The sequence below is a fragment of the Setaria italica genome, chromosome III (assembly GCF_000263155.2).
Source record: "Setaria italica strain Yugu1 chromosome III, Setaria_italica_v2.0, whole genome shotgun sequence".
Taxonomy (NCBI): Eukaryota; Viridiplantae; Streptophyta; class Magnoliopsida; order Poales; family Poaceae; genus Setaria; species Setaria italica.
Window position 1 is genome coordinate 16,475,986 of NC_028452.1, and position 68,149 is coordinate 16,544,134.

Sequence of the window (68,149 nt, forward strand, 5' to 3'; positions counted from 1 at the left end):
CGGAAGGGGAGACGGCGGGGATCGATGGATTGGAAGGCGTTGCGGTGGTGCTGCCTGCTGCGCGGCGCGGGGTCCCTTTTTGTTCTGGAAGCCGTTGGGTGCAGGGGAGGTGGTTGCAAGATCAGTGGGTAAACAAGCCGCTGCAAAAAAACAGGGGAAGCCCAGGTACTTCGGCAATGGATCGTGCCGGTAGAATTACTCGGGCCGAATTTGTTTAGGCAGACGGTGACGAGCCAAGCCCAACTAAATTTGAACTGGTTCATCAAAGAGGAGAACAGATACGGCCCAGCTAAAAATCCGAATCCTGCGTCACTTTTTCCAGAATTTTTCTCCGCCGGCCGGAATGCAATGGCGCGACCGCGCTAGTGTCAAAACTCGAAGCATCTGGACAAAGCAAGGACACACAAGACCAGCGTAAACCAGTTCTCTAGCGCTAATCGATGCTTGACCTGTAAGTTTCTCGAATCTTCTCATGGCCGGTGCCCCGGTCCCTCCTCTAGTCCACTTCCCGTCCTGAAAACGCGACACGCCTCCAGCCGCCCGTCACCACGTACCCCCCCTCGCCGCCGGGACACGCGTCCGGCCACGCCGCTGCGCTCCTTTATTAAAGCCCACGCCTGACGCCACCCTCGCCGTCGTCAAGCCAAGCTCGAGCGAACACGCTACAACACTCATCCAAACAACGCGCGCGCACACACGAAGCGGAGCATCGCAGCACCGGCATAGTCGCAAGCATGGCGCAGGAGAGCCTGAGGCTGGTGTCGCACCCGATCGCGGCGCACGACGGGCGTCTGCCGCGGCAGTACACGCTGGAGGGTCAGGGGGCGAAGAAGGACATGTCGCCGCCGCTGGAGTGGTACGGCGTCCCCGACGGCACGCGGTCGCTGGCGCTGGTGGTGGAGGACATCGACGCGCCGGACCCGGAGGGCCCCATCGTGCCGTGGACGCACTGGGTGGTGGCCAACATCCCGCCCACCACCAAGGGCCTCCCCGAGGGGTTCTCCGGCAAGGAGGCCGCGGCGGGGCGCGAGTACGGCGGCGTCCAGGAGGGCGTCAACGACTGGAAGCAGCCCGGGTGGCGCGGGCCCGTGCCGGAGTCGCGCGGGCACCGCATCCAGTTCAAGCTCTACGCGCTCGACGACGAGGTGCACCTCGGCAACAAGGTAAAATCTTCGTGTGCCATGACGTGATTTTCTTCTTTGCGTCTGTGGAGGTGCTGATGAAATGATTGGGGCTGTGCCGTGATTTTTGCAGGTGACTAAGGATAAGCTCTTGGAAGCCATCGAGGGACACGTGCTTGGTGAGGCCGAGCTGGTCGCCCTGTTCTAAGGAGGCACCGCCACGTAGTACTGTTATGGGTTCTGGGTTCTTGAATCTTTGTTGGGCGGTGTGCCTTGTATATTTGTGGCAACCTTGTAATTTTGATCTAATAAAAGAGAACTCAGTTGTGGTCGTGAAGTGAATCATGTGGTAGAGAGGTTCAGGTGATGTTTTTTTTTAAAAAAAGGAAAGGTTCAGGTGCTCCCGCGGGTTAGGGTGCTCCTATGCTCTGCTCCCGATCTGCTCCCGATCCATGGTGGTTCATGCACTGATTTCTTTTTTGTTTCTTCTTGCATAAATTTTTATTTTATCCTAATTTTTACATGACTGTAGACGATAATAAGAAGTATCTATTCATATTTGAATTTTCAACACACATCTAAAGGTGAACCTTTCTCTCACATGGTATATCTGGGTGGTGTTTGGTATTGAAAATCCACTTGCACTAGGCATGTACTATACCAAACATCACTTGCACATGTTAGTCAATACTACTGAGGGCTTTACAGCTGCCTAGCATTTGATTTGTACTCCAACAGCTTAAAAAAAAAGACACCTTTTACCGTAAGAAAGAATAAATATCCACAGGCTATTTAATTTATTCATGTACATTTGATTTTTATATATTAATTCATTCATGTACATTTGATCTTTATAAATATTTTGGTGCTTAACTATTTCGGTGCTTAACTGAGAGAACTCAAGCCGTCATTTTTAACGCGTGCGTGCTAGTAGCCTCTGCCATTCCACCAGCCATTCAAAGGATCAGTTCACACGGTGCATTTCAGTTCACACGGTGCATGACACACAGAATGCAGTTCACACAATATAAGAAATGAGATGAAACTACCATCACAGTTCACCATCAGAATTCACCATCATAGTTCACTTGACAGACTTAACAGAAACAAAATGCACTTGACAGACTTTAATGACCAGAACCTGCAAGATATATCATAAGTCATGACAGACTCAACATTCTCAAAACATCCAACAACATTCTTGATCAGAACAGTCTAACATCCAACAGCCTTTTTATTAGAACATCTTTAATGTGACTCTGCAAGATACATCATAAACTGTCAAAGCAACTGAGATCATCTTCAATGTGACATAAACTGTCAAAGCAACTGAGATCATCTTCAATGTGACTCAACACCTGCAAGATACATCATAAACTGTCAAGCAACTGAGATGAGAAAGTGAGCTGTTAGATGCTATAGAGCTAACTGTTACACTAACCTCAGTTGTAATCAGAAAATAATTTTTTCTTCAAATACTTCATTGTATTTGCATGCTCTAGCTTTTTTTTTGCCCCATTAGCCTTGGGATTTCTTCCTCCAGATCCTCCAGGTCTACATGCTCAAGATAATCTTCACCAAACAAGTATTAATTTTAGCCCAGTGAGATCAATTTTCCTACTGAGCTTATTGTGCAGTATGACTGTATGAGTCATTTTATTATAATCAAAGTGCTCTCACATGAAAAACTACCTCCGCCTTGAGCAGATCTCGCGCCGCCACCGCTGCCCTGCTGCTCCGCTTGCCGCATGGTTGCTATCGCCGCTGGTAGGGTTAGTCGCCGGTGCAGGGTCGAGGGGATTATTTAGGGAGGAGCATGGCGGAGAGGAAGATTTGGGGGAAGAAGCGCGTGCTTCTTCGGCGCTAGACGGAACGCCGGAAAAACGCGCGCGCGGCCGAGCACAACGGATCCACGCCGCCGTCGATGACACGGAGCGGAACGTACAACGCGCTCCGGGACTCGGCGTTTTGCGTCGGAGGACGCGCGCGTGCCGTCGAGGAACGAGACGACGGCAACGCCCTCTCTCTTCAGTTAATGACTGCCACGGAGGCTAATTGCGCTGACGTGTACGCAAATAGACGGCAGCCGGCTGTTCATTGTGCGTGCCCTCAATAGTGCCGTAGGCCCGTAGCCGTCCAAGGATACACGTCCGGGGCTCCCGATCATCCGACGAAACCCGTCGAAGCACGCAGGGCCGTCCCGTGACCGCTGCCCGCTCGGCGCTGGCCTGTAGGCGCGGTGGCCACGCCGGCACGCCCCATCTCCAGTCGGGGGCACCGCACTGGGTCGGTCACCGCGTACGAAGGTTGGCGCCGGTGGAGAAGTGACAGCGGCGTGCCAGGGGCCGAAACGGGCAGGAGGTGAGGTAACGGTGGAAGTGGAACGTTGATGACGGCCGCAGGGTTTAAGTGGGCTGGACCGTCATTTTCAGGGCAGAGTGATAAAATGGCACAAAATCAAAATATGTACGATTTTCCTCTCTAATTCTGATCTGTTTACGGCACAAAGAAAACGTGATCCGTTGGGCTCGATACCAGTTTAAACGGGCCGTGGGTCACGTATGCGGCCCGTTTATGATCCAGAAGGTTACGGTCACTTCCCAGTTCCCACTGATCATGGATCTGAATAACTTCTCTACAACACTGATCTTTTGTCACGAAAATAAACGCTACCAGTACAAATACTCCGCCCTCCCGCGCCGTCGCGCGCCTACTACAGCTGGATGGTGACGCCCCTGGCTCCCATGCCCGACAGCCGCTGCTCCGCCGAGCCCTCCCTCTCCATGCCGCCGCCGCCGCCGCCGACCCTGGCCGCGTCGTGCCTCGTGGCGTCGAACTTCTCCCCGTCGCCCCAGAGCGCGTAGGCCTCCTCCCCGTGCGCGGCGTCGTCGCCGATCATGAGCTGCTCGTCGGGCATCCGCAGCGGCATCACCATGCCGATGGCGAGCAGGATGAGCGAGGTCACCACGACGTTCCACGCCACCACGAACGCGGCGCCGGCCAGCTGCTTCCCGACCTGTCCGATCCCGCCGCCGTAGAACGCACCGCGGAGGCCCGGCACGGGGGACTCGATCTCCAGGAGCCTCGGCGTGGCCAGGAGCCCCGTCAGGATGCCGCCCAGGAACCCCGCCACGGCGTGGGTGTGGAACACCGCCAGCGTGTCGTCCACCCGCATCAGCAGCGCCGACTTCTTGTGCAGGATCATCATGGTGAACCAGGGGACGCTGCCCGCGAACACGCCCATGATCACCGCCGCCCACGTCTGCACCAGCCCTGCAGCAAATCACACGATTTTTTTTTTTGCCAATTCATCAAATTTCACACAAATATGAAGTGAAAACTACTTACTAGTACTACAATTTTGACTACTAGTAGTACTGATTTGAATCGGATCATGTTTACATCATTATAGCTAATTAAGGCGGCCTAATCGTGTCGCGTAAAGTATTAGCACGGCGACTAGTGAGCCGCGGCGCCGGGGACTTGGCTCTTAGGACTTAGGAGTAGGAAAAGGTAGCCATCGCGCTCGACAGATTAGTAATAAGAACAAAGAAAGGAATCCCGTTATGTCGTGACGCGGCACTGTTCGTTTTCGTTCGAGCCCGGCGCGCGCGTTGATTGGCTGCCTGCTGCGTGTTTTCCTCCGTCCTCTTTTGACCGTGCATTAGTTTTTGCCATCCGTTCTGAAGAATTTTCTGATCGCTTGATGTTGAAATGGAACCTGATGATACAACCAGATGTCGGATGCTCCGACGACCCAGAGACGATGGATGGGGCCAGATCAGCAGGAGCATGTCGTCTCAGCGTACGCGACCCGGGAGACCGAAGTTTCTGAGATGTACGGAGAGGAAAGACCGTACGTGCTCGCTAAGGGAGATAGGCATAGGGGTGATAAGATAAGAGCAAGAGCAATGGTTTACCTGCTCCGGGGGTGATGCAGACGAGGCCGGTCATCATGCCCTGCACGGCGCCGATGACGGACGGCTTGCCGAAGAAGATGACGTCGAGGCAGGTCCAGGTGAGGAGGCTGGTGGCGGCGGAGACGTTGGTGTTGAGCACGGCCACGGACGCCGCGATGTTGGCGGCGTACGGGGCGCCGCCGTTGAACCCGGCCCAGCCCATCCACAGCAGCCCGCCGCCGGCGATCATCAGCAGGATGTTGTTCGGGGAGAAGCGCTCCCGGTCGCTCTTCAGACGAGGGCCCACCTGCCAGCCGCACGCAACCCATTCATTAGCAGCCCATCATCATCTCTATACTTTGCCTAGCTAGCTTAGTATGAAATCGACTATTCCTTGCGGTTGCGTTCTCGCCATTGCAAGATGTATGACACGGCGATTGAGACCTCAAACGACGGCAACATCGCCAAGTTGCATCGACCATCTATCACACCAGCAGCCGAGACCCAGAGAGTGGACATCCAATCCAACTTGTTCACATGTTCCTTCCTTTGGGGGGGTAAAAGTTGTAAGCCTTTTCGCGTGCAGCCATCAGCAACATATATACGAATGTCATGTGGTTGTCAAAAGGAAGAAGGAAGAAAGAAAAATCTGCAGCGGGACGCATTAATCTCTCCGTCTAAGGTGACTTTGAATCTGGACGCGCTGCTGCTGATTCTATTATTGTGAATCTGTGTGCAGCGGTGGGCACCCGCGCGTGCATTCCCACAGTAGCGTCTCCGCGAGGAATCCACACTGGCTGCTGGCTGCTGGGTCAAACTAACATAATAATGCAATCCACGCCTACCAAACACGTTAGCAAACGTCGCCGCCGCCCGCCGGCCGGTTGGGACCGAGAGTGACGTCACCATCCCGGCGAAGACGTGGGTGAACAAGGGAGAAAAATTGAAGGCACAACATGTAGAAGCACGTACCCAGTATGCGGCGGTGAAGCCTGCGACGCCGGAGGAGAGGTGGATGACGTATCCGCCGGAGTAGTCGATGACGCCCCAGTGGTAGAGGAAGCCGCCGCCCCAGAGGCTGAAGGCGCCGACGGTGTAGGAGAAGAGGAGCCAGAGCGGGGTGAAGGCCATCCAGGCCTTGATGTTCATGCGGCCCAGCACGGAGCCCGCCAGGAGCACCAGCGTGATGGCGGCGAACTCGAACTGGAACAGCACCAGCGTCGCCTCCGGGTAGAAGGGCTCGGTGCGGGGGGTGTCCCCGTGCGCCGTGGCCGAGAGCGAGGCGCGGCGCACCAGGTAGCCCTGGGAGAGCGCCACCCCGGCCTTGCCCCAGAACGGGAGGAGGCGCTCCCCGAACGCCATGCGGAAGCCCACCAGCACCCACACCAGCAGCGACGAGGCGTAGGCGTAGAGCGCCATGAAGGCCGAGTTCACGGCCCACTTCTTCTTCACGATGCTGCCGTACAGCACCACCAGCCCAGGCATGGACTGGATGCCCACCAGCGTCGCCGCCGTCAGCTGCCACGCGTTGTCGCCCTTGTTCAGCCAATCCGGCACCGCCGGGAGCGACGCCGCGTACGCGCTGGACGCCGCCATGCCGCTCCGCTCGTGCCGGTGCCGGTGCCGGGCGGGAGGAGACGCGCGCGGACCGGATGGGTGGGTGGCTGCTGCTTTTGTGCCCCCGTGCCCGGGCGCGCGCGCGTTTAATACCAGTACGATGCAAGTTTGCGATTAGTTATGCAAGGTTAAGTTAACCAAGTGGATGATAAGGGGCAGTTCAGTTCGTGAGCGGCATGAAGCGGCCAATTAGATTGCGAGAGGGGGAGAGACCAGACGAGGCAGGAAGGTCAACCCGGCAGCCACGAATGGCACACGGCATACGGCGTGTTGCGTAGAGCACTTCCCCATCGTCAATTCATTTACGGGATCTGTTTTCATTTCTCCCGAGAATCTAGATGGCGACATGTCTTTAGATTGTTCTGAAGACAAATGACAAGAACCGATCGGCCGTTCCACGGCTTGGAATTGTTTTAGGCTTGTTTAGTTCCCAATTTGGAAGTGGCAAAATTGGCATTTTGCCATAAATGCGCAACTGTAGCGTTTTGTTTGTATTCGTGAATTATTATCCAAATATTGACTAATTAGGCTCAAAAGATTCGTCTCGCAAAGTACAACAAAACTGTGCAATTAGTTTTTGATTCCGTATACATTTAGTACTCCATGCATGTACCGCAAGTTTGATGTGATGAGGAATCTTCTTTTTGCATAGTGTCAAAGTTGGGAGTTTGGAGGGAACTAACATGACCTTAATATATACGTCCATTTCGTCGTTTCTATAAGTTGTGGACCTTTAGACTAGGGCTTCGGGAGGGGCTTCTCCACCGGCTTCACCCGAAGCCCTACCAAACAGCAGTAGCGCAAACGGCTTCGGGAAAAAAACCCCTGAAATCCCGCTAACCGGAGCCGAGAGACGGAGCGAGAGCCAAAAAAACCGGCTCCCTGCGGCTTCTTCCCCTCCCGTAGCTACCCCAGTAGCATGTGTTCCTTAAATTCATGAAAATTACACTCAAAATGTCATTATGTGCAAGATTGAACTAACCTGAGAACTTTGCGGCCCGCCGGACCTGCCATGGCTGACCTTAGCGCGCGGCCTGGCAGCCTTGGGGTCACAACAATGCGGTGGCGTTAGAGCAGCAGGAAGCCCATGACGCAGGGCGGCGAGGTAGCGCCATGGCAGGGTTGGAGCAGCAGAGGAGTGCAGCAGCGCGGCGCGACGGACTTGAAGCAACGCGGCATGCCAGGGAGCGGAGGAAGCGATGCGGATGAAAGAGATGGACGAGCAGGACCGAAGAAGATAAGGTTGCCAGCGCCAGGGAGTAGATAAAGAAGAGAGAAAAATAAGAAAAATAAGAATAAAGGAAGGGAGGAAAAAAATGAATGGAGAAAAAAGTAAAAAAGAAAAATAAGGAAGAAAAAAAAAGATCTCTCACGTAGTAGCTTTATGGGTAGATAGCACATTTCACTCTCATATTTATTTTTTAAATTTCTAATGAACTCTATTTCTAATGAACTCAAATTTCGAAGTAATGCTAATCATCCAATTTATCAATTCAAACAATCCACGTAGCTAAGGGTATATACATCCATTCCTAAGAATACAGGAGAAACCATTTTGCTAAACACTTTATAGAACGGCTTTAGCTTCCACGGAGAAGCTGCTCCACCAAAGAAATCGTAGTCGGAGCTATTTCAGCCACAGCCGGAGCCTTGCCAAACAAACCCTAACTAGTTAGGGAGATTCCTAAGCCGGACTGTCAAACCTGTTGGAGCATGGAAGATACTGAAAGATATGGCGCCTCACCTCACCACACTCTGCCATTCCTGAGTCGAAGTGTCAAACCCAAGACCAGCAAGGCTGATCGATGGAAGAAGAAGACGGGGTTTGCATACTTCGCAGCAGGCACCGCGTCTTCTCGGAATTTGCTGGCTCCTTGTCTCAGACTTGTCGAGTCGCTGTTGGCAACGGCTGGTACGGTATATTCTGACATCCAGACTGACTATGGCCCTCCATTGCGTTGAACCCTTGACCACAGAATCGGGCAATGAACAAAGTGTACGGTGTGGTAAAGCCTAGGCAGTTTCTTGGAAAGAGCTTATACATTGCCAACACGACCCGATGAGCTGGGGCCGGACTTCATTGTTTCACTCGAATGAACTCAAAGACATCCACTGCTCTAGTACTTACTGCCAGCTCTGCTCACCGGGTGAAGCAACTTCAATAGTTCAATGTCAGGGTTTGGGACCGGATTCCCACATAATTATGGTCGTGGTAAGCAGGCAATCCCAACTGGCATGATCTACCTATGCTTCTCTAGTTTATCCCCACCAGAGATTTTTCTAAACACAACTTGATTATCCAAGCCCTTGTTCACTTTAAGCACATGGACGCACACTGTGGCAAACAGCCGGAGACCTGAGCGACCAGTACCAGAATAACAATTTAGTACTAAATGTAGATGAAATTAAAAACTAATTGCACAGTTTTGTTGTACTTTGCGAGATGAATCTTTTGAGCCTAATTAGTCAATGTTTGCACAATAATTCACAAATACAAACGAAACGCTACAGTGTTGCTACAGTAATTTGGCACCTCCCAATTTGGCCAAGTGAACAAGGGCCAATTTGCAACAGGTGAAGTGAAGCACATGGACGCACACTGTGGCAAACAGCCGGAGACCTGAGCGACCAGTACCAGAATAACAATTTACAGAGTATTATAGTACTACCCTACATGCAACTATGCAAATGCAGATCGCACAAGGCGACCAGGTATACCGGAACACTCACCGGAGCTCAAATGATGGGAGACATGTCCACCATCATGTAACATTGCTGGATTATGATAGACAGCAAGTTGAGATAAACTTCTTCTGGTGGCACAATAAAGGTTCTGTTTGGCACAGCTCCACTCCTAAACTTCAGCAACTCCATCAAAAAATTCAGCCAAACACCCCAACTCCAAAACTCCATGGAGTTGCCAACTCTTTTGAACCTCCTCGTGGAGTTGGTGGATAATTACCCACCAATGCCACTTGTTATGAAAAAAAACGTTTCGTTCTATTCCGCTATTCCCCGTCCCGCGCCTCCCTCCGTCGCCTCTATTCTCACGACCGTCGCCTGAGCCCCACCGCTAGCCGCACCCCCCGCTGCCGGTCGCCCCCACCGCCGCCTGCCCTAGCCTCGCCGCCGGCCGCACCCCCCGTCGCCCGCCCGAGCCCCGCCGTCGGGGCCGCCGCCGGCCGCACCCTCCCGCCGCCGGCAGCACCACCCACCTGCTAACGGTGCCTTCCCCTCCTCTTCCTTCGGGTGACCAGTGGGCAACGGCAGAGAGAGGAAAAAGAAAGGAGGAAGAAAGGAGGGGGAGAGGATGACAAGTGGGGCCTGAATTGGGGGCAACAATGGCAATTAACACTGAAATCGTTTTTTTTTTAGCTGAGAGTACCCATCTAGCTAAACACCCCATTTTATTTCTGAAGTTCTGGAGTGGAGCTGACTCTACCTGAAGTTTTGGAGTAGAGCAGCTCCACCTAGAGCTGGAGCCATGCCAAATAAGATCAAAGTAATCAACTTCAAGCTTGCCTCCTGGATCTGGCAAGGTGAATCTACCAGATTAAATACGGCGGCGATCCAATGAATTTGATCATGCATCAAATCAACCAAGTCTTAAGACTAGGTTACATTAGGTATCATCATAAATGCCGATGGTCAACGTTTGAATAGGTGAATTAAATTGATGCCAAATATCTCCTTTATATGTCTTGCGAGCTCAACATGTTTGAGTTCTCTAATTTTATCGAGGGCCCTTTTGTTAACTACCAACTATTTGGTACATGAGCTCTTTTACGGTACCCAATACTACTACTTAGTTGTATATAGTATATATAAGATCTAAATGTTCATGATTATGGATGGTTTAGTAATTATTACATGTGAAAAGTGATATTTCAAATGGAATGACCTTTTAAAGTTTATGTTAGTGTCAAAAATAAAATTTTAATGATGTTATTTTGTGTTCTTTTACCATGATACTCTTATACTACCTATACTACTCATGTATACTACGGTGAAGGTTTCAGTAGTATACAATTAATCTTGACCGTTGGATGTTTGTATACTAGTCCTTTTCGAACACTAGTATAGCCTAGTATTGTGTACCGTAAAAGAGCTCTTAGTATGCTACATAGTTTTGTATACCTGGCAGAAACCAGTCTCAGTTTTCACCACCACTGCTCCAGGTTGATAACAATGCTGGCAGCCAAAATGTTAGATTTTCTGGAAATTGCCAACAAGATCAAAACATAATTTCAAAAGGCAATACAATTTACAGAATAGAATTTTACTAAAAGTTGGTCCTGAGTCCTGCTCCTGACATAAGACACCCAGTGATCCAGAGACTACAAATAGTACAAAAATGATGGAAGCCAAACAGAAAAAAAAATGTTATTTGACAACTTTCGGAGAACGAGTGTTCTCCTCATGTTTGAAAATATCTATTCTTGTACATCACCTCTTCAGGAAGAGAATAGGTCACTTGCACTGTACAAAATCAATACCCCCTTATCTTTTACAACACCACCTACAATCTGGACTAAAGTCAACCAACGTCATGCGTGCCGGCGTGCTCTCAATAAAATTAAGCTGGCTGGAAATCAATGAATCAAGAATCTGTGATTGATATTATGTCCTTATAGTTCTATCAAATTCAACTTCACATGGGCACCATCGACTGTATACTTCCAGTGCCAGGTTCCACTGTCCATCATGTCCTCACTTATAGGATCCAAGTTAACAACAAAACCTGATGGGCAACAAGAAACTCATTCAGGAAAGGATGCATTACATAAGTTATTAGTACAAAAAGAAGTCAAGATAGAAGCAAACTTCTAGATTGGACTTTCAGAACTAATGTGTTGCACTACTAGCCCTACAGAATTTTTTATGCATATTTGCATGACTCTTCAGAAATCTATATACAGGTACTCTTATAGTCTTATTAAGTATAAATTAGACCAAGTCATAACATTTGCATATATATACTAGCATGAATATAATGATACACAATTCAGAACATATTTTTTAATCACAATGGATTGGATTATATCAAAGTAGAAAGCAAGAAGGTTCACTACGCGAAAAAAAGGGTTTGCTCGCTCATCAACTAGTAAACGACTAAAAAGGAGCACAGAAAGCATCATAGGATACATCTAACTAAAAGACCTGCTCTGTCCTGAATGATGCACATTCTCTGGCCATCGGGAACTTCAAATACATGGTTACCCTGGTAGAACAAGGAGATCAGAAAATAAGACAAAGAACATTGAGTTGTAAATTGTGCTTTTTATTAATAACCGCACCTTCAAGACTACATCCTTTGCCTCAAATTCCGCATTTCCATGAAGAATAATTTTTACAGATTCCGATCTCTCAACGTCATGCTTCCAATAGACATTACTAGGAGAAATCCAATTGATCCCTTCATTCACAATTTTAACATTCTGCAGTCTGCATCTCCCACACCTTTCAACAAAAGTTGCATTAAAAATCCATACTTAGGGGATATATGGGGGCGTTTTCTTCCCGTGTCTTATTTTTAGCACGTGTCACATCGAATGTTTAGATACTAATTAGGAGTAGTAAACGTAGACTATTTACAAAACCAATAATAAGGCTTCCATCCAGCTAAAGAATTTAACATACAAACTTAGATTGGTACAAACGGGCAAAGTACGTGCAAAATTATATTTTTGATTTTTACCTCAACATTTTTCCATAGAAATTCTGCAACCTCTATTTGCAACTCTGAACCTTTAGAAATAGAGCCACCTACGAACTGCATGGATGAAAATTTGGGTGACCATCAAGGTATAGATAAGGTAAAGACCGAAAGGTTAGATATAGTACAGTGTTTCAGAATGTAAGAAGCCAAGAACTGGCAACAAAGCATAACAGTCTGCAGGAGTTCCACAGTCCATACTCCACAGGGCAGTATGGCACAAGGACCAACTTGTCCATCTCACACACTTTGTAATGGTAATTCTACCACATTTCCCTTTTATCTATTTGACATGAAGCAAGCAGCTACTCTCTCTTTCAATTTCAAGTTTCTTCTTGTGCAGCAACTGACCACATCTTTTACAAGCAATCCAAACCAGCTCCATCTCTTTCATGCTCAGCTCGCTCAAGATCAACATTTGTGTTTTATACATATCAGATATAAGGACATGTCATTATGTCACAGCACCAAACAGTAGAATGGTACTTATTTCATAGGCATTGAGATACTGTGGTACTATGTGTTCTGTCCCAAACAACAGATTGATCATTTTTTACATAATTGTTGGTATATGTGAGCTAAATGCAGATCAAAGAGTGTATCAAGACATGTGTCAAGAACTGTCACATGACAGGTAACTGCTGCTCAAAGTTCACGAGAGACATAAAGCGAATAACCTTTTGCAGCTCAAAGACATATCTCATGTAGAATAAATTATCTAATAATGGAGAGAAGAAAGCTACAGATGTCATGTTTACCCATCGAATGCTAATCTGTTAAAGTAATATACCTTTTGGTGTATGATGTCCCAGAATGGACCTAAAGCAGGATGAAGAAATATGAGAAATGGTGGTCCAGAATGCAAATACTCGCTGTTATCTTTGACCTGTTTGAAAAATTTAAATAATCTATAAGAAAGGTAATTCTAGAAAACATCTCCAGACTAAAATTTTTTTAAATAAATTATGAGAAAGATGACCAGCAAAACACCTAGAAGCAATACCTTATGGAACGCTACCTCATGCTAAATGTGAAATAAATTCATGAAAACTAGGTAGGCCAAGCATAGGACATTTACCATGGGAACATCTATGCTGCATCCAGAAAGGAGGTCATGAGCATTACGCATAATGTCAAGGAGTGAACCCTCTGGAGTCTGTAGAGCAACCAAAGTGTATTTTTGAAACATGATTCAGAAAAAAAATTCAGCTGTTAAGTTACTACTGCAAATTCTGTAACATTGGTACAATAAAACACACTACATACAAATCTAATGGTTCCAAAAGGATCTTAAATTAATATTATGATGCTATTATCAACACAAATATATTTTGAGTGGATAACTGGATATTATCAACACAATTTGTCTCCAAAAGAAATTAAGTGAGTCAGCAATTTTATATCTGTAAGAAAATGGGCTGACGTATCCAACTGTAGGTGCAGAACAAATGTCATTCCAATAAGGCCTGCTAACCAGCTGAGGCCACCAAACTCATTTAAGTCAAGACCAGCATATCAGACCACATGCTTAGCATACACATTGCCGAGTGCTGACCTACTAAAGACTGAACTCAGGAACACCAAGTAACTTACACAAGATCAAACTTCACTTTTACAGTTTGTATAAAAAGCAAGTTTGTGTGATCCACTCGTTTGACCTTTACCCTGTTAAGACTAAATCCAGGTTTCCAGACAAATTATGAATGTACACCAACACAAGGATGTCCGAGAAAAAACTATCATAAATCATATATATTAAAAAATGGTGTAAGTGTTCCCCCCTAGAATAAATCATCTTCAAATTAGAGGTTACAACAAGACAGATAGAAGGTCGTCATCTCTAATCTGCAGTCCTGCATGGGATAGCATGTGATCTATGCATTGCTCGCAGAGTAAGACATTAACCTGGTGCAATGATCTGCCTTCTGATTTCAGCTTCTTTTTAGCTGATGAAGTGACTCTTTTCCTTTCATTGTATACAATGAAAGTGTCAAGCTCACCTGTTAAATAGGAAATAGCTTAAACTCAACATAACAAAGGGAACAAGTCATTGCGCAGAGATCAATAAATTGATTACCAAACATGTAACTACTTACATACTTTCTATTCCTTTGCTGCATTTGTAGTTATATGTGTTCATAAAATTATCTGCAATATTTTGCATTGTGCACTCTAGCCTGCCTCCAGCAGCACTGTCACAAACAAAAATTTATTAAAAAGAATAAGATGTAGAATCACAATAAATTACTTAAAATGATAAGCAGTAGGATCATAATGATTGAACAGAGTTGCATTTATCTGACAATTTATGCCTGCTCACAAGTCAGACACAAGCACACATGCCATTAATACTCAACACAACGCAATGACAAATAAAGTCTAAACCACTACACCATCAATCAGAAGCATGTGTTGGAATAATTCAATCTGTCAGATCTACAGTGAAATAATCAAAGGTTTATTACAGATTCCTTGATTGCCTGAAGCAGGTAAGGCATTCAAAATTATAGAATCAAGACCCATCAAGTCATCAATGTCTGTTAAACTAGGTCTTTGAATGTGTATAGGCTAACAGTAGTTGTGCACAGCAAGACAGAAGACCCAGACATGCTCAGGAAAATGTGAACATAGTAAACTACATAAGTTATAAACAAAAAGAGTTGAGCAGTTGATCTGCACCAAACAATTAACAATCATTGGTGATTTTGGATTATACGATGTGTGAAATTATCTTACAGCAAATAAGAATCGGGTCCAATTTGAATGTCTATCTATATTTTGCCAGAAATAACTAAATAAGCATAGCTACCTCAGTGCGGTTGATAAATTACTATAGGTTTTCTTGCTACTTCACATCAGCAACAAAGCAATATGCAATAATTTTAGGCCAAAATATCAAACAATTCTTCTATAAATAAAATAAATGATGAAACAGCATGTTAATTATCGTGCGATGAGCCCAAGCCTAAGCATGCAGTACCGAAAACTCAGCAGTTGCCAATGGTTATATAAGAGATTGGAAGTTTAAGGTGAATTACTGAAAAGGGAGTACCTACACTCAAAGCCCAGATGGTCCACATAAGATACTGACTTTTTCAAATTCAGCACCATCCCCGGCAAGCAACTAGCATTTTTACGGGATCCAACTTCCTCTACTGCTTGCAGATCAACATAGAGAATGTTTGTATTTGCTGGATAGCTAACCTGCGAACTAAATTTAGAGAGTAGATGATAAATAATTGATAATATATTGCCCATTTGTATTATTTGATATCTATAGAGCGAAAAATCAATGTCAAATACATCTCTGGCTCTCTTCATCCCACCAAACTGACTGAACTGAAGCAGATATTCTTCAAAGTGGGAAGAAGCACAGAAAGAAAATGTTCTAAAAACTACAATTATCATCATATAAAAAAATACTTATAATCATATAATACCAACAAAGACCCGTTCGCAATTATCATCATATAATACCAACAAATGATTGTCATCCACATTTTGTAGCTTAGTTCAACAACAAAGACAGTAGGGGAATTGGCTTTGTGAACCACTCAACTTTTCTGGTCCACTTCAAGTGGTATTTTGCTAAGGCCACATAACCATCGTTTTCCCCATAACTGTCCATACTTGCATTTCCAATTTCTAAAAGTCAACATTACATGTTTTTTAATTTCCGCGTGCAGTTCGGAATGGTTCAAAGAAACATTACCTGCCAGCAGTTACTGTAGGTTCTGGGATGCCATACTTTTCAAACTCAGTGTACTCAATGCAAGTGATACCATATGACCACAGTCCCTCGCGGTTTTGTTTCTCAATAAGAACGTTCACCCCTTCAGTAGCACCCGGTCTTCGCTCACAAGATGCAAAACCTAATTTCTGAAGCACAATATGTCAGAACTCCAAAGTTAGAAAACAATGCACTACGAGAATTTGATGGTGCAAAAATAGGCATTGTACTTCAGATAAGTATCAGCAATCGAATAGGATAACACTTGTCCAATGTTTACTTTACCTTATTGCATCGGAGGCCTATTCCTGCCAATGCCATCATGGTCAAATCAGTTGCAGCAACAACATTGCTGGAAATAACAAACAAGATCCTCAGTTATTACTGTTTAAAAATGATTTGATTGACAACAGAAAAAAAATCATTCTTGAAACAAACCTGACTTGGCGTACAGTTGCACCCTTTCTGCCACGTCGCTGTAACCATTGGAATATACCTCTATCATATGCAAGTTTCCAGATAGCACCATGACCACCAGGTTTACCAACAGGGAAAAGTGATTTGCTGATTAACCATTTACCATCCTCAGAATTTACTACAGGTACCAATGGCTACAAAAACCATTGAAGAAATTTCGTTAGAGCTATATTAAACTCTTGGCCAGTTTGAGTAAATTCAGATTCTATGGGCTACAAAGGAACACTCTAATGAGTGGATATTATCAAAGATCCTTAGTTGAATACCTGTTCAAACAACCGGAAATTGTCACGGCCTCGGCCAAACCAATCAAGTTTTTCACATATCGTAATTATATGCTCATGGTTATTCTTCACTGAACTAGTCATGATTGCAACCGGGGTTATACATTGATGTCCAAAGATCTTGAAGTGAAGAAACTCTCTAGCCTGTCAAACAAAGTAGTGCCCCACATAATTATATAACTGCCTATAGAGATTTATAACAAATTTAATCTTTTATGAACTTAAGTAGTCCAAAAATATCATGACACTTCCACAAATCGAAAAGGAATTGAAAAACTAGTTGCTACAGTGCTCTTTCCTTCTAAAAAAACGACAGGATCAATGTCCCTAAAAACAGGTGTTACAGTAGAAAGAAACACCAATTTACTAATGTATGTCGGTGCCACAAGTCGGTAAAAAAGAAACCATATGCAAAGAAAAGTTTCATATGCAAATCAAAAGCACCTGCAGATCCCGTATCAGCCCTTCCAATAGAGACCTCCCACAGTAAGGAAGCAATGCAGCAGGAAGGGATTCACCAGTATCTGAGTCCACTAAACCAAGACGATCACCCGCACCACCAATCGGATAAATTTCACCCAGTTCTGGCAAACCCTAGAAAAGATTATATTTCAGTTTGCACCTTGTGAGAGAATACAGATGTCTTAAGCAATCTGCACTTGAAATAAGAATATCAAAGCTAATACAAATAATTAAAGATATCCTGATTATCAACTTTTTAGTTAATGTGGTATGCGAAACAACCTTGATTCCCCACAAAGCTGCTTGAGATGCATACTCTGTATCCTCCAATAGATTAAGTCCACTGGGAACATGGAAATCAACAAACTTGTCTTTGCTAGGTCGGTGCATGCGGTCCTTTGAGGCTGAAAGGAGCTCCAATGCCATAATTTGATAGCTGAAGCAAATAAAAAGGAGCATCAATACTATCAGTACTAATTGCTGATATAACTGTCAGACAAATGCAATGGCTCGAGCACGATAAGTTAGGGTCATCAGGTTATTGCTAATCAAAATGTGTTCCAAGGCTTGTTATTATTTCAGAACATGAGGCGACTTTTTTTTCAAAAATAAAAAACACATGAGGCAACTTACAGTTCCGTGTAACTGCACTTCTAATGTGATGTCTTAGCTCATAAAAGGTTGTTACTACTTTACTGTCACTAACTTCCGATTTCAGCATGGACCACCTTTGGCAACTTGTTCAGCTCCGTCGTTTACTAAGTCTCCAACACCAGTAATGCATCCAAACAAACAATGCTCACCCGATGATACCCCCAATGCAGTCGTAGAACTCCTCGACGTCGCTGAGGAACTTAAGCAGACTCCGGAGCGCCTCCGTCTCCCCGCTCCCCTTCTCGCCACCCGCCACTCCCTCCGAGCTCCACTTCCCGACCAGACCGGCCAGGCTATACAGCGCCTCCCGCAGCGCGCTCCCGCTGCTGGCCCCATTGCGGCGGTGCAGCTCGTGATGATCGCCGCCGCCGCCGTACCAGTCGAGCTCATCGCCGAGCACGTGCTCCTGCCCCGCCGCGACGAGGCATTTGAGCAGGAGCGCCTCGCGGGGCTCGAGCGCGCCCAGAGCCCCGCGGCCGGACTCCTCGCCGAAGAACGCCGCGACGCGGGGCTCGGCGTCGAGCGCGCGGAGCTTGTCGCCGAGCGTGCGCGCCGCGCGGAGCCGCGCGCGGGCGGCAGAGAGGCGGGCGATCTCCGCGGCGAGCACTGGGTTCCCGTGCGGCTGCTGCGGCTGCTGCTCGGTGGACGGCGGCGCGGGCGCGGGCCCGCGTCCGCGCTCGAGCGGCGGCGCGGTGGAGACGCGCTGCGAGCGCGAGGGCGGCGAAGGGGACGGGGACGGGAGCGCGGAGAGGAGGCGGCTGCGTCCGCCGCGGCATCGCGGGGCGCGCCGGGAGAAGAGCGGCACCGCGTGGAGGCGCGGGCGGAGGTGCGCGGGCGGAGGCGGGGGAGGGGGCTGCGCGCGAGAGGCCATGATGTTGGTGGGGAGCAGGGAGAGGGAGGGAACGGGCGGGCGGGCCGGCGCGTAGAGCCGTAGAGGCGAGAGAGCGGGAGGGAGAGGGGATAAGAGGAGGGGCCGCGAGAGCGAAAGGCCGCGGGGCGGACGGGCATATGCTCTTGGGCGATACGGTAGCGTCTGGATTCTCGGGCGTGTTCGCTTCAGTTTATAAGCCGGCTGAAAAGCTGAAACGGCTGATTTGTTGTGAGAGGAAAATACTGTTTGGTGGCTGATAAGCCGGCTGAATAAGCTGAAGCGAACAGAGCAGGTCGCCCCGGGTGCCCTCTGTGGGCGCGGCCACACGGCAGTACGGCACGGGTCGCGCCGTCGCGTCGGCCGTTTGCTTTTGATCGGGCACGTGGGCTGTTTCTGGAAAGTTTGGGCTTTGTGAACGCCCGTCCATCTGCTTGCGAAATCTTAGGGCTTGGTGGCAGAGAAGAAAGAAGGCCCAAGCCTGTCAAAAATTTATGCTGGCCCATCACACGCGTCTCGCAAATCGCAATAATTCTTCCAGAAAATCCATTGTGCCTAGTGGTACAAAAGTGGACGAAAAAATTTCACTACATTAGGAAAGCATAAGAAAACATAGTGCTTACAGGCTTTTAGTAGTATATAGATTTAGTCGTATAGACATACAGAATAAGATAGATGGGTGGATGGATGGATAAGACTCCTCTTTCTTTTGTATAACTATATAGTCCTACTAGCTCTGGAAACTATTGTTATCCATTTTATGGTTCCAAAGTCACAGATAGAACTAGCAGAGATATTAGAGACAAGCATCGAGCTTGCTTCATACTCTTTGTTTTCCGTCAAAAACTTCACCGAGACTCTGCTCCCCGACCGAAAAACAGGGGCAACTCCGAACATGTGAGTGCCGGACACTTGAGCTGAACCACCTCGCCCGTTTTCGCTGTCCCAATTCCGACGGACTCCCGTGTCTCCGACCATCCGAGATGTCCCAATGCAGTATGACACCACGTTTAAATCCTCGGCACGCCTAATCTCCTGCCTCTCCCGCGGGCTATATAACGTCGCCGGATACCCTGCCCCATGAACCCGCATCAAAAGTCCAAAGTCCAAACCCATCGACCTCGCCTGCTCGTAGCCATGGCGCAAGCCGTAGCCGCCGCCGCCGCGTTCCTCCTCGCCGCCCTCCTCGTCGCCTCGCCTCTGGCCGCCGCCGCCGCCAACCACGACATCCCGGCCGTGTTCGCGTTCGGGGACTCGACGCTGGACCCGGGCAACAACAACGGCATGACGACGCTGGTGCGCGCGGACCACGCGCCCTACGGCTGCGACTTCCCAGGCGGCGCGGCCACGGGCCGGTTCTCGGACGGCAAGCTCATCACCGACTACATCGTGGAGTCGCTCGGCATCAAGGACCTCCTCCCGGCGCACCACGACACGGGGGTCACCGTGGAGGAGCAGGCCACGGGGGTCAGCTTCGCGTCCGGCGGGTCCGGCATCGACGACCTCACCGCGCAGACCGCCATGGTGTCCACGTTCGGCTCCCAGATCAGCGACTTCCGGGGCCTCCTCGCCAGGATCGGCTCGCCCAGGGCCAACGAGATCGCCAACAAGTCGCTCTACGTCGTCTCCACCGGCACCAACGACGTCACCATGAACTACTTCATCCTGCAGGGCCGCACGGGGAGCTTCCCCACCATCGACCAGTACAGCGACTACCTCATCGACAGGCTCCAGGGTTACATCCAGGTGCTTGATATGATCAACTGATCTATTCTTTGAGCTAATCTTAATCTGTTGAGCTATAGATTAAGGCTAGATTTCTTGGAGCTAATGGTCAAGTAAAAAAGTGACTTTGATCGCTGATGCCGTACCAATAACAATGCAGAACCTGTACGACCTGGGAGCCCGGAACTTCATGGTGGCCGGGCTGCCGCCGGTGGGGTGCCTCCCGGTGATGAGGACCCTCAGCAATCTGGGGTCCGGAGACTGCGTCGCCGACCAGAACGCGGCGGCGGAGCGGTACAACGCGGCGCTGCAGCAGATGCTGGCCAAGCTGGAGGCGGCGTCCCCCGGCGCGACGCTGGCGTACGTGGACGTGTACACCCCGCTCAGGGACATGGCGGCGCAGCCCCAGAAATACGGTGAGCGATAGATAGCATATCATTCATAGGCTGCTGCAGAACCAAGCTGATTGCGTGGATGGAGTCATGGAGGGGGGCATTCTGCTGACGCTTTTGCCGTGTCGCTTTGCGTTGTTGCAGGTTTCACGGAGACGGGGCAGGGCTGCTGCGGGAACGGGCTGCCGGCGATGGGGGCGCTGTGCATCAGCTTGCTGCCGCAGTGCCTGTCGCCGGCGCAGTACATGTTCTTCGACTCGGTGCACCCGACGCAGACCACCTACAAGGCACTTGCAGACCACATCGTCCAGTCTCATATCCCCAAGTTCATCAAGTGATATAGTTAGATATATGTCGAGTATTTTAAGAACTGGCATTGTATATGAAGCTGGTTCGGTGCTTATAGGAGATTGAGATATAGGTCAGTTCTGTTAGGTAGCCAGGAACTACAGGATTTGTAGAGTGAACAGATATTTTGCATATGGAAGTTTGTTAATTTAGAGTCACTTATTTGAAGGAGCTGTGAGTCGATGACTTAATAACAGAGGATTTACTCGCTTGGTTACCCATACGATTAGATTGGCCTTGCAGCAAAGGAAGGTGACGATATTTGTAGTAGTGATCATTGGCCAGACATCATTGCTGCCTCGAAACATGATATCAGATCGCATGCATCTCTTAATAACAGAGGACGAGTAAGCAGATGAGATACCCAAACATTACTTGTAAATTAAACAGCAAAAGCAAGAACTTTCCACAGGAAATGATCAGCGTATTGTCTTGCATGCTAATTTATACCCTGGAACATCATCCAGACTTCCCCCCAAAATAACAGAGTTTGTTGTCAGCGAAGCGCCCCCCCCCCCCCCCCCCCCCCAAAAAAAAAAAAACATTCACCAGAGTTTCTCCAAAATGAAAGGTTCACAAACTTCCTTAACCAGCTGCCCAAATGACTTAGACGCCACTGCCAGTTGAAATTTCATAATCCCTGAAAACGAAATGCAGAATGTTAGGGACATGCTAGAATAAGAACATGAAGATTGTCGAATAGCTGTTCAGCATAAACGCAATTATAAACTAGATCACTAGTATTTCCAACCTAGTACCTTTACTGATAAACTAATGATTATCGAAACATAATATGTTCATGTTCGTTGCAAAATCAAATAAGAGGCAATTCAAACCTGGCTGGGTGAGGGCACCTCCAACAACTGAGTTAGCCTCAGTTACTTGGAAGTTGGAATAATAAGCAGCATACTTCAACTAAAGTGATCTGCCACAATTTGGATACAAGCCTAACGAATGACAATGAGTCAACGCCTGGCATAGATAGCATAAACAGACTGTGAAACTTATGCCCTGTTTGTTTGGGCTTTCAACCAGCTTCTCGCCCCCAGAAGCCGAAAGCCTAAACAAACGGCAAGCTTTCGAGCCTAGTTTTTCGTGGGCCAAAAGCTCTAGAAAGCCACGGTACAATGGAAAGCTCGAAAGGAGAGAAAAATAAGCTTATGGCGAGCTTCTGGCGTTATTTACCCGCCTGCCATCGGTAATGTTGTAAATTGGTACGTTTCTTTTTCCTTCTTCCCCATCAAACTCTATCGATTCCACCTCCCTCCGCATCCGCGTCGGGCCGCTGTCCTCGTCGCCCGCCGCCATCCTCCCTCCGGCCCTGCTCATCCTCGTCGCCCGCCACCGTCCTCCCTCCAGATCTGGCCGCCGCCGCCGCCCTCCTCCCTCCACCCCTGCTCGCCTGGCCACTCTCATCCTCAGAGAAACTAGGTTGCCAAACGAACCCAGCTTTCAGAAAGCCAGCATTCTAGGACGAGAAGCCAAAAGCTAGTTTTCGGAAAGCAAAAGCTCAAAGAAACAGGGCCTTAACTAGTATCACAAGTTCTACTGAAACGCCAACAAGGGTGCAACCCATGAAAAACTTGATTTAGAAACGAGGTTGCTGTATGCTGTAACTTCTAACTTTTGTTGTGGTTGAGTCCAGGAGGGCTGTAGTCATGGTCGTACTCGGCATGGCGGCGGAGCTCAGCCTCTTCACGCTTATAGTGGCAGTTGTTGAGGTTGGGACGGATGTCACACTGGTGGCGAAGGTCGCGCAACTCTTCACGAAGATCATGTTGCTGTTTTAGTCAGCCACGATCACCATCATCACCTCTCGCGCAGCTACGGCGATTGTCATTGGTGTCGTGGTGACGGCCGTTGTTGGCGTTGTCGTTGGCAGGAGGGTTGACGTTGTTGTTGACTGGTGGGTGGGTTGGTGGGTTGGCATTCTGGTCCACCACTTCTTCACGAATTGGCTCCAGCCGACCTCTCGAGCAGTCACCTCATTGGTGGTCGGATCTGCTATGCCTGGATCGGCTCTAAGAATGCCTGGAGGTTGTGGATCGAGAGTGGGCTTGTCGATTGATCTGAGTCTCGATCTAGGTGTTGGTGACCTGGAGTCGAGCCTGGATCATTCGGATTTGGTCGGATTATGGGAGATTTTCTAGCTATGACAACCCACTTATCTCACACACAGAAATTAAGTGTTATCCTTAAAAAAAATGATGCAAGCGTTATATTTCTCCGCATCAGCTTACTATAATTGATGAATCTATAAGGATCTTGAACCCTTTACAAATAAATATTATGAACTCTTTTTCTAAAAATTATGCATTCAGATATTTCATGTGCAGTACTAATTTTTTTTTGAATGAACGGCACCAGACAGAGCATCTGGATTTAGAACCATAATGTCAGAAGATGTGTTGGTTTATGAAAGTGGAGCGATATGTAAAAAGAAGCATATAAAGTAGGCAGCGGCCGTGCACGGGTCACCGGAGAAGACGATGAGGAAGATGAGGAGGCCGAACGTGCACAGCAGATCCATCAGCGGTGGATGGCGCGCGGTTGTCGAGTGTCGACCGTGGCGACTTGTTAGGGCACGAGTAGGCGAGCGACGGAGGCTAGGATTAGAACCATGAACTTGTCAATTTTGAAATGGTGGAGCGGCTTATATCTTGAGGCAAGAACAAAAGTAACGTGCATTACCAAAGACTGTTACCAATGATGTGCGAATTAGTAACGGGCTTCGGTGAAGAATGGAGTAAATGAAGGGGTTCTGGGATTCCTGAATGGTGGTGAGATGCCAGAGGTTGTTAAACAAAACCTTGCTAGAGTTAAAAATTGGCAATTTGGGTCTAATGATCTTTCAAATAGTTTCGATATAACCAGGTGGACAAGGACTCTAATACCGTCAGGCGTTCTGAGGTGTTATCAGGGGTACTGGAAACAATCGGATGAGTATAGTATAGACAAAATTTGCAAGTTGTCTCTGGTAAACAGAGACGTGTAAAGTCCTTTTGTTTGTGCTCAAGAGCCAAAGAGGCCTCATGTATGTGCTCTCCCGAGACTCTCAGACGAACTAGCACCCTTCGTTCTCCATGTCGATGCCAGGTTTATTTTTTTTTTAGGAAGATGCCAAGTTAATTATGGAGGAAGCTGATCAAGTGATGATTGCTGCACAGGATCGAGGAGCTTGCCGGGAACTGTGAACGTTATCCACGTCGGCGGGCACGTTCAGAGCCCCACCCTCTGTCTGGCCTCTTCCAAAGGAGCCATCTCCGGAGGCCAGGCCGCGTTGTAAGTTGTAACCCGGCATCACCCCTCGACGGAGAGGTCTAAGATCACTATTTTCCGCGGTCACCCCTTTATGCTCTGTACTCTGTTCTTCTTCACCACCGCCGGCGCAGTTGGAGGTTGAGGCAAACTCGCCCCTACTGCAGGAGAAGCGGTCCTTGAGGAAACTGAAGCGGCCGACCAACTTCGTCACCAAAAGCATCAAGCCACTTGTGCAACTTCTGCTAGTCTGCTGCCGCTTCATCAGCAGCCAGAGCGGCGAACGGCACCACGCAGGAAGAGTGCAAAGGCTGGCTGCCATTGTCTGGCTGGCCACGCGGGGAGTCGCACTCTCGCAGGTGCTGATGAAGAAGCTCGGCGTCACGCAGGAAGAAGATGCCCTGCGTCGTGTCGTCGACTCGTCGGCTGCAACTACATCCGTGGGTGCTGCCAAAGCCCTTCAGTCTGCCGATGGTTTACCTCCTGCCATCTGTGTCATCTGCATCACGAAGGATGAAACTACTTGCTTGCGTTCTGTCTTCTCCCTGTCATCTCTTGCCTCTTGGGCTCAGCTGTTTTGCTGATGGAACAACGTAATTGCAACATTCTCAATTGGAACGTTAGGGGCCTCAACGACGGAGCAAGACGCGACTCCGTGTTTGATCTGGTACGTGACACTGGCAGCACTTATGTCTACAAGAAACCAACTTAGCAACCACCGTCACCGATTAGGCAACGGTGCTGAGAACTTTGGGTCCAGAATTCTTAAATAACCATGCAGCCCTCCCAGCCCCGCAAAGTCGCAAACCAGAGGAGGCATTCTGCTCGAAGTATCCGAGGATTACTTCTCCTTATCGAATGTCAACCTTGCAATTCATGTCACACGATCACAGCCAAGGTCACAATGCGAGCGGACAACACGGATTGGTGGATTACAGTGGTTTATGGTCCCCTAGGCCCTAACGGATGCATAACAATGGCTGGCATGCAGCCGCTAAAGAACATCATAGTCGTTCGCATATTAGATCAGTAGAATAGACGTGGGATCCAGCAGACCAGCACCATTTGGAGCTCAATATTCTGTCAAATCTGTATGGAAGATTCAATTGTAAAAGATAAATATTACGGCCTCAGCTCAAGCAGTTATCTCAATTTCTTAAAGGACTGACATGACAAAAAAAATCAGTTTAAGTATACCTGCCATAGGAATGGAGACAATGCAGTTGCAACTGGAAAAGAAGGCACATGCGAGAGAAACCGCCGCATGACGAACCTCCCCTCCTGCCCGTCGCGGTCCTCGCTGAGCACGGCGACGGCGTACCTTTCAGGCGGCCGGTCGGGGCGTTCAGATTGGGTGAGGATGCCCATCTCCGAGAACCACTCCGTCTTCTTCGTGCCGTCGATGTCCGGGAGGCGGAACATCTGGCCACTGAGGGGGTTGCAGACGAATCGCCTCATGTCGACGTCCAGGTCGACGCCAGTCAGCTTGCGCTCCTGAGTGCCGCCGTGCGTGGCGACGATGGGGGCGGTGCCGCTTATATCCATGAAGGCGAGGAGGAGGAGGCCGTCGCCGCTCGAGGTTTTGAGGACGCCGCCGTAGATTATGGTTACGTCTTCGCCGCGGGGGTCGCGGCTGGGCGGGTCGGCGAGGTGGGCGGGGATGATGAGGTGGGAGAGGCACGGGGGCTCGGCGAACCGGAGCGACGCGCGCGGCGCCGTCGATTCTGCCAGCCTCGCGAGCGGATGCATCATAGCCCACGCAGGGCGCGAGGCGGACGAGGAGAAGCCGCGGCGGAGGCGGCCGGAGACGGCGGCGGAGAGGCCAAGGATGCGCCGGAGCGGCATCTCGGAGAAGCGGGCGAGCGGCGCTAGGCGTTGTGCTTGGCTTCTGCGAGAAGGGGATTTGCGGCTGTGATTGGGAAGGCCCGGTGCATAGACACGGTGCGCGCAAGCGCAGCTCGAGCGGCGTCGGCAGCGTGGGGTAGTTCCACCGGGTGATGTAGGCCGATCTTCCTCTGGGCCCAGACGCAGTCGCTATGGTCTATTGAGGTTGGTCTAGGGACAGCTTTGGGAGCGGCTGGCTGGGAGGGGAAAGTTTGCCACCCTTTTGCTCACAAGACGACGAAGAAGTGATTTCGATTTTGAACGACCTGCCCAGCAGACCATTGAGTGTTCCACGACTTCTCCACATCGCCGGTTTCCCGCCGAAATGACCTAGTCCTGGGCTGCTTGGGCCTAGTGAGGTCTTACCAATCACTTGCGGCCCAACTGCATCAGTGAAGGCCTCCAGCAGCGCACTTTACCATTTCGCTAATGTAAAACTAACGGGCTTTCTAACCAAGTAACGCAAACACTTTATCATTTCCGGCTTTGCGTCTGATCGAACTATCGAAGCCAATCAGCACACTTTATCCATGCGAACACAAGTGATCATACGCGATGCATGAAAAGGTCACACTCCAGCATATTACAAATGTCCCAGAAGTTATCAGGCGATCATAATGCCCCCCAATATTCCAGCGGCATATGTATGTTTCATAACGGTTGATCATCGTGTGTCAGGTACTCAGGCGACCCATTATAGCCATACATCCGGAAGTTGTGTTTACAGAAAAGCTGTGCAGCTTCAATAGATCAACAACTGAATTCTGAAAGTTACCATCTACTCTACCTAAATAGCAACAGACGAAAATGTGGCATTCTGAGTTTTGATTTCTGGGATCATCAAGTAAATGTTTTCCCCAGATTCCTCCCAAATGGCGACTCTGGCAATCTGCTGCCCACTTGGGAACCTCTGCTCAGTCAATTTTGAGAATACCTGAAAATCAGCAGTAGTTTTGGTAAAAGAAACAACAATGAGGTTTAATATCACTATACTTACTCTAGTCAAACACGCAAATCAAGCATATTCCTACAAAAGGGTGTTCTCTAGAAAGCGAAAGGATGGATAGGGAAGAAAATGAGGAAAACAGACATTCTAGAGCTTCAACGCTCTGCCCATTGCGTACATGATCAACAAGAAATAACTGAATCCAGATATAACTCTGATGGGAGTAAAGTAATCCTAAAAGTTGGCCCAATTCATTGTTTCATACTAGCAAGCACATCGGGCTGTAGAAATGCAATCCACAAGTCAACAGAAAGGAAAACGGAAGGCATACCGGGGAATGGAGAAATGCAATCCTAAAAATCAGTTTAAGTATACCTGCCATAGGAATGGAGACAATGCAGTTGCAACTGGAAAAGAAGGCACATGCCTCTTCCTGCCACCACGCCTGACAGACACAGTAAACAACATAACCTGAAGAAAAGAACAAACAATCAGGAAAAATCATTTTTGATCATGGATAGAGGCGCAGCCCACCGCAACACAACATTTTCATCAGATTTCCAAGTAAATTATCATCAGTAGAGCAACCAGACAACTGAGTTAGAAAAGGTTATGGTTGTTTCAAAGTAACTGACAAGTAAAACTATGATATGCAGATGATATGATCCGGATGGCAGTAGTATGCCAAGTAGTCATACTGTCTGAGGCATTAAGAAATTTAAATTGCAAAATGCAAATTACTACGGGTGTCATAATGTTGTGTACAAGAGTCACCTTCAGAGCAAGGGCTGCAGTAGGAGTGTACAGGAGCTGCAACTGTGGGATTACAACATGGAGAGGGAACAGGGAAGCAGCAGCACTTACGAAAAGACATGCCGTCCTGCAGAACTTACGACCCAGATCCTATGTTCGGAGGGTGCAAGCTTCCGATTTGATAAGGTGTTTCTAAGGACGAACTTGACTCCCAAGCTCCCATGTTCTCGGGGGGCATGATGCCAAACTGAAGCGATCTTTGTGACACTTCATCTTGAGCAGCAGCATTTCGTACTTCAAATGACGATATCCCTAGTTTTTCTTGTAAAGCTTCTACCTCCAAAACTTCATTGGTTATATCCAGGCCAAGCTTCGCAGAAAGTGACTGCATGTATACAAGATGATCAGCTGCATAAACAGACTATAGAACTCCATATAGAATGCAATTCTAGAAATATAACCCCAGAAATATAATCGAGAGTAAACAAATGCAAATTTATCCACTTCGTAGCCTCTAAGATACAAAAAGGGAAATACTGGAAATAATAGGGGTATTAACAACTCAGATACCCTTATCTGGTGGCTCAGGAAAGCTGATAGCTTGGCCATTCGCTCCAATTGCTGGCCTCGGGTCGAACTGCCTTGGTCCTCACCACCTTTCTCTTCTGTAGCTTCGTCAATGTTACACTCTTCACTAACTCCATAAGAGGTACCAGAATCTAGCATTTTGATGATAGAAGAAGCATTTTTGACTTCATATAGAACTTGAATAGGAGAGACCATGCAGTCTTTAGCACTGGTAACCAAGAACTAGCGTTACTCCATAAACAACTAAAATAATACAAAAAAAAAGACAGCAACCCATGGGGAAGATAGCCCAACAATACATTTAAAACTAAAATAATACACAAATAGATACTTCAGGAGACTCACATTTTTTCAATTTCTAAGTCCTGCCCAATAGGATGCTCCAAAAGGTCGAACAGCATATCAGCAACAAAGTCGCCAAATGTATCAGGGATCAACAACTCAGTGGCACCATCATCCTTATACACTTTTTGGTCATCAACCTATTCCAGAAGTACAGATGCATTAGACGTTTCTAATTTATAGTTCAGAGTTCATATAAAAAAAGCATAAAAAGTAAAAACTGAGGCACATACCACACTGTTTCTTGATACATGGGTACCAAAGTTCCTAATTAGGAAGAAGGCATAAGTGATCGGGAAGTCAGATGACAACATTTGGTTAAGAAGGTCCCGTTCATGAGCATCATCTTTGACTTCACGTCCCCATAACAATATCTTCTTGAATATGCCAAGCTGCTCAACTTTGTCTGTCCAATTTTTATCGATCATGCATGTGCTCAACAAATAGAAGAAGTCATCTTTCTTGCTTGATAGGAAACCATCAACCTTAATCTTGATTTGGTACATGACATTCGCTCGCCCCATTGATGATTTAAAGCAGCAATGGGTATCTAAACCCAATCTGTAGGATGTCGTGAGAGGCCCATCTGGTATATTCTGTAATTTCTTAACAAGATGCAAAAGATATGGCGGGTAGTTCCCATCCAAACTGAAGAAAGCCAATATATATTTTGCAAGGCGTTTGCCATCAAGTTTCTTTTCGCCAGTTTGTCCTAGCTGTGGATTGGGGTTTTTGAGTACATGTACTTGGCCTCTCAAAAGAATAAAATGACTCAAATTGAATCTTCCATTCCAACTAAGACCAGAGGCGAGGACAGCTGTGAAACATTGCACCCAGCTGCTTAGCACAGCACATGCTTCATCGGTCATCTTCAGCTTTACTGTTTCCTTTTCAGGCAGTTTAACATATTTAAGGAGCCTGTTGCCAATTTTGCCTTCAGTTGATTTAGGTTTAGCTTTACGGAAGTATTCTTGTAGTGAAATTGCTGTTAACAAAAAAATAGTATGAGACTGTGCCTTTTTCTATATCTATTATTACAGCATTAATGAATAGTTCAAAAAAGAAAAAGGTAGACCAAATGTAACAGTAACTCTAGTAAAATGAACAATAATGTGGATAAAGAGCATTGAAGCATGTGTGGACCTAGCATGACTCACAGGTATTCCTAGGAATCAAAATCAGTATGTATCAGGAATATACATGTGTATGTCTCAGAGGACACAGCAAAGCTTGGTTTTGCAATCGCATGGTTGCAGCAAGGCATGCTTATCACTTTATCAGTGACTCTGTTGCATACGACCCACACTTGGGAGTTTATGAGTATGTAAATTTTCATGTATGAAAACAAGTGCTATGAATTAGAATAACACTAAAGTGTGTTAATTACAATTACAGCCATTTAAGATTTTGAATTCCTTATAGCAAATGTTGGTTGGAAATCCTCCCAAAGCTATATAACCACACTGTGGGGATTGCCCTCTCATTTAACAAGAAACTCGTGCCTTGCACGCTAAGTAGTGAATCTTATGATGGGATGCAGATGGTTAATTTCCAACTGATTCTCTTTACACAGTGAAGCTATTATTTTGAATTTTTTTCTTAATTATTTGAGGTACCTACATTATGACAATTTGTATTTTAGTTCATGCTACCGTGGACATTTCACATTCTTTTATTTGAATCTTTAAAGGAATTCCCAAGTGCCACATCCTAGGTCTGCTACTGTATTGAAGTCATGGAGAAAATAAGTGGTAAGTCATTAACAATAACCTTCTTTGAAGAAAAATGCTGCATCCACGATGCCTAAAAGCTCATCTGATAATTTAGAGACTTCCTCATGCAGCAAAGACAGAGCAGTAGAATCTGGAAATGAAGGGCCTAATGACTTAGGCAGTGGAGGTCTTGGCTTGAGTTCCCTGATCGGAGCAATCCTCGGCACAATCTTCCGGGGATGGTACCCGTAAGCAAGCGCTGCTGATTGAGTCAGTGATGTGAGATGTGCTCCTCCTTCAAAACATGCACCTGCTGTTATGTCACCCTGTCGATTGGAACCGATATTTCAATTAAAACAGCACATCATAAAACAATTTCAGCCTATATTCATAACCTTAAGGCCTTAAGCTAGGCAATAGGCATGCTTCCTTGCACCAAAACTCAACTAATACACAAAGAATGCTGATTAGTCTCACGATTTCAGTTTAATTTACTGCCTGACCCAATGGAAGTATCCATACATTTGGAAACCAAGCACATGTAGGAATAAATAGTGTACATTGAAGGATGGCAGTTCAATGAAAAAAATTGCCCAAAAGATAAAGTGGTAGGACTGAAGAGAAGTAAATGAATGAGATACTCCATGCAATACCTACGAAAGGAACCCTTTACAGAGCAATATGGATCATATGCCTTACCAAGAACATTTAAATTAACCAGTTTACATGTGAAATGTGTAGCTCAAACATAACACAACGCTCCTCAGCAACAATAAAACGTTTCCAGGGCCAAAAATCATCATTCATCTATCAGCATAACCTAATTACCAAGGGATTATATGGTTTATTTATCATGCTGATACACACCAATGACCAGCCATATGAATTGAATTGCATTATATGAAATCAATAACAAATTACCAATGGCAGTTCTAAATTAAGTGTAATTACAGCTGAATTTTCACCTGCTCATCTCTCCCATCCAAGTACTTCAAACTGGGGATCAACTGGAAGATATTATGTCGGTCCCCGAGGAAGTTGGTGATGGGGCAACCGCAGAGATCGAGCGAGTCGATAGCAACGTCGGCTAGTGGAGTGAGCTCATCCAACTCAGAGTACAGGTTATCACCAAGGTCCAGCAAACGAAGCGTGGCGCCACAGGATCCCCGGATGGCGTCGAGGGAGGAGGCGCCCAACAAGCGATTACGGGGGAGGTACAAGCGAAGGAGCTTCGGTAGTCGGGGCAGGCCGGCGAGAGAGTTAAGACCTGCGTCGGCGATGGATAGCTCGACGAGGGATCGAGCGACGGGCCTGAAGAGAATCGGCCTGGGGAGGCGGCCCGTGGAGGACTTGACGGTCCCGTCGAGGACTAGCGTCGTGGACGCGGAGGTCGAGGTACTCGCGGAGGCGGCGTCCGCGATGGCGCTCCTCCACGCCGCTTCATCCTCTGCGCCGGCGGCGGCGGCCATTCTGCGGCGGCGGTCGGAGGCACAACCCTAACAAAACCCCGAGTTGGAGGTACGGCGTGCGGAAGTGGATGCGCCTGGCGGTGGGTGGACTGGGCGATGCGGGGGTGTACAAGGCTGTGCAAACGGCGGCAGGAACGTCGCCTCCAGCTGGCTTAGCAAGGAGTGGATGACTGGTGGACCCACCTCAGGATGTAAGGCAAGAAAAGAGATGGAACTGGCGTATGTTTCGCTCCTTCCTCTCAAATGCCCCAGTATATACCTCATCTAAAAAAAGTTAGCGAGGCTTCTCTGCAGGAGAACTGGAGGGGAAAGATTGCCACCCTTTCGAGCGCTTTTCCTTTTCATTTTTGACCCGACAATCTATCGTAACGGTTTGAATCGCGTAGATCATTTTAGCAGCTCCCAAATTCTTTTCCAAAACCTTCATCTATTTATCAAGAGTTATCTTTATTGTCTGGAACTATATTGGACGCGTTCGGTTATGCTGCAGTTGCAAGCAGCCGCTACAGCAACTGCAGCCAGCCAACAAACGCTGCTACCAAAGAACAGCTCCTGCAGCCATCCAACAATGGCTGCAGCGCTGCTGCTTATTTGAACAGCATTTCAAAAATAGTGGGAATTTGACAACAGAACCGTCCAAGACTCAACACAGAAATGACCATATTGCACTCAAGCTTAGCTCGTAGCAACAACTCACTGCTAACTTAAACCCCAAATTAGGCATAAGGTGATGGTTACATCATATCCATAACAAAATATTCACCAGGTAGACCAGTACACCACACATCGTCCAATTCTGATGGTAAAATCATATTACAAATCATGCTAAATCATACAGTTCAACTGCAATCAAATCACGGAGACTAACAATATTGTCATTAGCTGTAGCTACTAACCAATCCTACCATCCGAAGACAAGAATGATGATAGTTACAAACTTCATTTAAACTTTCAGGACCTTTGACATCAAAGTCCTTCAAATGGCACCTGCTATTGCGACATGATGCCATATAACCCTCACGTATTGAGTAATCAAAATCCACCAAGTAATACTTATCTACAAGTCAACATTTGTAATTTAGATATGGCAAGCTCATATGTTAGTTATTATATGGCATATAGTCAAAATATGCTGACCTAGTAACTATATGGCATGCAGTCAACAATGTAATCTAATCAATGCAAACCATATAGTCCAGTTGCAATCCAATCACGAACTTTACTAATATCATCGTTGGAGTAGCGAACCAATCTGATGCAAGGTTATTTTCATCACCAGTCCTAATAAGGTAGGTGCCATGACCAAACATGTCGGTAGCAAGCATTCCAGGTTCGTTGTTGTCCAATGCAAAATTATGTAGTGCAAAGCATGCAACAATAATCTTTGATTGTTTCTCCATACTATATAACAGTATCCCTCTTAGAATCTGCCACTTATTCTTTAGCACTTCAAAAGACCGTTTCACAACATTTTGAAGGCACTAATGATGGTAGTTAAAAATTTCATTCAAATTCTCAGAACATTTGGATAACACAATGAAGAATAAACATTGATATATTGTGAGATTATGAAATTTTACCGTACTGATTATCCTTTACTACTTCATTTTCTCTTTATGCCTACGGCCATCCATCTTGGGAATGAGTAAAAAAGAATGTGCACAATATGCAACAACCATTATCATGAGTTACCATTACAATTTTGCATTTGCTAAAAAAAAGAATAGATCGAAAAAGCTATCAGGACTCTTCCAGTGTGATTCTGACTTACGAAGTAAGAACACTAGTGTAGCTAACAAAATTGAAACGTTAGAATTTCTGACATCGGAAACTGAACTATGTCCAAAGAAAAAGAAAAAACGTAAGATAAATCCGTAATCAATTTCGCACGATATAAGAGCTTACGGCCTAATCAAAGGCACACGAGATCTTACCCCAGCTTATGTGTTCAGATGCACGAAATCTAGCAGCGTACAAACGTGTAGATCGAGAATGGAGAGGATTAGAGATTGGAGGGATACTCACGTTGGCAGGCTACCTCGATCTACAGAGTCATTGGTCGACACCGGCTCCAGCAAGATCCCGTCGCTGGTGAGGGAACGGATCAAGGAGGCACCGAGAACTCGATTTGGAGCCCTCCTAGCGCGACAACCTTCACGGGGGTGGGATGCAACGGGCGGCAGCCGGCCTCGAAACCCTACCTTCTCTCGAGTTCAGTGGGAGGCGACTGGGGGAACCGGAGACGAGAGTTGACCAGATGGGAACCGGAGAATGTGAGATAAACCTACAGTTGATCGGCTGGGCTGCTGGCTGTTGCTGTTTGGGCCGCAGCCGAATGGCTGGGCTATACAGAGCTGCAGCGGGCCGAGTTCAGTGGGAGGTGACTGGAGGAACCGGAGACAGGAGTTGACCAGATGGGAACTAGAGAACGCGAGATAAACCTGCAACTATGTGAGATAAGCCTACAGCTGTTCGGCTGGGTTGTTGGCTGTTTCGATTTGGGCCGCAGCCGAACGGCTGGGCTGTACAACCACAGCTACAGCGGACCAAAAATCAGCAGCAAACAGGTCCACAGTGTCAATTTCATGTTTAAAAATTCTGTTTGTTATGGCTATTTCGGCTTGTATTGACGTTTCGGCAACAAGGAGACACCGTACCCGAGGCAGTAGTCTATCTTGATTGTTAGCACCGAATTGTCTTGATAAACAAACTTTGCAAGCTATTACAATAGTTTTGTTTACGCTATAATTTTGTGCCATGGTCACCATTTTAGATAGAGTTACAAAAGCACTTCCACGCTCAAATGTTGAGCCATATTGACAAAAAAAAAAGCTATACAAACTAGGATAGGAACGCAATTTGCGGTGATCCCGTGATACGATTAGTGTAGGTCATCAGTATTGGGGAAAATAAATGATTCTTAAAATGATAAAGCCATAATTCTAAGCTTCTAACCTAGGACAATTCCTCTTCAAAACTAGTGTCATTATGCCGTAGTACATTGCTATCCTAGCACTAGTTTCCCGCCAAAATGTTCTGCTTCTTGGGCCTGGGAGGCTGGGAGTGCAGCCCACAAAGTAGCCAGGAGCTATCACCTAGAGGCCCAACTGAACAAGCTGAAGCCGTTAGTTAGGCTCCAGGCTCCTCTGACGAAAAATGGAAAACAACCCAAGCTATACTGACCATCCAATTAAGATACAAAGTTATCAGAAAATCATCCATAAATTTCTTACTCGTACAACTGGCAGAGCCTATTTTTATTACAGCCAAGCTGCAAAAGCAAATCATTCTGCAAGACCTGAAAATGTATTAAGCCTGAACTGCTGAAGCGCTGATCAGTTGCCGCCAGCAAGTGAATGCTGAACTGCTAACCCACTGAAAGCCTGAAAACAATGTGATTCCAGAAATCTCTTGCTGCAGATAACAAGTCCAAGTAAGTTAAACAATTATGCATCAACCTTTTTATAACTTCTAAAAAAACCTTTTTATAGGAAAAGATGATCCATTATCTTCCAACACAACACGTAGTTCTATGTGATGGTTGGTCCTTGGCACTTGGCACATGATGATTGAGCTGAGTTCTTCGGCCGCACTGCAATGTTCCCAAAATTCGAGTGCAAGCAAGTCCCACAGAAAGAAAAAGGATTAAACTTGTTTCAGGTTAATTTCCCCTAAAATGAAAGATCCAACAAATTACCATCCCTTACCTTCTTATGTGTAAGACACCTCTGACAGTTGATTTTTAAGAAACCTGAGAATCCAATAGGAAACATTAGGACCTGTTTGAATAATCATAGACACAACAGAACAATTAGTGAAACTTCAAAACTTTGACTAAAATTAGTCAAAATATGCACATGCTTAGTATATAAAGTTGTATCAATAGATAGTCTAAGAAGTGCATTCTAAGACAGCGATGCTTTGACTAAAAATGTAACTAGCATTTTTTGTTTCATAGAAACACCAAGGACCCAACCCATGGAAAACTTGTGTTAAGAGACAAGAGAACACACAAGGTGGGTATTTATCCTCGACCAGCTTGTCAACTTGGAGGGAGCGCTAACTTCTAAAATCCTCCCGTTCGCTTCAAAACAAAAAACAAGAAGAAGAATGCACACAAGGAACTTGTATATTCAATTAAAAGCCTAGAAGGAGAACCCAGAGAAGTACCCCAACACACATAACCAAAAACTACCATCTACCATTACGCCACATTGGTGTCCCCTAAAAGCTAATATTGGACATTAAAAACATAACCAGTTGTTAATAGCTAATTGGCTGCAAAGTAACCCTGATTGATATTATTTTTCCAAGCCATATTACTGTGTAGATAGTCTAAGAGGTGCATGTAAGACAGAGCGATGCAAAAGGATGGACACTGGAACAGACGACAAATTGGATATACAAAACAAGAAGCATTAGCGGAGGGAGAGTACATGAAGATAAGATGATACCTGGTACACTTCATCTCGTCAAGTATCCATTTGAATGAACCAGAACATCTGCCAGTCTTGTTTCTAGCACCTTCTTGCCTGAAAGAGGTTTCCATTCAATCATTTGTACACTAGTAGAGAAATGAAACTTCCACAGTACACTGAACGCAAAATACAGTAGCAGCATGGAATGAATTCTCTTCATTCAAATACAAGATCTAAGGTAGTGAATAAAACTGATCACATAGGGCAGGTTACAAAGAATTGAGCATAGCATGATTATACCTGGTGATAAAAACAGGAATAAAAATTGTTCTGGATAACGTTTAGCAGACAGTCTTATATGCGATGCAGCGACATAAAGATACAAGATTTGCTACGAATAGGCTCCTTTGCTAACATTTGGTCAATTGGTCCAGGGTTTATACTGTAAGTAACATAGTACTTGACTAGCCAGACAAATAAACAAGTGTAGAGAATGCTTAAATGGGCATAACCCCATATAGATCCTATGTTTTTTAAAAAAGCATGTCATTCCCTACCGATTGCTTAATTGATAAATAATTGCAACTGAGTCACTTGTAAAGAAATAGGAGGAAATATTGTTTAGTTCACTATTGCTCATAATCAGTTACTCACAAATAATAATATTGCATAACGCAATACATCATAATGATAACAGGACTAGAAATATGAAACATTTAATACCTAGATATCCAGATACCCAATTTAAAGTTTGTGATAAGTCGCTTCAGCCCACAGGTGACGTGGCTTAATCTCAGCCCTCCATTGTCGATCCGATGGTGAGAGTGTGCCACCTCATAGGGTGGGCAGCTGGCCTTATGCTCATAAAATCCACTCTCTAAGTTATACCATGCTGTTCAAAAAAAAAAACAATAATGAGCAGTGTTGATTCAAGGTCATGAGTACAATACAATAACTTTTATTTTACTCTTGCACAGTGAATCTTTTGCCTAGAAAACTGCAGCAAAATAATACTAGTCCAGGTATCATGCTTAATCGAGACAGACATCATGGAAAATGGATATATGGTCTGTCATGATTCAGAATAGACACAAGAAGTGAGGACAGCAAATATTTAGGAACTGGAATCATTAAGTCAAGATTGCAGTATCCATAACCGCTTGTGAAGAGGCTTTTAATTACCTTTCAAGGTACCAGGTTAATTCGCTAATTTTTGCTACCTCCTCTTGAGATAGGAGTGCTGAAACATCATCAGAAGGTAGAACTTTTGCAACCTCTTAAATACCCTCAAAAAAAGCTAATTTGAAAATCTACTAAACAACTACTATTGGAGATGATCCACAAAACAAACAAATCATACTACTATGAACAAATTCGAAGGATAAGTAAAAAGAAAAATATGAATCTAAATTGCAATATGTGTAATCAACATGCATATAGAAGAAAACATATGAAATTTAATCACCTGCAGATGGGATACGGCTTGATTCAAGCCACGATTAGAGCACACATGGTTTAAGGAAGTCAGGAAAATGGTGAAGGGCACTGAGAACCGAACCGACTTCGTCTATGTCTACAGCGAAAACAAAGTTGCCGCTTGTGACATAAGCCTTCAGTGGGTCAATAGCACCAATCCCTGGTGTGTCCTTAAATGGGCGGCCATAAATCTTGCAGAGTCGGCTACTCGGCTGAGGGCGACATTGCACTACAGCACCCAGGAGCTGCCGTCATCTTCAAGGGCATACGAGCTGAGAAAGGAAGGCTGCTCCTGGGACACCTCGACGTAGCGCAGCTTCCCCTCGCTGACCCCATTCGGGCATTCGGCGGTGCCCGCCAAGCGCCTGCGGCGCTTCTACAAAGCGAAGACTCGGCTAAGCGCCACCCGGTGCTCCAGCGTCCAGCCGCTGTCATCATCATCAAGGGCAAAGGAACTGAGCATGAAAGGCTTCTCCCGGGACACCTCGGCGTAGCGCAGCCTCCCCTCGCTGACCCCCATGTGGCGGTACCTGCTCTGTACCCGCTGGTCCTCCCAACCCTCCACGGGCTCTGTCACGCTGCCCGTCGGCAGCTCGATGAAGCGGAGGTCCGGTTGGTCGCTGAACGGGTCGGAGGAGACGACGCACCAGCTCACATCGACCCACCAGAGCCGGCCGGCCAAGGCCAGCACCTCGCGGTCTATATTCATCCGCCGCGCGAGCGGGAGTGGGGACGGCAATCCCACCAGCTTCTCCCACTCCCCCGTTTGCGAGAGAAACCGCCGCATGACGAACCTCCCCTCCTGCCCGTCGCGGTCCTCGCTGAGCACGGCGACGGCGTACCTTTCAGGCGGCCGGTCGGGGCGTTCAGATTGGGTGAGGATGCCCATCTCCGAGAACCACTCCGTCTTCTTCGTGCCGTCGATGTCCGGGAGGCGGAACATCTGGCCACTGAGGGGGTTGCAGACGAATCGCCTCATGTCGACGTCCAGGTCGACGCCAGTCAGCTTGCGCTCCTGAGTGCCGCCGTGCGTGGCGACGATGGGGGCGGTGCCGCTTATATCCATGAAGGCGAGGAGGAGGAGGCCGTCGCCGCTCGAGGTTTTGAGGACGCCGCCGTAGATTATGGTTACGTCTTCGCCGCGGGGGTCGCGGCTGGGCGGGTCGGCGAGGTGGGCGGGGATGATGAGGTGGGAGAGGCACGGGGGCTCGGCGAACCGGAGCGACGCGCGCGGCGCCGTCGATTCTGCCAGCCTCGCGAGCGGATGCATCATAGCCCACGCAGGGCGCGAGGCGGACGAGGAGAAGCCGCGGCGGAGGCGGCCGGAGACGGCGGCGGAGAGGCCAAGGATGCGCCGGAGCGGCATCTCGGAGAAGCGGGCGAGCGGCGCTAGGCGTTGTGCTTGGCTTCTGCGAGAAGGGGATTTGCGGCTGTGATTGGGAAGGCCCGGTGCATAGACACGGTGCGCGCAAGCGCAGCTCGAGCGGCGTCGGCAGCGTGGGGTAGTTCCACCGGGTGATGTAGGCCGATCTTCCTCTGGGCCCAGACGCAGTCGCTATGGTCTATTGAGGTTGGTCTAGGGACAGCTTTGGGAGCGGCTGGCTGGGAGGGGAAAGTTTGCCACCCTTTTGCTCACAAGACGACGAAGAAGTGATTTCGATTTTGAACGACCTGCCCAGCAGACCATTGAGTGTTCCACGACTTCTCCACATCGCCGGTTTCCCGCCGAAATGACCTAGTCCTGGGCTGCTTGGGCCTAGTGAGGTCTTACCAATCACTTGCGGCCCAACTGCATCAGTGAAGGCCTCCAGCAGCGCACTTTACCATTTCGCTAATGTAAAACTAACGGGCTTTCTAACCAAGTAACGCAAACACTTTATCATTTCCGGCTTTGCGTCTGATCGAACTATCGAAGCCAATCAGCACACTTTATCCATGCGAACACAAGTGATCATACGCGATGCATGAAAAGGTCACACTCCAGCATATTACAAATGTCCCAGAAGTTATCAGGCGATCATAATGCCCCCCAATATTCCAGCGGCATATGTATGTTTCATAACGGTTGATCATCGTGTGTCAGGTACTCAGGCGACCCATTATAGCCATACATCCGGAAGTTGTGTTTACAGAAAAGCTGTGCAGCTTCAATAGATCAACAACTGAATTCTGAAAGTTACCATCTACTCTACCTAAATAGCAACAGACGAAAATGTGGCATTCTGAGTTTTGATTTCTGGGATCATCAAGTAAATGTTTTCCCCAGATTCCTCCCAAATGGCGACTCTGGCAATCTGCTGCCCACTTGGGAACCTCTGCTCAGTCAATTTTGAGAATACCTGAAAATCAGCAGTAGTTTTGGTAAAAGAAACAACAATGAGGTTTAATATCACTATACTTACTCTAGTCAAACACGCAAATCAAGCATATTCCTACAAAAGGGTGTTCTCTAGAAAGCGAAAGGATGGATAGGGAAGAAAATGAGGAAAACAGACATTCTAGAGCTTCAACGCTCTGCCCATTGCGTACATGATCAACAAGAAATAACTGAATCCAGATATAACTCTGATGGGAGTAAAGTAATCCTAAAAGTTGGCCCAATTCATTGTTTCATACTAGCAAGCACATCGGGCTGTAGAAATGCAATCCACAAGTCAACAGAAAGGAAAACGGAAGGCATACCAGGGAATGGAGAAATGCAATCCTAAAAATCAGTTTAAGTATACCTGCCATAGGAATGGAGACAATGCAGTTGCAACTGGAAAAGAAGGCACATGCCTCTTCCTGCCACCACGCCTGACAGACACAGTAAACAACATAACCTGAAGAAAAGAACAAACAATCAGGAAAAATCATTTTTGATCATGGATAGAGGCGCAGCCCACCGCAACACAACATTTTCATCAGATTTCCAAGTAAATTATCATCAGTAGAGCAACCAGACAACTGAGTTAGAAAAGGTTATGGTTGTTTCAAAGTAACTGACAAGTAAAACTATGATATGCAGATGATATGATCCGGATGGCAGTAGTATGCCAAGTAGTCATACTGTCTGAGGCATTAAGAAATTTAAATTGCAAAATGCAAATTACTACGGGTGTCATAATGTTGTGTACAAGAGTCACCTTCAGAGCAAGGGCTGCAGTAGGAGTGTACAGGAGCTGCAACTGTGGGATTACAACATGGAGAGGGAACAGGGAAGCAGCAGCACTTACGAAAAGACATGCCGTCCTGCAGAACTTACGACCCAGATCCTATGTTCGGAGGGTGCAAGCTTCCGATTTGATAAGGTGTTTCTAAGGACGAACTTGACTCCCAAGCTCCCATGTTCTCGGGGGGCATGATGCCAAACTGAAGCGATCTTTGTGACACTTCATCTTGAGCAGCAGCATTTCGTACTTCAAATGACGATATCCCTAGTTTTTCTTGTAAAGCTTCTACCTCCAAAACTTCATTGGTTATATCCAGGCCAAGCTTCGCAGAAAGTGACTGCATGTATACAAGATGATCAGCTGCATAAACAGACTATAGAACTCCATATAGAATGCAATTCTAGAAATATAACCCCAGAAATATAATCGAGAGTAAACAAATGCAAATTTATCCACTTCGTAGCCTCTAAGATACAAAAAGGGAAATACTGGAAATAATAGGGGTATTAACAACTCAGATACCCTTATCTGGTGGCTCAGGAAAGCTGATAGCTTGGCCATTCGCTCCAATTGCTGGCCTCGGGTCGAACTGCCTTGGTCCTCACCACCCTTCTCTTCTGTAGCTTTGTCAACGTTGCACTCTTGATTAACTCCATAAGAGGTACCAGAATCTTGCATTTTGATGATAGAAGAAGTATTTTTGACTTCATATAGAATGTGAATAGGAGAGACCATGCAGTCTTTAGCACTGTTAACCAAGAATTAGTGTTACTCCATAAACAACTAAAATAATACCAAAAAAAAAGACTGCAACCCATGGGGAAGATAGCCCAACAATACATTTAAAACTAAAATAATACACAAATAGAGACTTCAGGAGACTCACATATTTTCAATTTCTAAGTCCTGCCCAATAGGATGCTCCAAAAGGTCGAACAGCATATCAGCAACAAAGTCGCCAAATGTATCAGGGATCAACAATTCGATGCCATCATCATCAACCTATTCCAGAAGTACAGATGCATTAGACGTTTCTAATTTATAGTTCAGAGTTCAGATAAAAATGCATAAAAAGTAAAAACTGAGGCACATACCACATTGTTTCTCGATACATGTGTACCAAAGTTCCTAATTAGGAAGAAGGCATAACCAGTCATGTCAGAGGACAACATTTTCTTAACAAGGTTCCGTCCGTGAGCATCATCTTTGACTTCATGTCCCCATAACAATATCTTCTTGAATATGTCAAGCTTCTCAACTTTGTCTGTCCAATTTCTATCGATCATGCATACACTCAACAAATTGAAGAACTCAACTTTCTTGCATGATAGGAGACCATCAAACTTAATCTTGATTTGGTACATGACATTCACTCGCCCCATTGATGATTTAAAGCAGCAATGGGTATCTAAACCCAATCTGTAGGATGTCATGAGAGGCCCATCTGGTATATTCTGTAATTTCCTAACAAGATGCAAAAGATATGGCGGGTAGTTCCCATTCAAATTGAAGATAGTCAATATAAATTGTGCAAGGCATTTGCCATCAAGTTTCTTTTCGCCACTTTGTGCTAGTTGAGGATTGGGTTTTTTGATTGCATATACTTGGCCTCTCAAAAGAACAAAATGACTCAAATTGAATCTTCCATTCCAACTATGACCAGAGGCGAGGACAGCTGTGAAACATTGCACCCAGCTGCTTAGCACAGCACATGCTTCATCTGTCATCTTCAGCTTTACTGTTTCCTTTTCAGGCAGTTTAACATATTTAAGGAGCCTGTTGCCAATTTTGTCTTGACTTGATTTAGCTTCACTGAAGTATTCTTGTAGTGAAATTGCTGTTAACAAAAAAATAGTATGAGACTGTGCCTTTTTCTATATCTATTATTACAGCATTAATGAATAGTTCAAAAAAGAAAAAGGTAGACCAAATGTAACAGTAACTCTAGTAAGATGAACAATAATGTGGATAAAGAGCATTGAAGCATGTGTGGACCTAGCATGACTCACAGGTATTCCTAGGAATCAAAATCAGTATGTATCAGGAATATACATGTGTATGTCTCAGAGGACACAGCAAAGCTTGGTTTTGCAATCGCACGGTTGCAGCAAGGCATGCTTATCACTTTATCAGTGCCTCTGTTGCATACGACCCACACTTGGGAGTTTAGGAGTATGTAAATTTTCATGTATGAAAACAAGTGCTATGAATTAGAATAACACTAAAGTGTGTTAATTACAACTGCAGCCATTTAAGATTTTGAATTCCTTATAGCAAATGTTGGTTGGAAATCCTCCAAAGCTATATAACCACACTGTGGGCATTGCCCTCTCATTTAACAAGAAACTCGTGCCTTGCGCGCTAAGTAGTGAATCTTATGATGGGATGCAGATGGTTAATTTCCAACTGATTCTCTTTACACACTGAAGCTATTATTTTGAATTTTTTTTCTTAATTATTTGAGGTATCTACATTATGAACAATTTCTATTTTAGTTCATGCTACCGTGGACATTTCACATTCTTTTATTTGAATCTTTAAAGGAATTCCCAAGTGCCACATCCTAGGTCTGCTACTGTATTGAAGTCATGGAGAAAATAAGTGGTAAGTCATTAACAATAACCTTCTTTGCAGAAAAATGCTGCATCCACGATGCCTAAAAGCTCATCTGATAATTTAGAGAGTTTCTCATGCAGCAAAGACAGAGCAGTAGAATCTGGAAATGAAGGGTCTAATGACTCAGGCAGTGGAGGCTCGCGTTTCCCGAACAGAACAATCCTCGGCACAATTTTCCGGGGATGGTACCCGTAAGCAAGCGCTGCTGATTGAGTCAGCGATATGAGATGTGCTCCTCCTTCAAAACGCGCACCTGCTGTTATGTCACCCTGTCGATTGGAACAGATATTTCAATTAAAACAGCACATCATAAAACAATTTCAGCCTATATTCATAACCTTAAGGCCTTAAGCTAGGCAATAGGCATGCTTCCTTGCACCAAAACTCAACTAATACACAAAGAATGCTGATTAGTCTCACGATTTCAGTTTAATTTACTGCCTGACCCAATGGAAGTATCCATACATTTGGAAACCAAGCACATGTAGGAATAAATAGTGTACATTGAAGGATGGCAGTTCAATGAAAAAAATTGCCCAAAAGATAAAGTGGTAGGACTGAAGAGAAGTAAATGAATGAGATACTCCATGCAATACCTACGAAAGGAACCCTTTACAGAGCAATATGGATCATATGCCTTACCAAGAACATTTAAATTAACCAGTTTACATGTGAAATGTGTAGCTCAAACATAACACAACGCTCCTCAGCAACAATAAAACGTTTCCAGGGCCAAAAATCATCATTCATCTATCAGCATAACCTAATTACCAAGGGATTATATGGTTTATTTATCATGCTGATACACACCAATGACCAGCCATATGAATTGAATTGCATTATATGAAATCAATAACAAATTACCAATGGCAGTTCTAAATTAAGTGTAATTACAGCTGAATTTTCACCTGCTCATCTCTCCCATCCAAGTACTTCAAACTGGGGATCAACTGGAAGATATTATGTCGGTACCCGAGGAAGTTGGTGATGGGGCAACCGCAGAGATCGAGCGAGTCGATAGCAACGTCGGCTAGTGGAGTGAGCTCATCCAACTCAGAGTACAGGTTATCACCAAGGTCCAGCAAACGAAGCGTGGGGCCACAGGATCCCCGGATGGCGTCGAGGGAGGAGGCGCCCAACAAGCGATTACGGGGGAGGTACAAGCGAAGGAGCTTCGGTAGTCGGGGCAGGCCGGCGAGAGAGTTAAGACCTGCGTCGGCGATGGATAGCTCGACGAGGGATCGGGCGACGGGCCTGAAGAGAATCGGCCTGGGGAGGCGGCCCGTGGAGGACTTGACGGTCCCGTCGAGGACTAGCGTCGTGGACGCGGAGGTCGAGGTACTCGCGGAGGCGGCGTCCGCGATGGCGCTCCTCCACGCCGCTTCATCCTCTGCGCCGGCGGCGGCGGCCATTCTGCGGCGGCGGTCGGAGGCACAACCCTAACAAAACCCCGAGTTGGAGGTACGGCGTGCGGAAGTGGATGCGCCTGGCGGTGGGTGGACTGGGCGATGCGGGGGTGTACAAGGCTGTGCAAACGGCGGCAGGAACGTCGCCTCCAGCTGGCTTAGCAAGGAGTGGATGACTGGTGGACCCACCTCAGGATGTAAGGCAAGAAAAGAGATAGAACTGGCGTATGTTTCGCTCCTTCCTCTCAAATGCCCCAGTATATACCTCATCTAAAAAAAGTTAGCGAGGCTTCTCTGCAGGAGAACTGGAGGGGAAAGATTGCCACCCTTTCGAGCGCTTTTCCTTTTCATTTTTGACCCGACAATCTATCGTAACGGTTTGAATCGCGTAGATCATTTTAGCAGCTCCCAAATTCTTTTCCAAAACCTTCATCTATTTATCAAGAGTTATCTTTATTGTCTGGGACTATATTGGACGCGTTCGGTTATGCTGCAGCTGCAAGCAGCCGCTACAGCAACTGCAGCCAGCCAACAAACGCTGCTACCAAAGAACAGCTCCTGCAGCCATCCAACAATGGCTGCAGCGCTGCTGCTTATTTGAACAGCATTTCAAAAATAGTGGGAATTTGACAACAGAACCGTCCAAGACTCAACACAGAAATGACCATATTGCACTCAAGCTTAGCTCGTAGCAACAACTCACTGCTAACTCAAACCCCAAATTAGGCATAAGGTGATGGTTACATCCATAACAAAATATCCACCAGGTAGACCAGTACACCACACATCGTCCAATTCTGATGGTGAAATCAGATTATAAATCATGTTAAATCATACAATCCAACTGCAATCCAATCACGGAGACTAACAATATTGTCATTAGATATAGCCGCTAACCAATCCTGCCATCCGAAGATAAGAATGATAGTAGTTACAAACTTCATTTAAACTTTGACGACCTTTGATATCAAACTCCTTCAAATAGTACCTACTATTGCGACATGGTGCCATATAACCCTCATGTATTTGGTAACATTGAATCCACCAAGTAGTAGGTCAACATTCAGGCACGGTAATTTAGATATGTCAAGCCCATATGTTAGTTATGCATACAGTCAAAATGTGCTGACCTGGTTACTATATAGCATGTAGTCAACAATGTAATCTAATCAATGCAAATCATATAGTCCAGCTGCAATCCAATCGCGGACTTTACTAATATCATCGTTGGCAGTAGCGGCTAACCAATCTGATGCAGGGTCATTTTCATCACCAGTCCTAATAAGGTAGGTGCCATGACCAACCATGTCATAGCAACCATTTCAGGTCCGTTGTTGTCCAATGCAAAATTATGTAGTGCAAAGCATGCAACAATAATCTTTAATTGCTTCTCCATACTATATAACGGTCTTCCGCTTAGAATCTGCCACTTATTCTTTAGCACTCCAAAAAACCGTTCCACGACATTCTGAAGGCACGAATAATGGTAGTTAAAAATTTCATTCAAATTCTCAAAACCTTTGGATAACACAATGAAGAATAAACATTGATATATTGTGAGATTATGAACTTTTGCCGTACTGATTATCCTTTACTACTTCATTTTCTCTTTATGCCTACGGCCATCCATCTTGGGAATGAGTAAAAAAAGAATGTGCACAGTATGCAACAACCATTATCATGAGTTACCATTACAATTTTGCATTTGCTAAAAAAAAGAATAGATCGAAAAAGCTATCAGGACTCTTCCAGTGTGATTCTGACTTACGAAGTAAGAACACTAGTGTAGCTAACAAAATTGAAACGTTAGAATTTCTGACGTCGGAAACTGAACCATGTCCAAAGTAAAAAGAAAAAACGTAAGATAAATCCCTAATCAATTTCGCAGGATATAAGAGCTTACGGCCTAATCAAAGGCACAGCTTACGGTCTAATCAAAGGCACACGAGATCTTATCCCAGCTTATGTGTTCAGATGCACGAAATCTAACAGCATACAAACGTGCAGATCGAGAATGGAGAGGATCGGAGATTGGAGGGATACTCACGTTGGCGGGCTGCCTCGATCTGCATTCACTGGTGGGCGGAGATACGGTAGTGCAAGGTCGACGTCGGCTCCAGCAAGATCCCGTTGCTGGTGAGGGAACGGATCAAGGTGGCGCCGAGAACTTGATTTGGAGCCCTCCTAGCGCCGATGACCTTCACGGGGGTGGGAGGCGACGGGCGGCAGCCAGCCTCAAAACCCTACCTTCTCTCGAGTTCGATGGGAGGCGACGAGACGGGAGTTGACCAGATGGGAATCGGAGAACGTGAGATAAGCCTGCAACTGTTCAGCTAGGCTGCTAGCTATTGCTATTTGGGCTGTAACCGAACGGCTGGGCTGTACAGTCATAGCTGCAGTTGGCCGAGTTCGGTAGGAGGTGACTGGGGAACCGGAGATGGGAGCTCACTAGATAAGACCTGGAGAACGTGAGATAAGTCTACAGCTATGTAAGATAAGCCTACAGCTATTTGGCTGGGCTGCTGGCTGTTGCTGTTTGGGCCGCACTAAGCTGTACAGCCACAGCTGCAGCGGGCCAAAAATCAGCCGCCAACGGGCCCATTGTAGATGTCAATTTCATGTTTAAAATTTCTGTTTGTTATGGCTATTTCGGCTTGTATTGATGTTTCGGCAACAAGGAGACACAATACCCGAGGCAGTAGTCTATCTTGATTGTTAGCACCGAATTCTTGATAAACAAACTTTGCAAGCTATTACAATAGTTTTGTTTACGCTATAATTTTGTGCAATGGTCACCATTTTAGATAAGAGTTACAAAACCACTTCCACGCTCAAATGTTGAACCATATTGACCAAAAAAAAAAGTGATCCCGTGATACGTGATACGATTAGTGTAGGTCATCAGTATTGGGGAAAATAAATGATTCTTAAAAATGATAAAGCCATAATTCTAAGTTTCTAACCTAGGATAATTCCTCTTCAAAACTAGTGTCATTATGCCGTAGTACATTGCTATTTTCTACAAATCCTAGCACTAGTTTCCCGCCAAAATGTTCTGCTTCTTGGGCCTGGGAGGCTGGGAGTGCAGCCCACAAAGTAGCCAGGAGCTATCACCTAGAGGCCCAACTGAACAAGCTGAAGCCGTTTAGTTAGGCTCCAGGCTCCTCTGACAAAAAATGGAAAACAACCCAAGCTATACTGGCCATCCAATTAAGATACAAAGTTATCACAAAATCATCCATAAATTTCTTACTCGTACAACTGGCAGAGGCTATTTTGATTCAAGCTGCAAAAGCAAATCATTCTGCAAGACCTGAAAATGTATTAAGCCTGAACTGCTGAAGCGCTGATCAGTTGCCGCCAGCAAGCGAATGCTGAACTGCTAACCCACTGAAAGCCTGAAACAATGTGATTCCAGAAATCTCTTGCTGCAGATAACAAGTCCAAGTAAGTTAAACAATTAAGCATCAACCTTTTTATAACTTCTTAAAAAAACCTTTTTATAGGAAAAGATGATCCATTATCTTCCAACCAACACAACACGTAGTTCTATGTGATGGTTGGTCCTTGGCACTTGGCACATGATGATTGAGCTGAGTTCTTCGGCCGCACTGCAATGTTCCCAAAATTCGAGTGCAAGCAAGTCCCACAGAAAGAAAAAGGATTAAACTTGTTTCAGGTTAATTTCCCCTAAAATGAGAGCTGCAACAAATTACCATCCCTTACCTTCTTATGTGTAAGACACCTCTGACAGTTGATTTTTAAGAAACCTGAGAATCCAATAGGAAACATTAGGACCTGTTTGAATAATCATAGACACAACAGAACAATTAGTGAAACTTCAAAACTTTGACCAAAATTAGTCAAAATATGCACATGCTTAGTATATAAAGTTGTATCAATAGATAGTCTAAGAAGTGCATTCTAAGACAGCGATGCTTTGACTAAAAATGTAACTAGCATTTTTTGTTTCATAGAAACACCAAGGACCCAACCCATGGAAAACTTGTGTTAAGAGACAAGAGAACACACAAGGTGGGTATTTATCCTCGACCAGCTTGTCAACTTGGAGGGAGCGCTAACTTCTAAAATCCTCCCGTTCGCTTCAAAACAAAAAACAAGAAGAAGAATGCACACAAGGAACTTGTATATTCAATTAAAAGCCTAGAAGGAGAACCCAGAGAAGTACCCCAACACACATAACCAAAAACTACCATCTACCATTACGCCACATTGGTGTCCCCTAAAAGCTAATATTGGACATTAAAAACATAACCAGTTGTTAATAGCTAATTGGCTGCAAAGTAACCCTGATTGATATTATTTTTCCAAGCCATATTACTGTGTAGATAGTCTAAGAGGTGCATGTAAGACAGAGCGATGCAAAAGGATGGACACTGGAACAGACGACAAATTGGATATACAAAACAAGAAGCATTAGCGGAGGGAGAGTACATGAAGATAAGATGATACCTGGTACACTTCATCTCGTCAAGTATCCATTTGAATGAACCAGAACATCTGCCAGTCTTGTTTCTAGCACCTTCTTGCCTGAAAGAGGTTGCCATTCAATCATTTGTACAATAGTAGAGAAATGAAACTTCCACAGTACATTGAACGCAAAATACAGTAGCAGCATGGAATGAATTCTCTTCATTCAAATACAAGATCTAAGGTAGTGAATAAAACTGATCACATAGGGCAGGTTACAAAGAATTGAGCATAGCATGATTATACCTTGTGACAAAAACAGGAATAAAAATTGTTCTGGATAACGTTTAGCAGACAGTCTTATATGCGATGCAGCAACATAAAGATACCAGATTTGCTACGAATAGGCTCCTTTGCTAATATTTCGTCAATTGGTCCAGGGTTTATACTGTAAGTAACATAGTACTTGACTAGCCAGACAAATCAATAAGTGTAGAGAATGCTTAAATGGGCATAACCCCATATAGATCCTATGTTTTTAAAAAAAACATGTGATTCCCTACCGATTGCTTAATTGATAAATAATTGCAACCGTGTCACTTGTAAAGAAATAGGAGGAAATACTGTTTAGTTCACTATTGCTCATAATCAGTTACTCATAAATAATAATATTGCATAATGCAATACATCATAATGATGACAGGGCTAGAAATATGAAACATTTAATACCTAGATATCCAGATACCCAATTTAAAGTTTGTGATAAGTCGCTTCAGCCCACAGGTGACGTGGCTTAATCTCAGCCCTCCATTGTCGATCCGATGGTGAGAGTGCGCCACCTCATAGGGTGGGCAGCTGGCCCTATGCTCATAAAATCCACTCTCTAAGTTATACCATGCTGTTAAAAAAACAATAATGAGCAGTGTTGATTCAAGGTCATGAGTACAATACAATAACTTTTATTTTACTCTTGCACAGTGAATCTTTTGCCTACAAAACTGCAGCAAAATAATGCTAGTCCAGGTATCATGCTTAATCGAGACAGACATCATGGAAAATGGATATATGGTCTGTCATGATTCAGAATAGACATCAGAAGTGAGGACAGCAAAATATTTAGGAACTAGAATCATTAAGTCAAGATTGCAGTATCCATAACCACTTGTGAAGAGGCTTTTAATTTCCTTTCAAGGTACTGGGTTGATTCGCTAATTTTTGCTACCTCCTCTTGAGATAGGAGTGCTGAAACATCATCAGAAGGTAGAACTTTTGCAACCTCTTAAATACCCTCAAAAAAAGCTAATTTGAAAATCTACTAAACAACTACTATTGGAGATGATCCACAAAACAAACAAATCATACTACTATGAACAAATTTGAAGGATAAGTAAAAAGACAAATATGGATCTAAATTGCAATATGTGTAATCAACATGCATATAGAAGAAAACATATGAAATTTAATCACCTGCAGATGGGATATGGCTTGATTCAAGCCACGATTGGAGCACACATGGTTTAAGGAAGTCAGAGGAAAATGGTGAAGGGCACTGAGAACTGAACCGACTTCGTCTATGTCTACAGCGAAAACAAAGTTGCCGCTTGTGACATAAACCTTGCCTTCAGTGGGTCAATAGCACCAATCCCTGGTGTGTCCTTAAATGGGCATCCATAAATCTTGCAGAGTCGGCTTCTCGGCTGAGGGCGACATTGCACTACAGCACCCAGGAGCTGCCGTCATCTTCAAGGGCATACGAGCTGAGAAAGGAAGGCTGCTCCTGGGACACCTCGACGTAGCGCAGCTTCCCCTCGCGGACCCCATTCGGGCATTCGGCGGTGCCTGCCAAGCGCCTGCGGCGCTTCTACAAAGCGGAGCTCCGGGCGGTCGCCGAGTGGGTCGGCGGAGATGGCGCCCCAACTCACGTTTACCCACCACAGCCGGTCGGCGAAGTCCAGCACCGCGTGGTCTATGACCATCCGGCGTGCAAGCGGGAGCGAGGACGGCAAGCCCACCAGCTTCTCCCACTCCCCTGTCTGCGAGAGAAACCGGCGCATGACGAAGCTCCGCTCCTCCCCGTTGTGGTCCTCGACGAGGTCAGCGACGGCGTACCTGTCAGGTGGTCCGTGCGGGCGTTCGGACCGAGTGAGGAGGCCGAGGGATTGTCAGGACACGGTGTCGCTCGTGCCGTCAATGTCGGGGAGGCGGAAGAGCTGTCCGCTGACGACGCGCGCGATTCCGGGGTTCATGTCGATTGCCGGTCGATTGGCGGGCCCGAGCGGCGCGGCGCCTGCCCCCGATGGGTGCCGTGGCACGGGCATCCCTGAAATCGAGGAGGAGGAAGCCGTCGCCGCTCGAGGCGCGGGCGACGCGGACCACGCTCGTGGCGTAGGTGGCGTGGTCGGGGCGGGGCCGCCGCGGGTCGACGGCGTGGGAGGGGACGAGGAGGTGGGAGGCGAGCAGGGCCTCGGTGTGCACGAGGGACGCGCGCGGCTCCGCCGAGTTGATCAGCATCGTGTGGTAGATCATCGCCCACGAAGAGCGCGGCGCGGCGGCCGTGGAGAGCCCGCGACGGAGGCGGGCGGAGGACACAGCGGCGGAGAAGGCGCGGGGGAGCGGGAGCGGAATCTCAGAGGAGCGTGCAAGCAAAGCGGAAGTTGGAAGAGCGCGGCGGAGGCGGCGGCGGGGTTTGTTGTGGAAAGTGGCGGTGCGGTGGTGCCGACCGGAGAAGCCGAGGTGTGGGTTGGTTCACGAGAGCCTGGTTCAGGGAGCTCCGACAGCAGTGACAAAGGGCGGATCCCTTCCGTGGGCGCGGTCCACTAGCCGTCGGTATTGGGGCAGCGTTGGCGTTTTGCAATGCTGTGGCCCGGTTCACATGGACTCGGTGCTGGCGACTCTGATGACGTTGCTAGGCGGCGAGAGGAAAAGGGGAGAGGTGCTGGTCTGCGGTGAGCTTTCGGAGTCCACATGTCAGAGATTCATGGATGCAGTAACTTTGATGAGGGAATCATGGACATCCTGATTAAATCTGGAATTCTGCCGGCGAACTTCTTTTCCGGGAAGGACTTCCCAACATATAAGTTCTACAACTCATCGGTGACAGTCAGACAATTTGGCTTGGGACATATGCCAATCGGAGTCCACTTCGTCGGCCGAGTGAAATTTCAAGAACCGGTTTCAGGAGGATTTGAATACAACAGATTATGCATCTGACACCAGACTCCAACACCATTGATCTGAGCACTTGGCTGGTGGTACCCTTCCTTACTCAGCAATTCAAGTTATGGTGGGTCGAGTGAAAACAACACCTTTTCTGTGTGGCTCCTGCGGTGTATTGCAATCAACTGGACCCCGCTCACGCCGATCCGAATGCAGAGGTAACAATACTTTTTCTGCCGATTCCTTGCTTTCATTCTTTCATGCCACAGAACTTTTTCATCACTCTCCTTTCTTCCCCGTGCAGGTCGATAGCCAAGTGGCCTCCAACGCAGTCAGAGCGGCATGCTGATAGAGACCCATCATCCGTACACGCCGTACCCTCTTATCGGCTATCATGCCCTATCAATGGAAGATATAACCACCGACCGATTGAAGCATGTAACGCCCGTAAAAATACACCGAATTAAATCACTCGTTAAAAATGCATTCCAAAATTTTCCGACCGCTGAGCCCCGTCAAACTCCCTTCTTTCCGTTGGATCCGCCATTCCGATCCCGACGTCGTCAATCCTCTTTTTCTGTCCCCGTAAATTTCGCCGCGTACCTGTGACGATCGGCCCCAATTCTCCCAGGTTAATCTTAATCCTAGCCCCTGATCACCTGTCTAGTTTTCCGAGCCAAAGTGTTCAACCTTCCAATCGGTCCCGACCCCTAAGACCCGACCCCTCCCCGCTTCGCTCCGGTTCCGACCCTGCCAAATCCAGCCTACCGTCGGATCCTTCTAAGTCCTTCCAAACGCCGTTCTATCTGACCGGTGGACCCGCGAGATCTTTTCCCCCAGATCTTCCGCGACCGGCGCACTCGAGTTGCATGCAGGCTTTAGAGTCTCCCCGCCGCGTGGCTCATCTTCTCCGACGCCCGCCGCTCAGCCTCGTCTCTGGTCCGCGATCGAATGGATTCTCGCGCCCCCTTCCCCAATGGCAGCGGAAGCCCCTCTGCAACCTTTCTGCAGCGCCTCGCCTCCCGCGCCCATCATCACATCGCCAGATCCCGGCCGCAGAGCCCGATATCGCCCGTCTTTTCCGTCACTTCGAACACAGTCGCGCCGCCTGGTCTTCGCTACCCGACGATTCCTCCTTCGCCAACCCCGACCACGGCCGCGACAGCTCCTTTCCCCGCCCTGTCAGAAGTCGCCCGACAATCTGTTGCTCCGCGCTCGCCCGCGCGCCCGCGGCTGCTTGTCTTCTCACCTGTGCGCCCTCGATTCTAGCGCCGTTAACCTGGTTGCGTCCATCAAATCTACCGCACGACGACGTCCGCCTCCGCCAAATCTCAACCACCGGCATACCCGCTCCTGCGCCGCCCTGACGCCAGAGCCCAATGACCGCTGGCGTCATCCCCGAAGTCCTGCACCACCGCCCTCATCGCTCAATCGCCGCCCCGGCAGAGCACTCCATTGCTTCTTCCCCGGCCTTCGCACCGCTCCCCTTCTCGCTCCTGCGCCGCTTCCCTTTCCCCGTCCCAGCCGCTATAAAAGGGAATGCGCGAGCCCCGCCGAAGTTCCCTCCGCCATTGCTGCCTTCCGCCATTTCTTTTGCTCCCTGCTCAAGCTTCCAGCACCACACCCTAAGTTCCAGAGGAACTCTCCTCTCAGCTCCCCTCCGTTTTTCCCAAGCCACCCAGCCGCTTGCTCCTCCGTGCTGCGTAAGAGCTCACTTGTGATCCAAAAGAGCACCGCCGCCGCCGGAGCACTACCGGACTTAGCCGTTGTTCAAAGCCTTAGTCCCTCCGCCCAAGTCTGCTTCTTCCCGACCCCAAGCTTTCCTTGTGGGAAGAAGGTAAGCTGCCGACCCCAGTCCGCTTCGCCCGACCCCTCTTATCTGCCCAACCCCGATTCCGTCTCGTCCGACCCTATCTGTTCCGCCGACCCCTATCCGCCTCGCCCGAGGGCTCGACTGTGATCGTTTTCTTCAACCTGAGGGTGTATGTGTAAAACTTGGGAACCCTTCAGTGGTTGAGTCTAAGGACCCCTAGTATACCACATCCTCTAGTTTAAGGATCAGATCATAAGTTCCTTTCCGACCCTTACCTCTGGATCTTCACCAGCTCCCTTGAACCTCCCCACCCTCCTACTCCTTGTCGCAAGTTTCTGGGCTCAGACTTGCAAGTGTTGCTGTTGAAATAACCGTCTATGCTAACTCTTGCATTGCATTCGTGTAGAGCTGCGCCTCGCCAACGGCTTCTACGAGCTACACCCGGCGCCAGAAGACGAAGCCGTAGCTGAGCTCCTGCCCCCAGAAGCCGAAGCCACCCCCGAAGTCGAGCAGTTCTCCTCCCCCTTACTCGAAGGCAAGTCCCGGATTGCATGAAAATCCTGTGTTGTTTTCCAAACTTGCGCATGCCTTCCTTAAAACATGCTTGTGCATTTACGTATAGGAGTTGTTTGAAACCCTAGATGCATGACCTAGTTCCCATGATCTAAACACTAGCTGTTGGACCGAGTAGCTGCTTGCTCAACTAGGAGACGGTAAAAGCCGAGTGATTCCCTATCACTCGCGAGTTGTAGGAGTTGGATGTCTACCTTTCTGTTACAACTATAAGGACGATGGACGGGGCAGGGTTTGGGTAACTCTTTGGTGGTCGGTTGATCGCCCCGTCTGTCTATGGAAACTTGCTAAGGCCCGACAGTGGTGGTGTTCGTGATCAAGTGTTTGAAAGTACTAACCTCATACTTAGTATGGGATGAGGAAGCCTAGTACCGGATTGAACCTAAACGTGAGCGGTCGCCCCATTGTTCTTGGAACGGAGCTTCCCCTGCTGGTTGTCGCACGTGGTGGCAAGCGTGGTCACAGAACGGCAGAGGCCGGGTTTGTGGAACCTTGCACCAAAGGAAATGGGCCCGACACGGGTTAGGGGATTGATGGGGAAGGCCGACACAGGAAGCGACCTCCGGGTGCACGGATGTCGTGAGGTTAGGTTCACCATGCATGGTTAAAGAACTCGAATTGATTCGTCTGCCTCTCACAGTTTGAGACTGCTTGATCGCTGTGTCACCCTGAGTAAATGAGGAATCTGATGATGACATGGTTTTGTTGTTGTATACCTACCTTGTTTTGGTTCTATGATTGCCTAGAATAGGTTGCAAAACCTAGGCCGGTTAATGAACTTAGAACCGGAGCTAAAACTTGAAAATAGAGTTTTACTTAGTGCTTTTGGCAAACAAACCCCTCAGCCAAAAAGCCTTGCATGTTTAGAAGTGTGGAGTAGTTTTACTCCTGTCGGTTAAGTCTTGTTGAGCTTAGTAGCTCAGCCTTGTTGTGGCTCCTATTTTTCAGGTGAAGTTGCTGCTCCCGACCCTTCTCATGCTGGCAATTGGCCGCCCCAGCTCCCTCCGGGTTGGACGGTCGAGTGGGATCCCTCCTCGGACGGTGAGGAGAGGGATCAGTGATGTCCCAGCTGGCCTCACCAGGGATGTTCGACCCCGACGATTGCTTCCGCTAGTGTTTTACCTTTCGTGTTTTCCTAAAAATCCTGTAAAACTCTGATGTGTCTTTCATAACCAAACTAAGTGGTTAAGTTGTTAACTCGGTGGACTTGTTGTACTCTCTGGAATTGCTCACCTTCGTGTGAGTCTGCTAAAATGGTCCTGTTCAAGTGGTTAAATCAGAGGAAATCCGACGACACCTCGTGTTTACTCGGCTTAGACATGAGCGTCGCGTATCAGGCGGCAAAATCGTGTTTAACCGAGTAGATCCGAAGTGGATCCGCCACAGCTGGTACCAGAGCGGTTTTAGCAGTACAGAGAACACAACAAGCCCTAACACTTCTTTAAAAAGATAAAAGTTACAAGAAACTTTTCAAAAAAAAAAACCTCGTATGATCGTTAAGGATGACCTTAGTGCGAGAGGCCCTAGGGAATTTTGGGGTTGTTTTAGGTGGCTAATATTTATTTGGTTATCTTGCTAACCCTTCCAGCACTTCGCCACGTCTATCATACGTGTGCCGAGTTCCGCATCACGAGTATGCGAAGGTGTTGGAGGTATGCCCTAGAGGCAATCATAGAGATGATGATATTCCATTTGTATCCATGATTTGTATATTGTGTTCATTGAATATCCATTAAAGGCTACTTGAATTGATTTGCAATTATGTGAATTGTATGTGAAACTCTTTACTTGTATGGTTATTCTAAAGTTGTCCCTAGTCGGAGTTCATGTGAGGACACACATGAATATTAGACTAGCACATGTATTAGTTGATGACTATGTTTCACAAGTCATGGACATGAAGATGTTGAACTAATAATGTGGACACATGTGGAGACATGTGTTAGGACTGACCCAACACGAGAAGTAGTTCTCTCTTTAAACAACATACACGCTTTGTCCTTAGACCTGAGATTGTCGCATGTTTTCTAGATGTGGATTGACCTACTTAGGGGCTATCAAACGCTACGCCGTAACAGGGTAGTTATAAAGGTAGCTTTCGGGTTTGTCAAGAAGCATGCTATGAGACATGGTCAATCAAGATGGGATTTGCCCCTCTCTGATTGAGAGTGATATCTCTGGGCCCCTCGAGTGATCGGATCAGAAAATGCATGGCCATGCTACGTACGGTTAAGAGTTAACCTGCAAAGGGATTCCGAATCACAGGATCGAGAAAAGGGATTCCGAATCACAGGATCGAGAAAGAGCGGTCGGCTTGAAGCTAGACCAAATATCGTTGTGATGGTTCGTCTGATATGATCTTCGTATGCGTATAGGAGTTGGCACGTCTTGCTAGAGGCCGCTACCGACTATTGGGCCGAGTAGGAGTACTCGGGCCATGTCTATACGTATCCGAACCCATAGGGTCACACACTTAAGGGGCTGGAAGCCAAATTCGGATCTGATCCGAGTTGGATTAGGTTTAGGAGTACTAATGGGCCTCGGATCCAGAGGCCCATCAGGAACCCCTATAAATAGAGGGGTGGGGCGCCCTAGGGTTTCACACCTTTTTGCGAAACACTTCTGCCGCGCCTCCCACGCCCTCGCCTGTTGCAACTCGCGGATCTAGCAATCCGGCTTGCGACGCTTCCTCCCTGCACGTGTGGATACCTTGGAGGTGTTGCGCCTGCAGCACTTGGACGAGCCATCGACGAGCCGCCGACGAGCCACGACGAGCCGACGACGAGCCGCGGCACCGGAGGCGATCTTGCTGTGCACGTGGACGAGCTGCTGAGGAGCTGCTGGACGTGATCGACTACGTACGACTACGTGATCGTCTTCACTGCACCGACGCATATCTACATCTTCCGCACCAGTAGTGCGTCGAGTGGTAATCCCGTGATCCTTATACGGCAGTTCTTCCTGGTTATACGCGGTAGAAATTTTGATTTACGCTAGCGTAGCCTACCTCGTATCCCAACAGAAGGTTGATAGGGAGTTCTATTCAAAAGACCCTATCATCGTGGTTGTTTTCGCCCATGTCTATCATACGTGCGCAGGTTCCGTATGTAATCCATACGAAGGTTGGTACGGTTCGATTCCAACGAACCTATCAGCACGGTTGATTCGCCACGTCTATCATACGTGTGCTGATTCCGCATCGCGAGTATGCGAAGGGTTATACGGTTCCATTCAAAGGGAACCTATTCCCACGGTTGAGTGCTGTCCATGCAGCCTTAAACACATGGGTGCCGTTCCTATAGTGAGCGGTAATGGTTGGGAACGCTTTCGTGGGTGCTGGCACGAAAGGTTCGTGTGTTGGTGTTTTCTGCAGGTATACTAACCGCGTTCGTTTAGGAGACGTTGCTAGAATCGACTAGCTATTATAGGGAGAGACGTACTTGTTGCCTTGTCACCGGCACTGACCGCGTAAGACCCGGGTTTTGGGCAGTTGATTTGGTTAAGAGTAAGGTAGGCCGTGCATGCGTCATAACCAGAAATCTGTAAAGTTCTCTTCTCAAAAGCAACCTTGCTCGGAAGAGCTCTTTTTCGGTTCTAAGGATTTCTAGTTTCTTCCAGCTGCTCTCGGTTAAGGCCGAATGCTTCTCTATCCGACCCCTGACCCTTGGAGTCTATCTCACGTGGTTTTGGTTTCTTGGTTCCAGATGGCCGTCCCTGGACATGTTTTATTTGGAGCGGATGGTACCTTCCAGTCGACCTGTCTGCATTTCGAGGGTTTCCCCGCGATTTTATGGGGCACGTTGAAATGGTTCGGGTACCAGTCCCCACCATTGTACGTCGGACGACTGTATTTGGAGCAGGGTATCCAGACGTGCCATGTACAGGCGGTGGTACCTCCTCCCCCTGTGCGGCCCGACTGGCCCTCCTTCGGAATATCAGCCTATGGCCTTACTCCGGAGGACACTTGGGAGTCTGCTGCTCTCCAGCTTCTCACCCAGTTTTGCCAGCTGCATCCCCTGGAGATCACGCTAGACCCTATCGGCCTGTTCCCCGCCAGGAACCAGCTGGACCCGGCATGGCTCGACCGCATCGGGAATCTTGAGGTGCTAGCCACCACGTACGCCATGGTCACCATCTCCACCAACGTCAGATGCATGGCAGCCCTCTATCGGCTGATCGAGCTTCAAGGGAGAGCTATGACCATCTTTGCCCGGACCGCAGCGGATGCTCACGGGTACCTCCAGTCAGCTAGAAGAGACATGGTAGGCCAAACCTACCAGCTTATCCAAAGAGGCATTCAGATACACGACATGTAAGACCGGATCTCCAAGCTCGAGGGAGAAGTCGCCGACCTAGTGGACGGCATGATCAAGCTATCGGAGGAGAAGATGGAAATAGAGATGGAGCTGGCGGTTGCCAATGCTCACTTGGAGGAGCATCAAGCTGAACTCGACGATATGCATGCCCTCAATATGCAGCTCGAAGCTCAAGAGGACCCCGAGGAGGATGAGGGAGCGTCGAGCATGGACATTGAAGAAGACGGCGCCCCTTCTCCTACTCATAGTGTCCATTTGTAGATCAAGAATTACCAGGGGCTCATTCTTTGTTGTACTCCTCGGCAGCCTAAATTTTGGAAAGGATTGTAATAGGTTAGCCTTGAGTCGAGTACTCCCTGTGTTGGAACACCGCTGTAAATGAAGTCAATTCCTGAGTCTGGCCTCTAACTCATGTAAAGTGTTGGAATGATTAGACTAAGTGAGTTACGCCGCGACCACATGCTATTTTCTGCGAGTCTGTTCAAGTTGGCCGACCCCGGTTCGCGAGATCGGGTGCGCCGACCTTTCGAGGCAGTTTTCGCCTCGCCCGACACCCCCTTTTTAATGTGGATCATTGCCGACCCTTTTTCTCGGGAGGATCGCCTAGCCCGACCCCTTGGTTTAAGTTGGATTATAGGAGTCTGGGTAGGGTATGATTCGCCCGAAGTTGAGTACAAGGCTAAGATAAACGCTAGCTAACATGAGGATGAGAAAAGTGTATCTCCCTTATGAGGACGTGTGTTGCATTATCAGCAAGGGTTGCATTGGAGAATTTAACTTATATGTTCCATTTGTTGGATTACTTCTAAGATTATGAAATTAATGGAACGCTAACTCTTGCAGATGGCGCATCGCACCAGATCTGGTTCTGTGCCCGGTAGCAGCGAGCAGCGATAGGATCTTCCCCCACCCCCGCCCTCATCTCCACTAGAGGCAATCCTAGCAACTCAAACCGAGCTGCTAAGGCATCTTGTACAAGGACAACAGCAGCAGCCCCATGGTTGAAGGGCCCAGCAGCAGCCGCATGTGGCTCGCTATGAGGATGTTTTGGGGACACAGCCCCCTTTGTTTCAGAAGACACAAGAACCGCTCGACGCTGACGCCTGGGTTCGTACGATCGAATCCAAGTTCGAGCTTCTCACCGCCCCATGCCCCGACCATAACAAGGCCCGGTTCACAGCTCAACAGCTGCGTGGCTCCGCACGGCTCTGGTGGGACCACTACCATGCCATGCTGCCGGCTGGCCATGTGGTCAGCTGGAATGAGTTCAAGACCGCGTTTAAAGCGCATCACATCCCGGAAGGTCTCTTGGAGCGCAAGCTCAACGAGTTCCTGGCCCTTACCCAGGGAACCCGAGATGTGCTGCACTACGCTCAAGCTTTCAACGACCTGTGCCGTTATGCCGGCTACCATGCGGACACAGATGAAAAGAAGCGGGACAGATTCCACTGAGGACTAAGCTTGGAGCTCAGAGAAAGGTTGAACCCCATAAAGATGGACACCTACAACGAGTTGGTCAATCTGGCCATCTCTCAAGAGGATTGCATGCAGGCTCTCAAGGCTGACCAGAAGAGGAAGGCCTCCATGGCATTTCCGAGCTAGCCAACCCGAAGGTTCCGGATGGTTCCTCCGCAAGCCCCCGGTCGACCCCAGCAGTCGGGAAGGTGGATTGCCCGACCCCCACCAGCAGCAGCGCCCCGTTTTCCCGGCTTCCACCCACAGGCGCCCCGGCCGACCCTACCAGCACCACCCCACCCTGCAGCTAGTAGCCGCTGTTTCACCTGTGGCAATGAAGGGCATTTTGCTAAGGACTGCCCCAGGAGCAAGAATCAACAGCAAAGCCAGAACCCCATGGCAAACAGAGGAAGAAGGCCCAAAGTGCAAGTCCGACAAGGTCGACTCAACTACACTAGCTTGACCGAGCTTCCCGAAGGTGCGCCAGTAATGACGGGTACTTTCCTTATTTTAGATCAAGCTGTTGTTGTGTTGTTTGATTAGGGAGCCTCTCATAGCTTTATCGGGAGTAAGGCTAGAGAAAGATGTGAGCTGGATGTCGGTCACACTAAGGAACCTTATGTGATCGCCACTCCAGGAGGGAAGATAGCATCGGATCAGATCGTTACTCTTGTACCTCTCCAGCAAGGCCCAACCCTTTTCAAGGAAAACCTTATCATCCTTGACCTAGAAGGCATAGATGTCATCCTTGGGATGGATTGGATGGCCCGACATCATGTGGTTCTAGATGCAGCCGCCCGATCTCTCCACATCAACTCACCCTTCTATGGCAGTTCTACCTTATCCTTGAGGCATCTTAATTCTGCACTCCCTTGTGCATACCCTCTATCGGGAGCCCGTCTAGAAAGCCTCCCTGTTGTCTGTGAGTACCCTGACGTGTTTCCCGAAGACTTGCCTGGTATGCCACCTGACAGAGAAGTGGAGTTTTCCATAGAGTTGATCCCTGGCACCGCACCGATATCTAAGAGACCCTATCAGATGCCACCTGCTGAGTTAGCCGAGTTGAAGACCCAGTTGCATGATCTGTTGGAAAAATGTTTCATCCGACCCAGTACATCACCTTGGGGTTGCCCTGCCCTGTTTGTGAAGAAGAAGGATGGCAGTCTACGCATGTGTGTGGACTATCGACTCCTCAATGCTGTGACCATCAAGAACAAGTACCCACTGCCACGCATTGATGTTTTGTTTGATCAGTTAGCTGAAGCAAAGGTGTTCTCCAAGATCGATCTTCGTTCGGGTTATCACCAAATCAAGATCCGACCCTGCGATATACCCAAGACAGCCTTCTCCACAAGGTATGGATTATACGAGTACCTGGTCATGTCCTTTGGACTCACCAATGCACCCGCCTATTTCATGTACCTCATGAACTCAGTGTTCATGCCCGAGCTGGACAAGTTTGTAGTGGTGTTAATTGATGATATCCTAGTGTACTCAAAGAGCAAAGAAGAACATGCCGACCATCTTCATGTAGTTCTCCAATGGCTGAGAGATCACCAACTCTATGCCAAGTTCTCTAAGTGTGAGTTTTGGTTAGATAGTGTTAAGTTTTTGGGACACACTATCTCCAAGGATGGTATAGCCGTCGACCCCAGTAAGGTACAGGAAGTTATGGAATGGAAGCCTCCTGCCTCAGTGCACCAGATCAGAAGTTTCCTTGGATTGGCAGGCTACTATCGGCGCTTCATACCGGATTTCTCTAAGATAGCTAAACCGATGACAGAGTTGTTGAAGAAAGAGGTCAGGTTCGTGTGGGACGACAAGTGTGAAGAAGCCTTCAAGACCCTGAAGCACCTGCTGACCACAGCCCTAGTTTTGGCTCAGCCCGACGCTTCTAGGCCGTTTGATGTGTACTGTGATGCCTCTGGCACTGGACTTGGGAGTGTTCTTATGCAAGACAACCGAGTCATTGCCTATGCCTCACGAGCATTACGACCTCATGAGCTGAGCTACCCCACCCACGACCTTATGCTAGCAGCAGTGATACATGCCTTAAAGATATGGAGACACTATCTGATGGGCACCCACTGCAACATCTATACCGACCACAAGAGTCTCAAGTACATCTTCACTCAAGCCGACTTCAACATGCGCTAAAGAAGATGGTTGGAGTTGATAAAAGACTATGACTTGGAAGTTCACTATCATCCCGGCAAAGCCAATGTGGTGGCCGATGCTCTTAGTCGCAAGAACCATTGCAACTGCTTGTTGGTAACAGCTTTCATCGAGACTCTGTGTCATGAGATGGAAAAACTCAGTTTGGAGATTATTCCCCATGGAACCCTCGGCCACATCACCCTTGACTTAGTTTTGGAAGACCAAATCCGGTCAGCACAGGTGAAGGATGAGGAGATAAGGCGGATCATCAGGAAGATCTCATTCAAGGATGAAGGACATAAGAAATTCCGACAGGACGAAACTGGGGGCATATATTATGGAAACGGACTGGTTGTACCAGCCGACCCCAACCTGAGGAAATAGATCTTAGACGCAGCTCATCTCTCCAAGTTTTCAATCCATCCTGGCAGCAATAAGATGTACCATGATCTCCGTCAAACCTTTTGGTGGAGTGGAATAAAGTCGGAAATAGCCCGGTACGTTTCAAAATGTGACACCTGTCGACGTGTCAAAGCCAGCCATCTAAAGGTAGCGGGTACCCTGTAGCCCCTACCTATTCCCTCTTGGAAATGGGAAGACATCAGCATGGAGTTCATAGTGGGACTGCCCCTTACTTCACAGCGATATGATTCCATCTGGGTTATAGTGGACCGCCTGACCAAGACCGCCCACTTCCTCCTGTCCGCACCACCCACACAGTCAAGCAGTATGCGGAGTTGTACCTCGATCGCATAGTTTCCCTACACGGTGTACCCAAGACCATCATCTCTGATCGAGGAGTTCAGTTCGTGGCGCGCTTTTGGGAACAGCTACAAGCCTCCATGGGCACCAAGCTCATCCGTAGCTCAACATATCACCCTCGAACAGATGGCCAAACCGAGAGAGTCAACCAGATCCTTGAAGACATGTTGAGAGCTTGTGTCATCCACTATGACAAGAATTGGGACAAGTGCCTGCCCTTGGCAGAATTCTCCTACAACAACAGCTACCAGGCCAGTTTGAAGATGGCACCGTTTGAAGCCCTGTATGGCCGGAGATATCGGACACCCTTGAACTGGTCCCAAGCAGGAGAAAGATAGGTCTATGGCCCTGACTTAGTGGCAGAAGCTGAAGAGCAAGTAAGGGTAATTCAAGCAAATCTTAAGGCTGCCCAATCTCGACAGAAGAGTTATTCCGACAGGCGAAGAAGGCCCCTGCAGTTTGATATTGGTGACCAGGTGTATCTTCGAGTCTCCTCGACCAAAGGAGTACAACGGTTCGGAGTGAAAGGCAAGTTGGCTCCCCGCTACATTGGCCCTTATGAGATTGTGGAGATCTGTGGACCCGTTGCTTACAGGATCCAACTTCCAGAACAGCTATCGGCCATACACGATGTTTTCCATGTGTCTCAACTGAAGAAATGTGTCCAAGTTCCAACCGAGGTCTTAGAGCAAGAGCAGCTTCAGATCGAGCCCAACCTAACCTACGCCAAGTACCCAGACGGAGTTCTTGATCAGAAAGAAAGGCATACCCGGCGCCAAGTAGTCAAAATGTACAAGATCCTCTGGAGAAACCACACCAAAGATGAAGCAACATGGGAAACAGACGAGTATCTGAACAAGCTTTTCCCAGGTTTCCTATCCCGTCAAGGAGGTAAGAACAGCACACCCCCTTTCTGATACCTGAATCTCGGGACGAGATTCTTTTTAAGAGGGGTAGGCTATGACGATCGGCCCCAAATCTCCCAGGTTAATCTTAATCCTAGCCCCTGATCACCTGTCTAGTTTTCCGAGCCAAAGTGTTCAACCTTCCAACCGGTCCCGACCCCTAAGACCCGACCCCTCCCCGCTTCGCTCCGGTTCCAACCCCGCCAAATCCAGCCTACCGTCGGATCCTTCTAAGTCCTTCCAAATGCCGTTCTATCTGACCGGTGGACCCGTGAGATCTTTTCCCCTAGATCTTCCGCGACCGGCGCACTCGAGTTGCATGCCCGCTTCAGAGTCTCCCCGCCGCGTGGCTCATCTTCTCCGACGCCCGCCGCTCAGCCTTGTCTCAGGCCCGCGACCGAATGGATTCTCGCGCCCCCTTCCCCAATGGCAGCGGAAACCCCTCTGCAACCTTTCTGCAGCGCCTCGCCTCCCGCGCCCATCATCACATCGCCAGATCCCGGCCGCAGAGCCCGATGTCGCCCGTCTTTTCCGTCACTTCGAACACAGTCGCGCTGCCTGATCTTCGCTACCCGATGATTCCTCCTTCACCAACCCCGACCACGGCCACGACAGCTCCTTTCCCCGCCCTGTCAGAAGTCGCCTGACAATCTGTTGCTCCGCGCTCGCCCGCGCGCCCGCGGCTGCTTGTATTCTCACCTGTGCGCCCTCGATTCTAGCGCCGTTAACCCGGTCGCGTCCATCAAATCTACCGCACGATGACGTCCGCCTCTGCCAAATCTCAACCACCGGCATACCCGCTCCTGCGCCGCCCTGACGCCAGAGCCCAATGACCGCTGGCGTCATCCCCGAAGTCCTGCACCACCGCCCTCGTCGCTCAATCGCTGCCCCGGCAGAGCACTCCATTGCTTCTTCCCCGGCCTTCGCGCCGCTCCCCTTCTCGCTCCTGCGCCGCTTCCCTTTCCCCGTCCCAGCCGCTATAAAAGGGAATGCGCGAGCCCCGCCGGAGTTCCCTCCGCCATTGCTGCCTTCCGCCATTTCTTTTGCTCCCTGCTCAAGCTTCCAGCACCACACCCTAAGTTCCAAAGGAACTCTCCTCTCAGCTCCCCTCCGTTTTTCCCAAGCCATCCAGCCGCTTGCTTCTCCGTGCTGCGTAAGAGCTCACTTGTGATCCACAAGAGCACCGTCGCCGCCGGAGCACTGCCGGACTTAGCCGTTGTTCAAAGCCTTAGTCCCTCCGCCCAAGTCTGCTTCTTCCCGACCCCAAGCTTTCCTTGTAGGAAGAAGGTAAGCTGCCGACCCCAGTCCGCTTCGCCCGACCCCTCTTATCCGCCCGACCCCGGTTCCGTCTCGCCCGACCCTATCTGTTCCGCCGACCCCTATCCGCCTCGCCCGAGGGCTCGGCTGTGATCGTTTTCTTCAACCCGAGGCTGTATGTGTAAAACTTGGGAACCCTTCAGCGGTTGAGTCTAAGGACCCCTAGTATACCACATCCTCTAGTTTAAGGATCAGATCATAAGTTCCTTTCCGACCCTTACCTCTGGATCTTCACCAGCTCCCTTGAACCTCCCCACCCTCCTACTCCTTGTCGCAAGTTTCTCGGCTTAGACTTGCAAGTGTTGCTGTTGAAATAACCGTCTATGCTAACTCTTGCATTGCATTCGTGTAGAGCTGCGCCTCGCCGATGGCTTCTACGAGCTACACCCGGCGCCAGAAGACGAAGCCGTAGCTGAGCTCCTGCCCCCAGAAGCCGAAGCCACCCCCGAAGTCGAGCAGTTCTCCTCCCCCTTACTCGAAGGCAAGCCCCGGATTGCATGAAAATCCTATGTTGTTTTCCAAACTTGCGCATGCCTTACTTAAAACAAGCTTGTGCATTTACATATAGGAGTTGTTTGAAACCCTAGATGCATGACCTAGTTCCCATGATCTGAACACTAGCTGTTGGACCGAGTAGCTGCTTGCTCAACTAGGAGACGGTAAAAGCCGAGTGATTCCCTGTCACTCGCGAGTTGTAGGAGTTGGATGTCTACCTTTCTGTTACAACTATAAGGACGATGGACGGGGTAGGGTTTGGGTAACTCTTTGGTGGTCGGTTGATCGCCCCGTCTGTCTATGGAAACTTGCTAAGGCCCGACAGTGGTGGTGTTCGTGATCAAGTGTTTGAAAGTACTAACCTCATACTTAGTATGGGATGAGGAAGCCTAGTACCGAATTGAACCTAAACGTGAGCGGTCGCCCCATTGTTCTTGGAACGGAGCTTCCCCTGCTGGTTGTTGCACGTGGTGGCAAGCGTGGTCACAGAACGGCAGAGGCCGGGTCTGTGGAACCTTGCACCAAAGGAAATGGGCTCGACACGGGTTAGGGGATTGATGGGGAAGGCCGACACAGGAAGCGACCTCCGGGTGCGTGGATGTCGTGAGGTTAGGTTCACCATGCATGGTTAAAGAACTCGAATCGATTCGTCTGCCTCTCACAGTTTGAGACTGCTTGATCGCTATGTCACCCTGAGTAAATGAGGAATCTGATGATGACATGGTTTTGTTGTTGTATACCTACCTTGTTTTGGTTCTATGATTGCCTAGAATAGGTTGCAAAACCTAGGCCGGTTAATGAACTTAGAACCGGAGCTAAAACTTGAAAATAGGGTTTTACTTAGTGCTTTTGGCAAACAAACCCCTCAGCCAAAAAGCCTTGCATGTTTAGAAGTGTGGAGTTGTTTTACTCCTGTCGGTTAAGTCTTGTTGAGCTTAGTAGCTCAGCCTTGTTGTGGCTCCTGTTTTTCAGGTGAAGTTGCTGCTCCCGACCCTTCTCCTGCTGGCACTTGTCCGCCCCAGCTCCCTCCGGGTTGGACGGTCGAGTGGGATCCTTCCTTGGATGGCGAGGAGAGGGATCAGTGATGTCCCGGCTGGCCTCACCAGGGATGTCCGACCCCGACGATTGCTTCCGCTAGTGTTTTACCTTCCGTGTTTTCCTAAAAATCCTGTAAAACTCTGATGTGTCTTTTATAACCAAACTAAGTGGTTAAGTTGTTAACTCGGTGGACTTGTTGTACTCTCTGGAACCGCTCACCTTCGTGTGAGTCTGCTAAAATGGTCCTGTTCAAGTGGTTAAATCGGAGGAAATCCGACGGCACCTCGTGTTTACTCGGCTTAGACATGAGCGTCGCGTATCAGGCGGCAAAATCGTGTTTAACCGAGTAGATCCGAAGTGGATCCGCCACAGTACCCGTCAAGTCCATCACGCGTGCCGTCAAATCCCGCAATTTCCG

At 47.7% G+C, this 68,149-nt stretch overlaps 9 protein-coding genes across 11 annotated transcripts in view; 2 read left to right on the forward strand and 7 right to left on the reverse strand.

Moving 5' to 3' along the window:
- The window catches only part of LOC101758351, a 1,463-nt gene extending 1,427 nt beyond the window's left edge, over positions 1-36 (reverse strand). Inside the window, exon 1 of the mRNA XM_004961728.2 lies at positions 1-36. This exon is cut by the window's left edge and continues 1,427 nt beyond it. The gene's annotated coding sequence lies outside the window, so the exon portion shown is untranslated.
- Positions 37-623: 587 nt separating this feature from the next.
- Positions 624-1,498, forward strand: LOC101758756 (UPF0098 protein CPn_0877/CP_0992/CPj0877/CpB0906). The gene is made up of 2 exons (XM_004961729.3): positions 624-1,163; positions 1,255-1,498. Exons 1-2 carry the CDS (start codon positions 735-737, stop codon positions 1,327-1,329), a joined length of 504 nt encoding a protein of 167 aa, XP_004961786.1. The 5' UTR covers positions 624-734; the 3' UTR covers positions 1,330-1,498.
- Positions 1,499-3,575: 2,077 nt separating this feature from the next.
- On the reverse strand, positions 3,576-6,788 carry LOC101759162 (ammonium transporter 2 member 1). The gene is made up of 3 exons (XM_004961730.3): positions 5,993-6,788; positions 5,042-5,327; positions 3,576-4,394 (listed from the first exon to the last, which is right to left on the reverse strand). Exons 1-3 carry the CDS (start codon positions 6,614-6,616, stop codon positions 3,835-3,837), a joined length of 1,470 nt encoding a protein of 489 aa, XP_004961787.1. The 5' UTR covers positions 6,617-6,788; the 3' UTR covers positions 3,576-3,834.
- A 4,112-nt stretch (positions 6,789-10,900) lies between these two features.
- On the reverse strand, positions 10,901-18,886 carry LOC101759565 (UTP--glucose-1-phosphate uridylyltransferase 3, chloroplastic). 2 transcript variants are annotated; one of them, XM_012844497.3, is made up of 16 exons: positions 18,110-18,886; positions 17,589-17,742; positions 17,289-17,438; positions 16,827-16,988; positions 16,522-16,694; positions 16,369-16,435; positions 16,066-16,232; positions 15,406-15,564; positions 14,454-14,545; positions 14,259-14,353; positions 13,432-13,509; positions 13,144-13,239; positions 12,336-12,410; positions 11,935-12,259; positions 11,798-11,858; positions 10,901-11,378 (listed from the first exon to the last, which is right to left on the reverse strand). In XM_012844497.3, exons 1-14 carry the CDS (start codon positions 18,829-18,831, stop codon positions 12,194-12,196), a joined length of 2,256 nt encoding a protein of 751 aa, XP_012699951.2. In that variant the 5' UTR covers positions 18,832-18,886; the 3' UTR covers positions 10,901-11,378; positions 11,798-11,858; positions 11,935-12,193. The 2 variants fall into 2 exon arrangements, with proteins under 2 accessions (XP_012699951.2, XP_022680696.1); XM_022824961.1 differs by lacking the exons at positions 10,901-11,378; positions 11,798-11,858; positions 11,935-12,259; positions 12,336-12,410; positions 13,144-13,239 and having other exon boundaries at positions 13,488-13,509; positions 14,450-14,545.
- A 1,059-nt stretch (positions 18,887-19,945) lies between these two features.
- On the forward strand, positions 19,946-21,452 carry LOC101759970 (GDSL esterase/lipase At2g40250). The gene is made up of 3 exons (XM_004961731.2): positions 19,946-20,574; positions 20,714-20,969; positions 21,090-21,452. The coding sequence occupies exons 1-3, from the start codon at positions 19,966-19,968 to the stop codon at positions 21,281-21,283; spliced, it is 1,059 nt and encodes a 352-aa protein (XP_004961788.1). The 5' UTR covers positions 19,946-19,965; the 3' UTR covers positions 21,284-21,452.
- Positions 21,453-25,802: 4,350 nt separating this feature from the next.
- Positions 25,803-26,489, reverse strand: LOC101760376 (the record flags this gene model as incomplete). Its single annotated transcript, XM_022825233.1, has 1 exon — positions 25,803-26,489. A coding segment is annotated over exon 1 (594 nt), but the record flags the coding sequence as incomplete, so codon positions are not given.
- A 506-nt stretch (positions 26,490-26,995) lies between these two features.
- On the reverse strand, positions 26,996-32,378 carry LOC101765131. Its single transcript, XM_012844289.2, has 8 exons — positions 31,742-32,378; positions 30,835-31,102; positions 29,298-30,049; positions 29,068-29,204; positions 28,705-28,930; positions 28,246-28,519; positions 27,757-27,852; positions 26,996-27,369 (listed from the first exon to the last, which is right to left on the reverse strand). The coding sequence occupies exons 1-6, from the start codon at positions 32,243-32,245 to the stop codon at positions 28,271-28,273; spliced, it is 2,136 nt and encodes a 711-aa protein (XP_012699743.1). The 5' UTR covers positions 32,246-32,378; the 3' UTR covers positions 26,996-27,369; positions 27,757-27,852; positions 28,246-28,270.
- A 2,860-nt stretch (positions 32,379-35,238) lies between these two features.
- On the reverse strand, positions 35,239-39,598 carry LOC101760792. Of its 2 annotated transcripts, none has more exons than XM_022825081.1 (5): positions 38,129-39,598; positions 37,387-37,555; positions 36,700-36,777; positions 35,953-35,996; positions 35,239-35,837 (listed from the first exon to the last, which is right to left on the reverse strand). In XM_022825081.1, exon 1 carries the CDS (start codon positions 39,503-39,505, stop codon positions 38,516-38,518), a length of 990 nt encoding a protein of 329 aa, XP_022680816.1. In that variant the 5' UTR covers positions 39,506-39,598; the 3' UTR covers positions 35,239-35,837; positions 35,953-35,996; positions 36,700-36,777; positions 37,387-37,555; positions 38,129-38,515. The 2 variants fall into 2 exon arrangements, with proteins under 2 accessions (XP_022680816.1, XP_022680817.1); XM_022825082.1 differs by having other exon boundaries at positions 35,953-36,024.
- A 506-nt stretch (positions 39,599-40,104) lies between these two features.
- Positions 40,105-45,454, reverse strand: LOC101761061. The gene is made up of 8 exons (XM_004961733.3): positions 44,816-45,454; positions 43,915-44,176; positions 42,386-43,128; positions 42,178-42,293; positions 41,814-42,039; positions 41,355-41,628; positions 40,866-40,961; positions 40,105-40,478 (listed from the first exon to the last, which is right to left on the reverse strand). Exons 1-6 carry the CDS (start codon positions 45,317-45,319, stop codon positions 41,380-41,382), a joined length of 2,100 nt encoding a protein of 699 aa, XP_004961790.1. The 5' UTR covers positions 45,320-45,454; the 3' UTR covers positions 40,105-40,478; positions 40,866-40,961; positions 41,355-41,379.
- Positions 45,455-68,149: the final 22,695 nt, after the last annotated feature.

Excerpts from the sequence above, each read along its gene's own strand:
- LOC101758756 (XM_004961729.3), top strand. The coding sequence starts at position 735 with ATGGCGCAGGAGAGCCTGAGGCTGGTGTCGCACCCGATCGCGGCGCAC. Across the intron at positions 1,164-1,254 it reads AGGTGCACCTCGGCAACAAG|GTGACTAAGGATAAGCTCTT; the intron begins GTAAAATCTTCG and ends TGATTTTTGCAG.
- LOC101759565 (XM_012844497.3), bottom strand. The coding sequence starts at position 18,831 with ATGGCCTCTCGCGCGCAGCCCCCTCCCCCGCCTCCGCCCGCGCACCTC. Across the intron at positions 15,565-16,065 it reads CCTACAGTAACTGCTGGCAG|TTCGCAGGTTAGCTATCCAG; the intron begins GTAATGTTTCTT and ends CTCTAAATTTAG. Across the intron at positions 13,510-14,258 it reads AAGGCAGATCATTGCACCAG|ACTCCAGAGGGTTCACTCCT; the intron begins GTTAATGTCTTA and ends GTTGCTCTACAG.
- LOC101765131 (XM_012844289.2), bottom strand. The coding sequence starts at position 32,245 with ATGGCCGCCGCCGCCGGCGCAGAGGATGAAGCGGCGTGGAGGAGCGCC. Across the intron at positions 30,050-30,834 it reads AGCATTTTTCTTCAAAGAAG|CAATTTCACTACAAGAATAC; the intron begins GTTATTGTTAAT and ends TTTTGTTAACAG. Across the intron at positions 28,931-29,067 it reads GACTTAGAAATTGAAAAAAT|TGCTAAAGACTGCATGGTCT; the intron begins GTGAGTCTCCTG and ends CTTGGTTACCAG.
- LOC101761061 (XM_004961733.3), bottom strand. The coding sequence starts at position 45,319 with ATGGCCGCCGCCGCCGGCGCAGAGGATGAAGCGGCGTGGAGGAGCGCC. Across the intron at positions 44,177-44,815 it reads TGGATGGGAGAGATGAGCAG|GGTGACATAACAGCAGGTGC; the intron begins GTGAAAATTCAG and ends TCCAATCGACAG. Across the intron at positions 43,129-43,914 it reads AGCATTTTTCTGCAAAGAAG|CAATTTCACTACAAGAATAC; the intron begins GTTATTGTTAAT and ends TTTTGTTAACAG.
- LOC101760792 (XM_022825081.1), bottom strand. The coding sequence starts at position 39,505 with ATGCCGCTCCGGCGCATCCTTGGCCTCTCCGCCGCCGTCTCCGGCCGC.
- LOC101759970 (XM_004961731.2), top strand. The coding sequence starts at position 19,966 with ATGGCGCAAGCCGTAGCCGCCGCCGCCGCGTTCCTCCTCGCCGCCCTC. Across the intron at positions 20,575-20,713 it reads GGCTCCAGGGTTACATCCAG|AACCTGTACGACCTGGGAGC; the intron begins GTGCTTGATATG and ends ATAACAATGCAG. Across the intron at positions 20,970-21,089 it reads GGCGCAGCCCCAGAAATACG|GTTTCACGGAGACGGGGCAG; the intron begins GTGAGCGATAGA and ends GCGTTGTTGCAG.
- LOC101759162 (XM_004961730.3), bottom strand. The coding sequence starts at position 6,616 with ATGGCGGCGTCCAGCGCGTACGCGGCGTCGCTCCCGGCGGTGCCGGAT. Across the intron at positions 5,328-5,992 it reads GCTTCACCGCCGCATACTGG|GTGGGCCCTCGTCTGAAGAG; the intron begins GTACGTGCTTCT and ends TGCGGCTGGCAG. Across the intron at positions 4,395-5,041 it reads CTGCATCACCCCCGGAGCAG|GGCTGGTGCAGACGTGGGCG; the intron begins GTAAACCATTGC and ends GATTTGCTGCAG.